The sequence below is a fragment of the Silene latifolia genome, chromosome 9 (genome assembly GCF_048544455.1).
Source record: "Silene latifolia isolate original U9 population chromosome 9, ASM4854445v1, whole genome shotgun sequence".
NCBI classification, from domain to species: domain Eukaryota; kingdom Viridiplantae; phylum Streptophyta; class Magnoliopsida; order Caryophyllales; family Caryophyllaceae; genus Silene; species Silene latifolia.
In genome coordinates, this window is record NC_133534.1 from 224,997,736 (window position 1) to 225,069,824 (window position 72,089).

The 72,089-nt window shown below is 37.8% G+C and overlaps 1 protein-coding gene and 1 long non-coding RNA gene across 2 annotated transcripts; one reads left to right on the plus strand and one right to left on the minus strand.

The window, feature by feature from the left end:
* The first annotated feature begins 36,075 nt into the window (after positions 1-36,075).
* Positions 36,076-38,718, plus strand: LOC141602304 (uncharacterized). Its single transcript, XM_074422607.1, has one exon. It carries the CDS (start codon positions 36,076-36,078, stop codon positions 38,716-38,718), a length of 2,643 nt encoding a protein of 880 aa, XP_074278708.1.
* Positions 38,719-44,418: 5,700 nt separating this feature from the next.
* Positions 44,419-46,950, minus strand: LOC141598536 (uncharacterized). The gene is made up of 3 exons (XR_012523587.1): positions 46,812-46,950; positions 46,081-46,162; positions 44,419-45,015 (listed from the first exon to the last, which is right to left on the minus strand). It is a non-coding gene; the product is annotated as an uncharacterized LOC141598536 (long non-coding RNA).
* Positions 46,951-72,089: the final 25,139 nt, after the last annotated feature.

Consider the following 72,089-nt stretch of genomic DNA (forward strand, 5'->3'; position numbering starts at 1 on the left):
TCTTGATTGGATCTCGACACGTACTCAGAAAATTTTGTGATGCAAATGTATACATTACGAAGGAAAACGAGTATGTAGTAAGGTTGAGTAAGGTACAAGAAGTTGATAAAACCTACTGACCAAAACCTTCTCAAAGGCTAAACATGATGAGTCATGTCATTTCAATTGAATTGAGATGAACAACTACATTCAAGATCAAACTAGATTATAGAATATGAAATAGTAATCAGGCATTGACTATTCATATGTGATAATCGCATTTGTCGTTCGAGTTTTTACTTTAAAACTCTTTTATTATACTTTGTTACATCCAAACGGGTTGTAGAGACAACATTGAACCCCGTTAAAGTGAACCTGGATTAACATAGTATTAGCCCATAGTCGCTTGTATGAGGTGACGTCTCGAAGTGACTAGAGTGTGATGCGATTGATGGCAAGTTCAAGTGCCATAGAGTCATGTGAGATGACTAGTCGATCACATAGGCAGACTGTTAGGAACACTTTGTCGAGCAGTGACCGCTTATAGAGCTCTGGCAAATTTATATAGCCTGGTCGTGGCAAGAGCTACTATAGTATTCTAATGAGTCGATTCTTTTGACTAAAGACTGTTCGCCTAAGATGGCACGATTTTGATTAACTTTGATTTGTGTTACTACGACCTTCGTAAATGGGGTCAAATGGGCATATTTTGGGTTATGATGGCTGTGACTAGTTGAAGGGAATAAGTGCGATAGGAATTGTCCACCCCCTTGTCAGGGTTAAAACAATATCTCAGGGCCACTCGAGGAGTAATGAACTGGAAATGCGTGGGCACGCTCGGAAGGTATCTATGATAGATAAATCCGGTCAATCAGTTATTCTCCAGATCGAGGAAACCACTCTCGATATGATCACTTGCAAGTACGACCCGAAAGACACCTTGCATTGAGTGGGAGATAGTAATAGGACAAGAGAATTGGTGACGCACACTTGTCGAGGACAAGTGGGAGATTGTTGGGAAATGTGTCCTCAACAGTAGTGCGATCACATGATTTAATTATCATTATTAAATCTCATTACAAGAATACGGAAGGGATGATACATACATACATACATACATATACATATATATATATATATATATATATATATATATATATATATATATATATATATATATATATATATATATATATAGAAATTGCATCAAGTGAGTCTAGGTATCTTAGGTGAGTCTAGCATTTTAATCTCAACCATTCGATTTTAAACAAATGAATGGCTGAGATTAATCCTAGCTCATACTATATAAACTTAAAAATCTAACCTAACAGCATCATAACCCAATATCACTTTATCTCTCTTCCTCCCATCTCTCTCTAAATCGTCTTCTTCTACAGATCCCCAAATTCTAGGTTTCCAATTTTCAACAATTCACGTTTAATTAATCTCATCAATTTTAGAAACTCAAGCAGTAAGCAATTTTATTAGTTCAATCAATTCAGTTAATTCATGATTCTAGCAATTCGGGATTGAATCTATTCAATCGATTTAAACAACTTAATCAAACCCCGATTTAGATCTTTCAGCTGAAATCGCATTTTTCGTTCGATTACCTTCAATCGATTTCCAGGTTAGTTCTACGCTTTCTAGTTAATTTAAAAATTGTTATTGTTGATTGTTCATACTATTAATGTCGATTATATGTTGTATTCAAACTATTTCTGAAACGTTAGGGCTATGTCATGGTGAAACTAACAATCTTTCGTTCTCATGCTTTGTTGTAATTGATTTATGTGTTAATTTGCGATTTTATGGATTATTTTGTGGTATAACATCATTTTATATTATTTACCATTTATTATTTGTGTTATAAATGTTTGTAAAAAAAATTAAGGTTTTCACATTATTAAATTCATACCTGGATTTGTTTTCGTGAAATTGCGGTAAATGTGAGGATTCAATTAGTTTTCGTAAAAAAATCAACGAAACTTTATTCTTTGTAATAGCGTTTAAAGTAACATTAAAACTACGCATGATTTAATTGAACTTAAAATATCCTTACAACATTGTATATTTGATGTTATGTGATTTTTTTCAATTAAATATGATGGTTTAACATTGTCATAAACTCACAATGATGTTCTTGTAATGATATTCTTTGTAATATTATTGTTGTGAAATTATCATTAATAATGGACCACCGACTTTCGCATATGGTTTATCTAGTAATTGTCGAATGTTTTGTTTTGGTTGTGGAAGAATTGAAGAAAGAAGAAGGTTTGAGAAATCAACCAACACAAAAAAAGGCGCACAAGGATACAATATATACAAAAAAAAAAAGCAAGACGTTGAATAATCAATCATGGAGATAGGCATGAAGAAAGCAATGTTATTGAAGTTGGAATGATAGTGGACACTTTTACCATTATTGTTGTGTTATTTGTTGTATGGTCAACACCACTTTATTACTTTATTAGTTTATTAGATAACTTTGTACGTTCCTCCTAATTCCAATACAACCAATCCTTATTCTGACACGTCACAACAATAGTGTTACAGTAACATCGGTCATTAATCAAAGTTACAGTGTTACTGTAACATCTTCGTTATATTTAATTTTTCAATGTGTGGACTGCGGGCCGCCCACGGGGGCGCTTGGTGAGTGAAGGGGCTCGAAAACAAGCGTTTGCATTTTGTATGGAGTCGCCACCAATTTTTATGGGAAATTGGAACCGTTCGAATACCTCGTGTCATGTCAGGACACAAAGTAGTGACATGAACACTAAGCAATCGTTACCCTTAGCATTCTATGTCTAGAATGACTCTCGCGGATGCCAATGAACACGGGTGCTCACGGAGATCTGGAGTAAGGGGTGAGGGTACGTATTAGGAAGCTCTTTTGATCGAACACCTAATCCCGCCCGCCTCGATAGCGGCCTCTACTAATGATTAGGGAAGTTATTCATACTTGATATATCGTCGGCTATATGCATGCAATGCAACATCCATTAGATTAATCCTAGCATGTGAAATTAGCTAAGTCGGTGAACAATTAATTAGGCATACAATTAGGGTCGAAGTGGGATTTAATGTTGATTTACATGTGAAAACATACAAATAATAAATACAATAATTATAAATTACAATAATGAAAATTACAATAATTACAATGGATTTAATTGATTTATGTCGAAAATACCAATAAAACGGATGATTTGATAAAACGAATAAAAGAATAAAATAACAAATCAACGAACAGGAATTAGCGATATTACGAATATTAGTTAATTGATACGTAAACTAATTAATATAGGTCAAGGCAGAAAAGGAGTTCAGGGACAGAAGTCGTCCGGAACAAAGAAGAGACATCGCGCCCTTTGGAAGAGGCGCAGCGATTCTTTGCGTCTGTCCAAGGACGAACTCTGGCTGTGAAGCCAAAACTGCAATTGTTAACGTTAATTGGTGAATTTAAGGGATTGATTTAGATTATGTACTCGGATGAAAGTGATTTACAGATTATTTACATGTGATTGAGGTCATAAAACAGCAAAACATGGATGAAGACGGAATTAAAGACAGATTAAACATGTGAAGGGTCGATGTTAATGAACGAATCAATCAAGCGAATAATTAACTTAAACATGATGAATTGATGGCGGATTAACAATGAACATGGTGAAAAATATATCAACAATGAATCCCAGAAACTCAACATGAACGAATTGAATCCCTAAAACTCGAATTGAATATTATTAGTGACGAAAACCCGCAAATATGAATTACTCGGGATTTAAGTCGGATTAGATGAATTAAACATGTGAATGAATGATGAAATATATGATACAATATACATGCTAATTATTATGATTTTATGACGGAGAATTAACAGACGAACAAACAAAACAAATAAATTTGATACGAATTGCAGAGGACGGAGGAAGAAGAAAAGAAGCAGGAACTGCGGCAGCCTCACAAAGAGGCGCAGCAGGTGCTGCGCTCCTTTGAAGAGGCGCAGCAGTTGCTGCGTCTTTTCTCGACTGTCTGTCTACTGGAAATCCGCAAAACAGGTTTTAAAGACGGTTTTTAGAAATCGGTTTTAATGAGATACTTTCGACATAAACCTTACAATAATGATACAATAATAAAAATACAATAAATAAAAGAGAGATTACACCCTCAGACTTACATGTTGACGGAACGAGAAGAACTAAGAAGATCGATTAGTGATGCTCGACGCGAATGCAAGGAAAGAGTGCCCTCGAAAGAGGAAAACGATTTAAACAGATTGATTAATTAGATTGATTGAGTGTAGTGGTCAAATTGGTCGGTCATGCAACGGAGAGGCTGGTACCCGGAAAGATCCGAGCTTACGTGGTCGGAAGTCCAAGCACGTAGGCGCCAATTAGTAAGAACGAAGTCTAGAATGCAAAGGGAGAAGAGAAGGGCGGACACTCGCGTGAGAAGTATGAGGAACGAAAGCTCCTATTTATACTAATCACGTGAAGGAATAGGGTTTCGGAGACTCTTTGGAAGTGAATCTCGGAAAGATATAAAAAGATACGTAAATCATGCAAAGAAGGGCCTGGGAAGAGGCGCAGCAGCCACTGCGTCTCTTGGAAGAGGCGCGGCCAGTGCGCCTTTGTTCCCAGGGGTTTCCTCCGCTTAAGAAAGATTTCGCGTTTTAGTTATGGTAGGACGGATTTAATTTGATTATCTTTTGAATATTACGGGATATTATTTGCCAAAAGATAAAATTTGATGAATATGGAATAGAAATATCCGGAACATTCCAGGACATTCCGACTCGGGATTTAACAAACTATCGAGAAAATGGAGACGGTTTTTGACCCGGACTCGAATGTACTCTAATTATCGCCAAAACGACCGTATCGGCACGTAGACGACAACTAAGAGGTTGACATTTATATTTGAGCAATCACTTGACGATAATCTTACGAACTGTCACTAATCGTTCCGCGAATCAAACATGCGGCCCAATCATCACCGGGTGGTTTGCGAGGGGTGCGGAAACGAGGTGTCTCTGAGCCCCCACTTTGACCGAGGCTTGGACAAGGCGAAAGTCAAAGTATAGCCATCAGTTCAATCGAAGATTACAACCTGACGACTATGGCGACGCGAGGCGGTTCAAGGGGTCCGAACCAAGGACCTGTCGTCGGGAACATTTTAGAGTCTGTCGACTATCGGGAGGGTCGTTTAAAGTCCATTAGACTACGTAAGGAGGCTCGCCTTGACCATAAGAAGAGACCATACCCGAGACTTCTTCCTCGAGATGCTTTCGGAGGTGCATAAGAGCTAAGGTTAAGACCTAAAGGTTATATATGAATGTGCTAGGGTGTGGGACCCTAAGGGAAAGCATTGACAGGAAGGAGGCCAAATATGAGTTCTGACCTAAAGGTAACTAAGGTTTGGGTATAGGAAACGGAGAACGACACCGTCGAACTCCGCGGGGAAACAAGAAATATTGAAAGCAGCGGGGACGTTGGTAGAAAGCTGCCGGGGATCCGCTTGCGTCGGTCTCGAGCGAACCGCGAAATTTGGAAGTTGAATCTGCGCTTTGCGTCGGTCTCAAGCGAACTCTTGTTGGGGAATATGTCGACGACTAGGAACATCTTGATCGTCGGGGAAAGTCTTGAGTGAGCGATCTTTGCAAAATACCACTCGCTACTGGATAAAATGATTTGACGACTAGGAACATCTTAATCGTCATGGAAGAAAGTCTCGAGTGAGCAAAAAGATCGCGAAATACTATGCGCGCCGGACAAAATGGTTGAGCACTATTGCGAAATACTCTGTAAGTGCGGGATAAAATGAATTCGGACAATATGCGAAATATTGTCGACTTTGGATAAAATGCGGGCGGAACGAAAGGAAATCGTCGAAACGGACCAAAGTGATAAAATGTCATCGAGGAAGAGGCGCACCAAAGATGGGCCCACGAGTAACGAACTCATAACGGATTTTTGAAAATCCAACAGGGGGGAAACAAAAGAAGAGGCGCAGCAAGAGCTGCGTCTCTTGGAAGAGGCGCAGCGCCCGCCGCATTCCCCCCAATTCAAAGAATTCGCGTAAAAACGCGAAATCGAAAGGTTTTATTTCATTTCATTCGAAACACAAATCCTTCAATTTCTCTCTCAAATCTTCACCATTTCTATCAAGGTTGGATTCAAAAGCTTGCTTAAAATATGACTAATCGAGGTATGTGCTTTAATCTTGCATTAACCTTCCATATTTGTCGAATTTTGAGCCGCGAGCATTAGGGTTTTCGACCCAATTGATCGAAAATTTGGGGCTTTTCCCCCAAATGGATTTTTCATGCCAAATTGATACTAGAAATGAGTAGTAGGCAATGTTAGGAACATAACCATGTATTTACTTCGAATTTTCACCAAGTTTTGAGCCCTTGAGCGAATTTTGAGAGTTTTTCTGCCTAGATCGAAAATTGCTTCGAAAATGGCCTTAGGATTGCCCATTTGTGATGAAATTTGATAGTAGGGACCCTTGGATGATGGGTAAACTTCCTGTCATCTCGGAAGTTTGGTTTGTGACAACTTTTGCAGGACACTTTTTAGGGCATAATCGCCATTATAGCGAAATGCTGCCGAATTTTCGACTCGAACTCGGAACTAGGCTTTGACTTTGACTTGACTTGACCCTATTCATCACATGAGTGATTGGGTTTGGCGGGAACATGGCCAAGGATGGCGGAAAGGGCGATTTCGGGCCTTCAAGGCTCGAAAACTACTTAACAAGGGCTTGTCGTCATGTGACGCGGCCTGGATTTGCTTTAATCGTTGCAGGTGACGATGCTTCTTCTTCTGGGAGAGATCCCATGGACATAGACGCCGCTGTTGTTGAGGAGGCTTTAGAGCAGGCCTTCACCGCCGCGGTGATGGCTGCTGCAGAGGAGGTCCCCGAGGAGGAGGCTGCTGACGAGGAGGAGATTCCGAGACGGGCCCACCTCGGACGAGGGGGTCGCCACCGAGAGGCGCTCTGCGTGGGCCGAGACCGGGAGAGTAGGCACCTTGTGTGGGCTGCAGAGGGTCACTTGTCCTACAGGACGGTGAAGAGCTTGGTAAATAGGAATTCCCTAACTCATTACCTATCCTTTTCCGTTTTTGTTCAAATCTCTTTCAAATTTATTCCAAAACTAAAGATAGCTTTGTTTCAAATCATGATAGGAGGCCGGGAACATCCGGTCGTTCTCGGGGTATACGACGGCGATGGAGCACTACGAGCGGCATTTGTCGGAGGAGAGGGCCATGATCGAGCGCGGAGCATTTGGTCCCTCGGTCCAGGTTTGGAGGGATATCGTGAAGAGGAAGTTGCGGGCCAACCTTAGCCTGGTTCGCGCTTTCTTGGATCGATTCTGGGATACGACTTCCACATTTCACCTGCCTTTTGGTGAGGTGGGAGTCACCTTGGAGGACTACGGCATGATTTCTGGCCTGCCGTGCGGGACTGAGGAGATGGTGTGGCCGGAGGCTGGCATGAGGGCGGATTCGGCCGAGGCGAGGAGGTTGATCGGCTGGAACTTGTCGCCGAAGGCTGTTGCGGTGCCGGGTTTGGTACCCAGTACCTATGTTCGAGATTACTTTGCGGGGAAGACCCCGGCATCGGTGGTGATCGATGGGAGGGAGACGGCTCCTCCTCCTTGTACAGCCGAGCAGAGGGCTCGTCTGTGGCTTTGGTGGTTCTTGTCTTCGATTTACCTCGGAGACAAGGGTGAGAGAGGTCGTCGACGAAGCTTCTCCCCTTTCTTTCCGACCCGAGTTCCTTAGGGCGTTGGGACTGGGTCATCGCTTGGTTTTGCGGTCCTCATCCGCTTTATGAGGGCCATGGTTCGCCTTGAGAGATGATGGAGAAGGGGACTTCTCCGGCGCCGCATTTTGTCGGACCCTTGTTGGAGGTATGAACCTTCCTTTAGATCAACGTAAATTCCTTTATTTTATCAAAGATCGAGAGATCGTCATTGACTATTCTCATTTTTACGGGCGTGGGTGTACTCTTACTTTCCCGGACCTCGCGCCCAAGAGGACGGAGCGTTGGAGAGGGCCTATCCCGTGGTGAGGGATTGGGTCATGTGCCGGACGAAGAGCAAGCGTTCTTCTCACAATGTCTACCGGCGGGATGTGAACGCCCTTCAGGTGCAAGCGTGAGTATCCCATTTGTATTCATTCACATCTTCTCATATTTTGTTTTCAATTGATCATAGGAATGACCTTTGCCTTCATATTGTCACGGTGGGTGCCCGGACCTTGGGCGGAGTACGCCTGGAGCGCCTCCCTTTGTTGCCGAGACCCTTCGTCCTAGGAGTTCGAGTCAGGCTTTGTTGTGGACGTCGATGGGTCTGTATGGTATCCGGGCGAGCGGTTAGCTCGTCGGTGCTCGGGCGCGTTGACGGTTCCGTCGATCCTCCTAGGACGATGTTTAGGAGCCTTCGAGGCCGAGAGGGAGGCGGACCTGGCCGGTGCCGATGGCGACGACCTTCTTCTCCCTGAGGAGGATTACTCGGCGTTCCTTTACGGGAGGTTGGCCTATTGGCCGGTAGTGGTGAGTATCCTTTGTTTTCTTGTTGATTTGATTTTGAAAATTACGACGAAGGATCATCGATTAACGAGAGTTGTTTTGTCCTTGTAGGAGGTTGAGGCGGCGGGCATCGAGCCCAGAGTACTCCCCGAGACCCTCGAGTACACCGACGCCACCGGGAGGACGACGATCTCTGAGTTACGTGACTTTGACGTAGCTGTGACGGATGCTGGCCTGGATGACTGGCAGCATCTGATTCGGAGGGTGAGTTCCCATTTTGCATAGTTTTCGTGTAAGAACACGTTTGACTGAATTTGTTTAATTTGCTGAGAATTTCCTTTTGAAATGCAGGTCGCGCCATCTCGGTTCGTGGCACTATGGAGGGTGGCCAACCGGCTACGAGCTACGGCCATTGAGGCACTCGTCGGTGGCCGAGGTCGTCAGGTATGAACCTTTGTGCCCATTTTTCGATCTTCTTTTTTTTTGAGTTTTGGTTTTCCAATTGAGTTGATTGACGTGAGCCAATTCGTTGCTGTTTGCAGGGTGACCGCGAGTCAGGACGAGAGTTGGCCCAGGCTCGGGAGGAGACGGCTCGCTTGTCGAGGGAGCTCGAGTTTCGGGATGCCGAGATCGCCGCTCTGATGGCGAGAGTTGCTGAGTTGGAGGGTGCCCAGCAGTAGCTTGTGTAGTTTTGTAGATTTGTACATTTTGATTTTGAAACATTTTTGGACTTGGTTTGGGGCGCAAGCCCCCAGTTTTCTTGGATTTGATTTGGTCGGGGCGCAAGCCCCCAGTTTGCTTGTACATCTGGACTTGTTCGGGGCGCAAGCCCCCAGTTTGCTTGTATATATGATGGCCTGAGTGCCTTTGCTGCTGGGTTGTTTGTTTGTACCTGCAGTTAGTTCTTGAAACAGTTTGGTAGATAACGGTCTATGCCGTTATGCCGAAATTTACATGGAAAATCACGCGATTCACACATTTTATATACATATAAGGCCTTTAATTAGCGCACAATGAGACTCAAAAGAAACGCAAAAATGCAAAAATTTTGCCGGAAATGAAATGACAAATGACCGGACGGTAGGGAGGGTTACCCCCGAAAAAAAAAAAAAGAAAAATAGAAATTCATAAGTTAGAAAATGTAGCAAAAGAAATTAAGAAAATAAATATATGAAAGTTTGAATAATAAAAAGAATTAAATGGACAATTAAATACACAAATGTGATAAAATGGCGAAAATGTCAATGTCGCCTCGAAATGCGTGCCCGCGAAATTAGGAAATCCCAAAACATGGTAAACTTCCGTAGTTTACCAAAATAAAATCCCATAGGAATAGGAAATCACGCGTGTTATAGAATTAGGAAAGATCCAAACGCGGAAATCACAGGAGTGAGCCTGGGGAAGAGGCGCAGCACCAGCTGCGTCCCTTTGAAGAGGCGCAAAGAGTGCCGCGCCTGTTCCCGAGAGGGGTTTATTCGACGGATTTTGGAAACAAGCAAATTAGTATAAATAGAAGCGCTGCCGAAGCTTTGAATCATATAATTCTTCCGTCTTTTCTTCGTCGCTTCTCCTAAAACTCCTAAAATAAATTTTCAAGAGAAAATTATCATCATGAATACTTTAGAGGTTCGCTTGAAGGAATGGACTAATGAGTTTTCGAACATGGAAAAGCACGACATGGGTGCTTATAATCTTGGGTCTTTATTGAGTTTGAAACTCATCAAGGTGGTGAAACCGTTCTTAGATGCTTGCCTTGATTATTGGGATCCAAATTATCACGTATTCGCCTTTCCAGGAGGTGATATTTGTCCTTTTCCGGAGGAGATTGCTGCTATTGGCGGGTGGGACCCCGAACACCTACCTGCCATCCCTTCTACTGCTTAAGGGTATAAGAGCAAGTTTAGAGATTTGCTTGGACTGACTAGACTCGAGGTAGATCGTCTTGTTACCCCGAAAGGCGTGCGGATGTTGGATTTTATAGATCGATTCATCAACGTGGCCGACCCCTACGTCTCTTATGTTGCTAGAAGGAGAGCATTTGGCTTCGTCTCTGTTGCATGTGTATGTCTTTCGGGGACATGTTGATGAGGACTTGAGAGGTGATCCTCGCCTTTTGAGCCTTATTGAGCAAATGGAGTCGCGCAGAGCCCACTTATGCGTGCTTAGGGAGATCATTTTGGGTTTGGATAATAGGAAATCCAACCGCGATCTGCCGTTCTTGGGAAGTCCGTTATCCTACGGGTAAAAGACACCTTCTTCTTTTTTTTTTTTTTGTTTTTTTTTTTTTTTTTTTTTTTTTTTTTTTTTTTTTTTTTTTTTTTGTTTTTTTTTTTTTTGTTGTTTTTTTTTTTTCGTTTTTGATGTTTTGGTGTCTAATACCTGTCTTGGTAGGTTTGGCTCATGGAACGGCTCCGATTGCTTGAGCCCCCAGTTCATGCACTTTCCTATCATGCCCGTATGATTTCGATGAGGACACGGCTGTACATGGTGGACTTCACCCGGGTCTGTGACTATTGGAAGAACAAGCTGAAGACTGATGACGGCCCTTTGATCAGGTGGGTTGTACCGTGGTGGCACCTCAAGTCTGTCACTGGGGTGTCTTCTTTGGATCCTACTAGGTCCGTGCGCATCCCTGGATTGGAGTTTATGGTGTGCATCTTTCCTGAGAGGTTGATGAGGCAAGTTGGGTTGAAGCAGATGATCCCTAGGCTTGACACCGTCCCGCAGACTGCCATGGCGTTGACTACCGAGAGCCGAAGAGAGTGGGCTATGAAATGGGCCCAGAGAAACATGTGGTTCCCCGAGCTTCTCCTCCAATGCCTTGTGGGTGTCGGACTCTTATCTGAGGTGGAGGAAGGCTGCAACTTCGGAAGAGCGCGAAAGACTGAGGAAGCGCGAGCCCGTTGATTACAAGGTGCGCGATGGAGAGAAAGAGAAAGAGAAGCATCTGACCGAAGGAGAAGAAGAAGCCGGCTTTCAAGTCATTCATCCTTCGAAGAAATCAAAGACTACTCCGCGCGAGATGGTGGTTGACAAGAACGGGAGAGTCAGGCCTCGAGAAAGACCGTTGGTGATTAGGTCTGAAGTGGCGCAAGAGCGCCCGGCTCGAGGTCGTGACAAGAAATATGACAAGAACGACAAGGGCAAGGGAAAGATGGAGGAATAGCCCAAGTCTTATTATTATTATTAGATTATTTATTATTTGTTGTAATAAAAAGGGGGATTTTTAGAATCCTAGCCTATCTATTTTTATTATTTGTCGTACTATTATTATTAGAAATTGAATGAAATAAAAGGTTAAATGGTTATGAAACCGTTGGCATTTTCTTTAATTATTCTTGTCGAATTTCAGATGCGACGCAAATGTCCTTCTATTTACATTTATTTTATATATAATGGCGGGTTGAATCCCGTGAAGGATTGCCTACGTATTCACTTAAAAAGTGAAATCAAACCCTTGCGCGTAGTTCGAGTAAATGTAAAAGAATAATTGTTCGAAGCAAGAGCTTGTAATGAACATAGAAAATAAGCATGAGCTTTGCTTACTCGGGAGGTGCGAATTTAGTTTGTTTGATGATATGAGGATGACAAGTTTGCCAGGATGCAAAAGCATAGTGACATTCAAATGGGCAGGGGGCGCTTATTTAGTGCCACAAGAGCGACACTTAGGCTTACGCGAGGCGCGTTTTTGTTCTATCCTAGGCATAGTACCGTTTCAGTTGGTCGAGATTTGTGGGGTTTGAAAACTCATTCCCATCTAGGTCTGTGATTCTAACCGCACCCCCTGGGAGTATGGATTTGACTAGATATGGTCCGGCCCAATTAGGTTTGAATTTCCCTCTCGGGTCGACAGGTAAGAGAGCTCTAACCGATTTGAGAACTAAATCTCCTTCTTTGATGTTTCTTGGCCTAACCCTCTTGTTGAAAGCTCGTTTGATACGTGCTTGATATGTTTGGACATTATGTAAGGCACGTAGCCTACGTTCATCCAAGAGGATGAGTTCTTCGTATCTGTCCCTTTTCCAATCGGCCTCCGGGATTTGACTTTCTAGTAGAATACGCAAGGATGGTATTTCTAGCTCAATTGGTTGTACGGCTTCCATGCCGTAGGTCAAATAGAAAGGAGTAGCTCCGTAGGCGTCCCTGATCGATGTACGATACCCCCACAAAGCGAAGGGTATTTTGCTTGGCCAATCTCTATAATTGTCAGTCATCTTCTTGAGGATCGTGACGACATTTTTGTTAGCCGCCTCTACCGCGCCGTTAGTCTGTGGTCGATAGGGCGAGGAGTGATGATGCTTGATCTTGTACTTGGCTAGCAATTGTTCAGTTTCGGCTTGGAAGTGGGACCCATTATCGCTAATGATCTCATGCGGGCAACCGTATCGACAGATGATGTTGTTTTGTATGAACTTTGCCACATTTTTAGCTGTAAGAGCGGTGTAGGAAGCCGCTTCTACCCACTTGGTGAAGTAGTCAATCGCTACTAGGATGAAACAGTGACCTCCTGTTCCGGCTGGGGTTATTTTCCCAATTATATCAATTCCCCATGCGGAGAATGGCCAAGGAGATGTCATTGTATAGAGCAACGAAGGAGGGACGTGTTGTACGTTCCCGAAGATTTGACAGTTGTGGCAATGCCTCACATATTTGATGCAATCGGATTCCATTGTGGTCCAATAGTACCCTAGACGTGTGATTTTCTTTGCCATCATAGGCCCACTCATGTGAGGACCGCATTCTCCGTCGTGGACTTCTTCCATTACTTTCCGTGCCCGTGAATGATCAAGGCAACGTAGGACTACACCAAGAGGTGTTCTTTTGTACAATTCTCCTTGCATCAGGATGTATTGGGAAGCTAGTAGGCGTATAGCTCGTTGTCCCCTTTTGTCCATTTCTGGTGGATAAGTGCCGTTAAGCTTGAAGTTTAGGATTGCTTGGAACCAGGGTTCTTGTGCGATTTCTTCTTCATCGGTAATTTGATGGACATACGCTGGTTCCGACCGTCGTTCGATACACAAAGGCATTTCCATCATGTAATCTGGCATGTTTATCAAAGATGCAAGTTTCGCAAGAGCGTCTGCAAATTGATTTTCCTCTCGAGGTAGGTGTAAGTAGGTTACATGATCAAAGAATTGAGCCACTTGGTCTATCCTGGCCTGATAGGGTGCAAGGCTTTCACTTCGGATTTTCCAGGATCCCGTGATTTGGTTGATGATCAGTGACGAATCCCCATGCACTCGTAGGTTTTTGATACCTAAGCTAACTGCCGCTTGTAGTCCAATGAGACAAGCTTCATACTCTGCAGCGTTGTTTGTCACCTCGAAGTCGAGTTTGACAAAGATTGGTGTATGCTCACCTTCGGGAGAAATGAGCAACACTCCTATCCCAAATCCTCTTAGGTTTGATGCTCCATCAAAGTATAGATCCCAAGATTCTACATCATCCAAGTATATCCTCGTCGGGAAATGACCAAGTATCTATGGTTTGTGCGTCGTTGATGGGATTTTCTGCGAAGAATTCGGCGACGGCGCGACCCTTTATTACTTTCAGTGGCACATATTTGAGGTCAAATTCGGAGAGCATCATGGTCCATCTTGCCAGACGTCCGTTGAGAACGGGTTTCTCGAAGAGGTATTTGACTGGATCCATTTTGGAGAATATCTTGTGAGTAGCTAAGCATGTAATGGCGTAGCTTCTTTGTTGCCCATACAAGAGCGAGGCATGTCTTTTCGAGTTGTGAATATTTGCACTCGTATTCCAAGAACTTCTTACTTAGATAGTAAATAGCTCTTTCTTCACTTCCTACGATTTGAGCTAGCATAGCACCCATGGCAGTTTCAGTTACTGTGAGATATAAACCAAGAGGTTGATCTCGTTGTGGTGGCATGAGCACTGGTGGTTTAGCCAATATCTCCTTGATTCTGTCGAATGCCTTTTGACAATCGTCGTCCCACATGGTGTGGTCTGTTTTCTTGAGCTTCTTGAAGATAGGCTCGCAAATCATCGTAAGTTTCGATATGAATCGACTTATGTATTGCACTTTTCCCGGGAATCCTCCTCGACTTATTTTTCTGTTTGAGGTTGTGGCATTTCGATCGAGCTTTGATTTTGGAAGGATCTATTTCTATGCCTCGTTGGCTAACGACGTACCCTAGGAGTTTGCCAGATGTCACCCCGAATGTGCATTTTTGAGGGTTGAGTCTCATATTGTACTTCCGTAGCCTTGCGAAGAACTTGCGAAGGTTCGCAATATGTCCCTCTCTTTCCTTGGATTTGACAATCATGTCGTCTACATATACCTCGACTTCCTTATGCATCATGTCATGTAGAAGTGTAGTCGCGGTGCGTTGGTATGTAGCTCCGGCGTTGATCAATCCGAACGGCATTTCTTGTATAGCAATAGGTTCCCCATTGGGTGACGAACGCGGTCTTATGCATGTCTTCCATGGCCATTTTGATTTGGTTGTAACCCGCATACCCATCCATGAAGGATAGTAATGCATGGTCTGCAGATTGTCTACCAAAGTATGTCGATGTGAGGTAGAGGGAATTCGTCTTTTGGGCTTGCTTTGTTCAAATCCCTAAAGTCAACACAAACTCGGATTCTCCCATCCTTTTTGGGCACGGGTACTATGTTAGCTACCCAGTCAGAATACTCGGAAACTTTGATGAACCCGGCTTTGAATTGTTTGTCAACTTCTTCCTTAATCTTTAGAGCCCACTCTGTTCTCATTCGTCAAGCTTCTTTCACAGGTTTGAAACCTGGCTTAATCGGAATTCTATGTTCGGCGATATCCCTGTCGATCCCTGGCATGTCTTTGTAGGACCAAGCGAAAACGTCTTTGAATTCATTTAGGAGGTCTATGAAATCGGTTCTTTCGGTTGAGCTCAAGGTAGTCCCTATCCTAAGTTCTTTGGGTTCTAGTTCAGTTCCAACATTGATGGGTTCGGTGTCCTCAATTACAGGTCCCCCTTCCCCTTCCTGTAGTATTTCTTTGGCTACGTAGGGAGGTATTTCGGTCAAGTCTGGGTCTTGGTCATCCTCGCATCATCATAAAAGTAATTGCACTCAAGATAACGCAAAGAGTAAGCGTAACTCGATTTATTCATATTAAGATTTGAGTAAAGTTGAAACAAAGAAGCCAACTGATCCAAGGATAGTGGCGGCAAAGGGACAAGATGGTGGGGCATTTCCGAACTACTACTCGAAAATAAGCTAGGAGAAACGAGGGGAGTGGGGATGACGACAGGAGTAGACTCTCTAATGACTCCTCTAGACTCGACTCGACCCGACTCCGACTCGATTCGAATTCGTCGTCTTCCCGGTTCTTCTTTGAACATCTCTCCTTCTCCGGTGGTGAGCTTGAAGAGTCTTCCTTGACTGTTGGTCCATTTGATTGATTTTCTCCACCCTTTCGCCGCTTGGTGTCGATTTCGTGATCAAAGCGGTGGGGTTGAAGCGATCGTCTTGAAGTATCGTAGTAATGATCTCATCCTGCGCGGCCCTAACAAATCGATCCTCTCCAAACAGGAGGCTAATGCCTTGTTCGTCTAAGCAAGGCGCTTGACGGGTTTTGACGGTAGGAACCGTTTCCGGAGGGATGAAGTAGCAATCGTGAAAGATCTCGATTCCGGCTAACTTCTTCTCGAGGTAATGCCAAGGTTCGGGAAATCCATGAAAGAGTTCCGAACTTCCTTCTTGAACGAAGTATCCATTCAAGGTAGGGAGATATGGCCTCATTTGGATTCCTACATACTTGCGGTTTTGGACTTGGGCGAGCATTTCGAGAACTTCTTTCGTTGTGGGTTTGTACCCTAGTCCAAGTGGTATTCTCGATGAGTTGCCTTTCTTGTATGGCGCGAAGGTGTTTTTCCGAATCGGGTTCAAAGGCATTCCAGGGAAGTATCCTTGGTTTTTGAGAATGTGGTTGACCACCAAGTTGGAGTAGGGATTATAGTATAAGGGTGCCAACTCACTTTCTATGACATTTACACTTTGGAAGCCCCCAAGTTCGTATATGGGATCCGCAAGGACTTGATTATTCGATTGCTTCTCGATTATGGCCTTAATGGGTGACGAAGTGATTGTCACAACTTTGCCATTTAGTGGGATCTTGATCTTTTGATGAAGGGTGGATGTTACCGCTTTAGAAGCATGAATCCAAGGCCTTCCCATAAGTATGTTGAATGAAGCTTCGATGTCCACTATTTGGAAGTTAACCTTTCGTTCGATTGGTCCCGTTGCTATGGTTAGGTTAGCAAGTCCTACCACTTTTCGTCGTGTACCGTCATATGCACGTACACCTTGATTTGTAGGAGTCCAGTCCGACTCTCTCATGCCTAGTTTGTGTGCCGTTTTGAGGGGTATGACGTTGATCATGAGCCATCATCCACCAAGGTCATTGGCACATTCTTCTTTAGACAGACGACGGTGATGTATAGAGCAAGGTTGTGACTGGCGCCAAAAGGTGGCAAGTCTTCATCCGAGAAAGTAACGGGGTTACTTAGTTTCGGGGATTCTTGGAAGACCAAGTTAACTACATCTTGAGGAGGAGTAGAGTTATGTGCCACATTCAATTTGGCCAAGGCTTGCAGTAAAGCTTGGCGGTGTGGAAATGAGCTCGCCACTAGTTGCCAGACCGAAAGATCAGCCTTGGTTTTTTGTAATTGCTTGAGCAAATGATCAGTGGGGTCGTCTTCGTTGTCATTTGGTGTGATGACATTGGTTGGACCGTTTTGAGTAGTGCTTTGGTATGGACGACCCGAGCGAGTTAGGTGATCCACATCTTGGTCTTCATCATTTTGGACTATTTCTTTGACTAAGGAGTTTTCAATGAGATATTCATCTTCATCGTCATCGGCCCAAACCCCATTGATTGCGGCTAGTTCCCTCATCCTCATGATGTCACTTTCTAGTTGTATGATTTGATCGACTAGTTTATCGACCACGGTGATGACTTCTTGCATAGTAGCATTTTGAGAGAAGATCAACGGTACGCGTTCTTTAGGTGTTGCATTGGGATCGCGCAAGATCATTACCATGCTTTCTAATTCCCACACTTGTCTATCTACACTCCTTGCCCAAGCGATGAAGTCGGAAATGGTAGGGGAGATGGTAGAGTAGAGTCTTTCTTTCTCAATTGCCTGAATTTCATCCTCGGCGGGAGAAATGAGATGTGAGCAATCTAAGGTAGATTCATCACTTGTAATCACTAGAACTCCAAGAGGATTCCGAGTGTTATTGGGCTTACCTCCTGGTGGAATTGGAAGTCGACCATCTTCGATCATATCTTGAAGCACGTGTTTTAACTTGTAGCATTTTTCGGTGTCGTGCCCCTTACCCCTATGGTATTCACAGTAGGAATTTTCGTCCCAGAATTTGGACTTCCTTTCGGGCTCGGGAGTAGGTCCAATGGGTTGGAGTTTGCCTTGCTTCACTAGCCTTTTTAGAGCATTGGAGTATGTATCTCCAAGGTTTGTGAACTTCCTTGGTGGGCTAGTTTTCTTGGATGGTTCGAGAAGGTTAACCTCGTCGGTCTTGCTAGTAGAGCCGTATGAACGACTCGTGGACCCTTGATATCCTCGACCTACCGTTTTGGACAAGAGTCCTTTGCGGATGTCATCTTCAATTCGTGTCCCTAACACGGTTAAGTCTTTGAAAGTCTTGATGTTTTGATATCTCAGATGGTTGGCATATATGGGCTTGAGATTGTCTACGAATTTCTCCACAAGAGTGGCCTCATCCGGGCGTTCTACTAGTTGAGTACTAGTCTTCCTCCACCTACTTAGAAAGTCGGTGAATCCTTCTTTGTCATTCTGGGTAAGAACCTCTAGAGTGCGCATATTGACTTGGATCTCGGCATTATCCGCGTATTGTTTTGAGAATTCGATCGCGGCGTCCTCCCAAGTAGCGACCTTTTTGTGATCTAAAGTGTAGAACCACTGCTTTGGGATGGTGTCGAGAGATGAAGGAAAGATCCTTAAGAACATCTCGGGTTTGATGCCTTTGATAGACATGTAATCCTTGAAGGCACGGATATGGTTCAAAGGGTTCTCATGTCCCTTGAACTTAGGGATATCTGTCATGCTAAAGTTAGTGGGCAATTTGGAATTGACGGCTTCATACTTACGATTGTTCTCCCTGTAAATGTCATCTCCTTTAAGGTACATCAATTGCTCCTCTAGGTATTGGAGCCTTTTCTCAGCTGCGGTCGTCCCCATGAGAGGATTCTCATCCTTAGACTCGTCATCGGAAAATTGTAGTACTTCACCTTTAATGGGAGGCAACCTTCCCTCTACGTCAAAGATACGGCCCTCGATGAGCTCGAGGCGGTCATAGGTTTGGTTTTGGGTAACTTGCATTTGGGCTAGCGCGGCTAGGATTCGATCATTACTTTCCTGAATTTGCTGGAGGTTCGTATCATCACTTGACCTGGCATCTTGAAAACGAGTAAGAGATTGGCGACGAATCAAAACACAATCGACCATTCTATCATACTTGCTAAAAGAGGAAAAGTTTTGACTCGTGAAGTGGGTGTGTGCCACTTGTGTTGAGTGAGTTTTGAAGAAAGACAAGGTCTTTGAAAATGTGTGTCCTAGCCAACTGTAGTGTAGTTGTAGGAGTGGACTCGAAGTGAGGTTTTGAAATGGGCTTGTGGCCCGAATTTTGACACGACAAACGGACAGAGTTTTGACCGGATTTTGCGCTAATTGAAGGCCTTTATTTCGAAATACTTGATTTGAAATTGGGTTTTGATTTTTGAAAATTTGTCATGGTTTTGTCTAGAAATGGTGATCATGTAGAGTTTTACACATTTATACAAGCATTATAACGGGATCTTTGAGTGCTTTTAGAAGGGTTTTGGTTTAAAGGGTGGGTTGCCATACCGAACCATCAAACCCGAAGTCTCTGGAGAGGCTCGTGCCAAACAAGAGTAAGGCCGATTCCTAGTCCATTTCCTCAAGTAGTGAAGGCCCTTGATACAAACAAGAGTAAGCATCATGGTATGGATGACGTCAACCGCTATCCATCCTTAGGCCCAAATAAGAATTAGGACCGTTTAGACGGGACGATTGGTCGAATGGGTTGGGTTGGGCCTAGGAAGGCCGAATAAACGGTCTAGGAAGACCGAACTTATGAAAACCGACAATTGTCTTGCACAAACTTATTCCCTAACCTTGTTCAAGTTTCACCCTAGCTACACGTAAGTGTATAATCCCCAGTGAGTCGCCAAACTCGTGGATCGCGGGCCGCCCACGGGGCGCTTGGTGAGTGAAGGGGCTCGAAAACAAGCGTTTGCATTTTGTATGGAGTCGCCACCAATTTTTATGGGAAATTGGAACCGTTCGAATACCTCGTGTCATGTCAGGACACAAAGTAGTGACATGAACACTAAGCAATCGTTACCCTTAGCATTCTATGTCTAGAATGACTCTCGCGGATGCCAATGAACACGGGTGCTCACGGAGATCTGGAGTAAGGGGTGAGGGTACGTATTAGGAAGCTCTTTTGATCGAACACCTAATCCCGCCCGCCTCGATAGCGGCCTCTACTAATGATTAGGGAAGTTATTCATACTTGATATATCGTCGGCTATATGCATGCAATGCAACATCCATTAGATTAATCCTAGCATGTGAAATTAGCTAAGTCGGTGAACAATTAATTAGGCATACAATTAGGGTCGAAGTGGGATTTAATGTTGATTTACATGTGAAAACATACAAATAATAAATACAATAATTATAAATTACAATAATGAAAATTACAATAATTACAATGGATTTAATTGATTTATGTCGAAAATACCAATAAAACGGATGATTTGATAAAACGAATAAAAGAATAAAATAACAAATCAACGAACAGGAATTAGCGATATTACGAATATTAGTTAATTGATACGTAAACTAATTAATATAGGTCAAGGCGTAAAAGGAGTTCGGGATTTAAGTCGTCCTGGAACAAGCAAAGAGACATCGCGCCCTTTGGAAAGAGGCGATTCTTGCCGCATCTGCTCCAAGGACGAACTCTGGCTGTGAAGCCAAAACCGCAATTGTTAACGTTAATTGGTGAATTTAAGGGATTGATTTAGATTATGTACTCGGATGAAAGTGATTTACAGATTATTTGCATGTGATTGAGGTCATAAAACAGCAAAACATGGATGAAGACTTTAATTAAAGACAGATTAAACATGTGAAGGGTCGATGTTAATGAACGAATCAATCAAGCGAATAATTAACTTAAACATGATGAATTGATGGCGGATTAACAATGAACATGGTGAAAAATATATCAACAATGAATCCTTTAAACTCAACATGAACGAATTGAATCCCTAAAACTCGAATTGAATATTATTAGTGACGAAAACCCGCAAATATGAATTACTTGGGATTTAAGTCGGATTAGATGAATTAAACATGTGAATGAATGATGAAATATATGATACAATATACATGCTAATTATTATGATTTTATGACGGAGAATTAACAGACGAACAAACAAAACAAATAAATTTGATACGAATTGCAGAGGACGGAGGAAGAAGAAAAGAAGCAGGAACTGCGGCAGCCTCACAAAGAGGCGCAGCAGTGTCGCGCTCCTTTGAAGAGGCGCAGCATTCTTGCTGCGTCTTTTCTCGACTGTCATCTCTCGGAAATCCGCAAAACAGGTTTTAAAGACGGTTTTTAGAAATCGGTTTTAATGAGATACTTTCGACATAAACCTTACAATAATGATACAATAATAAAAATACAATAAATAAAAGAGAGATTACACCCTCAGACTTACATGTTGACGGAACGAGAAGAACTAAGAAGATCGATTAGTGATGCTCGACGCGAATGCAAGGAAAGAGTGCCCTCGAAAGAGGAAAACGATTTAAACAGATTGATTAATTAGATTGATTGAGTGTAGTGGTCAAATTGGTCGGTCATGCAACGGAGAGGCTGGTACCCGGAAAGATCCGAGCTTACGTGGTCGGAAGTCCAAGCACGTAGGCGCCAATTAGTAAGAACGAAGTCTAGAATGCAAAGGGAGAAGAGAAGGGCGGACACTCGCGTGAGAAGTATGAGGAACGAAAGCTCCTATTTATACTAATCACGTGAAGGAATAGGGTTTCGGAGACTCTTTGGAAGTGAATCTCGGAAAGATATAAAAAAGATACGTAAATCATGCAAAGAAGGGCCTGGGAAGAGGCGCAGCAGCCACTGCGTCTCTTGGAAGAGGCGCAGACAGTGCCGCGCCTGTTCCCGGGGGTTTCCTCCCGCTTAAGAAAGATTTCGCGTTTTAGTTATGGTAGGACGGATTTAATTTGATTATCTTTTGAATATTACGGGATATTATTTGCCAAAAGATAAAATTTGATGAATATGGAATAGAAATATCCGGAACATTCCGGAACATTCTGACTCGGGATTTAACAAATTATCGAAAATGGAGACGGTTTTTGACCCGGACCGAATGTACTCTAATTATCGCGCAAAAAACGACCGTATCGGCACGTAGACGACAACTAAGAGGTTGACATTTATATTTGAGCAATCACTTGACGATAATCTTTAATCTGTCACTAATCGTTCCGCGAATCAAACATGCGGCCCAATCATCAACGGGTGGTTTGCGAGGGGTGCATAAACGAGGTGTCTACACAATGGTATATCAATATTATGTAAGAATAATGTTATGTAAAAACATTAATTCATTAAACTAACATGACAACAATGTTACAATAATTATTATTTAGTTTGTGTATTATATCAAACGGTGTATAAAGTAGTTCAAAAATGTAATGAAAAAGTTGTATGTTTCGTATTTTAAAAGTGACAATGTTATCTTGTAACATTGATACATAATTGTGTTCTTCGTAACATCATTCATTCATAAAAATAATACGGATACTGAGTGTTAAAAGACCAAACTTTAATTACTTCAATAATAAAAAATCAAGTGAAAACAGACTAGCCCAGTTGATCCACTAAAATGATTTGCAATATCACATCGTATTAATGTGAAAAGTTTACAAGAAGTATACATCATAATCACACATCAAAATATGACAATAATGTTAATGACCTCAACTAGGATTTCAACTTCATTAACGTTGCCTTCTTCACACCTATCTTCATGACCGATTAGCCGTAGTCTTACTCCATTTTGTATATATCTTCTCTTTGCGCGCCTTTTTTGTATTGGTTGATTTCTCAAACTTTCTTCTTCAAATATTTTGACATTAAAAACAAAATATTCGACTATTAATAACTAAAACTTATGCGAAGCTTGTGGTCCATCATTATTCATAATTTTACAGTAACATTATTACAAAGAACATTATTTGTGAGTTTATGACAATTGTTATACCATCAAATTTAATGAGAAAAAACCAATAACATCAAATATACAATATTGTAACAAAAGATTTCAAGTTCGGTTTCGTCATGCAAAGAGTAATGTTACGTAAACGCTTTTAAAGTAAGAAGAGTTGAGGATTTTATGAAATCGTTACTGATTCGTCATGCGTAGTAATATTACGAGAACGCTATTACAGTAATCAATCCCACGCGAACACAAAAGCGTACATTAATTACTCAGTTTTTATAAATCGTTAACCCTAATTTTTAGGTAAAATTAGAACATGAAGTATCACAGAATTTAATAACTAAGAAAACAAAAACTAGAATTAATTTCTCAATTTCTATGTTCGAAAAAGTGAATATATATACAATCAATTGACAGTTTATTTATATAATTCATGATCAACAAAAGCAACATGCAAATTAAACCTAATTTTTTGGCGAAAAATCAATTAATCAGTTTGAGCAAAACATTAACCCTAAATCAATTAATAGTTTCTTCATATCATCAATAAAATCAACAACAACCACAACAACAATAACAATCATCAACAACAACAACAACAACAACCTGAAATAACATAAATCACAACGAAATTTTTGTAAAACTATAACGAAAATTGAGAGCGATTTATACCTCTTCGATCTAATATAATCTTAACTAAACTTTTTTGAAGATCTTCGCTTGATTTTAATAAAAATTTCGTTTGATTTTTAATGTTTTTTGGAAAAAGAGGCGGTTGAAGGAATTAGATCGTCTGTTTTTTTGTTGAATAATTGATGACTATGGTGTTTAGAGAGAGAGAGAGAGGGGGAGAGAATACTTGTAGAGAGATAAAATTTATGACAATAATGAGACGTGAAAGAGGAAGTGTTTAGTTTTATAATTTTGCAGATTGATAGAGGGTGACGTGGAAGAATGAGGGCTGTTGGATCTTGTTGATCCAACGGTTCTTATTGATATGCTAGACTCATCTAAGATGCTAGACTCATGGGATGCTCACTCTATATATATATATATATATATATATATATATATATATATATATATATATATATATATATATATATATATATATATATATATATATATATATATATATATATATATATATATATATATATATATATATAGTCAATCGGTCAACACATATCGGTAATGATTGGCTAGCTAGAGTTTGACATTACTGTCGTGCGTGCGGGTGTGGTGATCGATTGATCCTCGAGGTCACACCTAAAGGACGATTCCCTTAATTGAAAAGGTTAATTAATTGTATGCCGATACAGATTAATTAATTCCTTAAAATTGAACAAATTATTATCATAAGAGAGAAATTGACATCTTATTCTAATGTGATTAAATAAGATTTTATTTAGTAATTTAAGAAGTTATATTACTAAAATTAATCGGTGTTTGCGAAACACGCGAGATGAGAATTATAAGTTAGTTATAATTACAAGAGGTTGTGAATTATACTAACTAGTAATTAAATGACCATTTTATGAGAAGGTAATTTTATATTACTAGTCAATTTGTTAAATATGATTTATTTAATTTGTAAATGATATTTAATTTGTTAAATATGCATTGTAAATTAAAACATGACATAAGACATGTCACATGACATACAATTGTACAATTGACAAAAATAAAATGGACTCTATATTACACTATGTAAACCGAAATATGGGTGAGCTTGTGAGAAATTTTGTCTTGTTCATTTGTCTTATTCATTTGTCTATGACACTTGATAGTGACTTGACCATGCAAAAGCCTTACACCAATTTGTCTTGTGAAGACAAAAAGAAAAAAGAAAAATTGGTCCATATACTCCACACCAACCGGTTTTGGTGGTGATTGTAAGAGGATTTTTCTTATTTTTATCATTCTCTCATGTTTTATGAAAAGTAACTACTTCTTTCTCTTGTTCTTCATGAAAATTCATTTTTGTAAATCAAATTTGTTTAAATCAAACACTAATAATACTAGAAGTAGTATATGAGTATTAGTAATAGATTTTAAGGTAAACTACATTACAAACATCTAGTACATGTTAGTTTGTGGGATTAAGGGATAGTCTTGGGTGCTACTAATTGGAGGACTTCTATTTTGAAGTCATATATGTTCATCCATTTTGGAAAGATCAAGAACTAACAAGAAGGAGATCTTGTTGGTGCCTATTTGACCGAAATTTATTTGGTGAGAAATTGATTTTCTTATCTCTTTTGTTTTAGTTTGCATGCATAAGATTTGTAATTAATTTTATGACTAAATTAATTTGAAACATATATGAATATGTTAAATAATGAGATATAGATTTCCAACAGTATATATAACCCGGTTTTATGGAAATGCGTGATAATAACCTTTTATAATCACTAATTAACACTTAAATCACATCTAAGCTCAAGTTAATTATCCTAACACTTTTTAGGCTCAAAAATTAGTCATCACTCAATTTTTGACAATAATTCAACTTGATTTAATTTTATGCTCATTTTTTACCTTAAAATCATAATATATATGAAATAAATCCAAATTAAATTATAAAAATTTCAAAATTTGAATTTTAAATTTTTGAACATTCTGGAATAATTCCATGACCCTCATAATGTCAAAAATCATGGTTAAAATTTTCTAATTAATTTTGAAAAAATATAGTTGCATTTTATCGATTTTATCTCATAAAATGTTTAAAGTATCAAAAAATTACTCCAATAATTTTTAAAACCTTAGATATGATTATTTGGATATTTATGCAACTTAAAATAATTTTCTCATGCCATGCAATACGTTTTAGCTATTTGTGCTAAAATAGTCACAATTTATGCCATTTTTACTCTAAAAATCCATAAATCATGCTAAAAGAGATATTTTAATCTCGAAATTTACATATACTATGTAAATTATGCATGTGACAACATATTAAAGTTTCATGGTCCAATTCGAAATTTAACTATTTTTAACTAATTTATCTCTTTTAATCCATTTTTATTTCATAAAAATCATAAATCATGCAATTTAAATCCAATTAATATGAGATTTTACACGCAACTTTTAAAAAATGTATGTGAGGTCATATAAAATTTCCAAGATCAGAGAATGAGTTTAAATATTTTTTGTCATTTTAACCTCTATTTATGCCATTTTTAAACTAAAAATTCATAAATCATGAAATATTAATCACATTAATATGATTTTTTTCATGCAATACATAAAATATTCATGTGAGGTCATACTAAAATACCATGACCTATAGTGAAGGTTAACTTATTTTAGTGAATAAAATTCATTTTAGTCATAAAAATGTAATAAAATGACCAAAAATCATTAAAATGAGCAATAAATTTCCGTATATCATAAAAATGGCCTAAAAATATTTTAGGACCAGAATATATAACATGCATGGTGATTTCGTGGCTTATACTTATAAATCACAAATTTTTAGTTTTATATGTTAACCTTTTAACTCGGAAAAACAATAACCGATTATGCATGCAACATCCTTATGCTCTGATACCACTTGTTAGGTTCATATACCTCTTATTAGACTACTCTAATAATGAACTAATTAACTTCTTAATTATTTGTTCTTTAGCTAGATCTAGTGCATGCATAAGAAAATGAAAGATTTATAAGGAAAAACAATAACCCTTACATTGTTATATGGTTCGAAATATAGGGCACAAGTATGGTCACCTTCCTTCACTTGTTCTTAAGCTTAAAGTGATGGATGATCCTTCAAGATCCCAAGTATAGAAATCCTCCTTAGATTGCACCCAAGACTTACCCTTAAACTAGTATACTAATTAACTAGATTATTATACTAGTACCCTTAAAATGATTCTAATATTATTATTATTACTATACTAGTAATGTTATTGTGATATTAGAATGGATGAACAAATGCTTGTGAATCTCATAAAACTTGTTAGAGAAAACTAGAGAGAAGGAGGAGAGCTTTGCATGTATAAAGAGAATGCTTGTGAATGAATTGATAGTGTAATAAGAGACCAAAATTCTCTATAAAGAGAAGTGGAAAACCGGGTGGGAGGGGTCAAGGAGAACAAAACAAAAGTTGGAATCTCCTTTCCCTTTTTTCTCTTATCAATAACTTAGGTGTGTAAGGCTATATTAGGGTAGGTACAATTATTTATATTTTATCACATAATATAAAATAATCACAACCCATTTACACACCCTCCATTTCGGTCCATACACCATAAAATGGACTACCATTTTATTTTGTCAATTTGTCATTTGTCACACAATATGTCACATGTAATCTTTTACATGTTATTAATTAATTTAATGCATATTTATCACATAAATATCATTTTACAAATTAATTAAATTACATATAACAAATTGACTAGTGATACTTGATCATATAAATAAAATGGGTCATAAAATTATAATTCACAACATCTTGTAATTATAATTAACCATTCATTCTAATCTCTATTGTTTCTCAAACAATAAGCAATTTTAGTAATAAATCATTTTTATCACCAAAATAAATCTTATTTAATCCCATTACTATAAGATATCAATATTCTCTCTCACAAGTATATTGTTCACTTTAAAGGAATTGATTAATTACCTCGTATTGTCATACAATTAATCAATTTATCCATTAAGGGAATTGTCCTTTAGGTGTGACCTTAAGGGATCAACTAACCACCACCGTCATACGACAGTAATGTCAAACTCTAATCAGTCAATCATTACCGATTAATGACGATCAGTTGATTATATAATAAATCATCCCTCACGTATTCTTAATATGAGATTTAATTATGATATTAAATCATGTGATCGCACTATTGTCGAGGACACACTTACCAACAGAATTGTCCCACATCGAAAGATTAACATAAGATGTGGTGGTCTTATGATTATAAATATGAGGCATCATTGGAACTTAGGTATCAACCCTAACATCTTTTGCGTCTCTTAAATTAGATATTAAGACCTTATATAACCATTTTTTGTTATTAAGTTAATTATCTCGTTGCAACGCACGAGCATCCAAACTAGTAATGATGAAAGGAAAGTTAAAAGGTCATTTCATTAAATAAAAGAAATAATGGTTAAATAAATAAGGTAAATAAATAACAAAAATTATGAGAGGAGATCAATGGTTTACATTTTTTTTTGTATTTATACCTTATATTTTTTTAAATTTTTTACCTTAAATTTTTTAATTTTCTTAAATTGGTAATCCATATCACTTTTTTTTTACCATGTCACATTAAAAGTTACCACGTCACAATTAAACTTGTAATGTCACATTTTTTAGGTTAGCCTTTTAATAAGATTTTATAGATAGAAACTATTATAGGTTTTATAGGTTTTCTAGCCATTATACAACTATAAATTCCAATATTTTAATTTTATTTTTAATTTATTTTGTGGTATAATTTAATTAGATAATTGATTGTCGAGAAACTCAAGAGGTGAATTAAATAGGAAAAAATATTTATAAAAATTATGGGTGTTAGTTGTTAAGTAATATAAAGAGTTTTAATCAATTTATTAACATATTATATTATAAAAATTAATTAAATAGGAAAAACTTTTAATTAATTTGGTGGGTGTTAAGTATTATGAAGAGTCTTAATCAATTTATTACCATGTTTAATTAAAAAAAATGAATTAAATAGGAAAAAATGTTAATAAAAATGTTGGGTGGTAAATAATATGAGGAGTTTTAATTAATTTATTAACTTGTTTTATTACAAAAATTTCAATTTTAATTATAAATTATAAATTTTATTAACATGTTTTATCACAAAAATTTCAATTAAAATGTCAAATTAATTACAAATTATGAAATTTTGATGTAAATTTCTAAGGGTTACATAAATTTTGGAAAACAATATATATTTAATATACAAAAATCATTTAAGAATATAGATAATATCTTTTAATATTATAGATAAGTGAATTAAATTAATTTATAGATAAATGAATTAAATTAATGCCATGTAATAATAAATTAATGCCGGTTGACGAAATGAGCGGAAAAAGGGGGATTGTCGTTGTCAGTAGGAACAATGATGATAAGAGACGGGGTAATTGTGTATGAATGTGTGTGTGGCATTTGGGTTATGCGGCGTGAGCTTCAAATGTCTGCGTGGTTTTTTTTATCTTACTTGGCATTGTCTACGTGGACTTAATTTGTCATTTCAGGGTAGCCTTTAAATAATACTTATAGATTATAGGAGTATACATATAGTAAAACCTTTCGCCTTTAATTGTGAAGATCATACAATTTTGACATGTACCTAATACTATATCACAATCCACAAGTGCAACAGTCGTATTAATTTGTCAAATGTTATTTTTAGCTACATAAACCATATCGTACTTTAGGTAATATTTTGTGTTCATTTTCATGAATTTCATCAATATAATTTAGTTTCATCTTATAAGTCAAGTTTTTTCTTTAAAGTCGCCCAAGTAAGTACACAAAATAGCAACTCAAACTTTGCTAACAATATTAAATATCAGACTACAATAAATACTTGGCTAATCTAACTTGCTGCGTGATAGAGTAAAAGACTAGGTCGCTAAATACTAGAATTAAACTACCAAATTAACAATTTATAAAGCCAAACTATACCCTAGATTACTCTAATTGATAAAGCAATATAGTGCAAGTAAGGGTCGATCCCAAGAGAAGGGCTTTTAAGCTAAATACTTGAATTTTAAACTATTGAATACTAATGACAAGTGTATAAATAAACAATGGTTATCAACAATGACAAACAATAGATGAACATAGATAAAGGGGGGGTTTTGAGTTGATTGGTAACATGAAAACAAAGTAAAGTTGCAATTTTTTTTCTAACAAGCAATATGACAAACACTTGGTGAGCAAGAAAATTCAATATTAAAGAGGACTTGGTGTAATCCCTCCATAGTAACCAACAAGGATAAAGTTTGACTCTTTTGTAATTCTCTCCTTATTATCCACCCAATACTATCAAATCAAGATGTTAACATACACAAATTAAACCATCCATGTATATCCTTCAAGTTTAATCAACAATTCATTAAACCATGAGTGAAAATTAAACATGAGCATTAAGGGTTATGCCAAGACAAGAAGTTAGGATCAATTCTCACAAGATTAAACCATACAAATGAGAAAAGACATGAAATTTCCTACTTATTGTATGAATCCTTTAAACCAAATCAACATACAACAAGCTTGCTCTAATTAATCCTAGATAGATTAAACCATTTCTCTAGAATTTGCAATAGTTGGGTAAATAAGATGCAAGAGTGATCAATTCATACATTCATCTACTCAACATAAGAAAATAAGCACAAGGAAAGATCAATGGATAAATAAAGAGAGATTAAAAGAGTCTTACAATACCAAAGTTGGAAACTTTGGATGAATTACACCAAGATGAAAGACTTAGCCAACCATAGTTTGATTACAACCCAATTTTTGTGGAAAGATTACAATAAAAATGGAAATTGATTAAGGTCTAATTATTACAAGATTAAAACTCAAGCATAAGATTTGATGGTAAGGAGGTGAAAAAGGGCTCCCAAAACCTAATGCAAAACATGTATTTATAGTCTAAAAACAAGGCATAGGAAAATGGGCTTTCAATAGGAACATATGACGGAATTTAGAATCTCGTTTCCAGCCAAAACGGCAGTCTGCCGTGGTCTTGGCAGTCTGCCATGGCAGCTTGCCGTTATTTTTGCCAGACTGCGGTTTTCCCTGTGGCAGCAACTTGCGAGAGCCATAACTCTCTCGTTTCTTGGTCAAATAAGGCATGCGACCTACCGTTGGAAAGCTAAGATTACAAGCTTTCACCTCCACTTGGCCTTGCGTCGATACGAGCTCTAGAACTTCAGATATACGCGTTTGAAGTTGGCCCTTGTGAAACCGAGTTCTCAATTCTTCATTATGTCTCTTGTTTGTATTTGCCAAGGCTCCAATTCTTCCATTAGCTTACTTTTCTTGACCTTTCACTTGTTACTTGGGCTTACCTTTGGCTCTTCTTCTTCGCCTTGGTTGACCGTGGTTCGGGTTTGACTTATGAGTCTGTTTGTACAAAATGATTCCTTTATCTCAACTTACCAATATGAAGTACTTGAATTACCTTGAGTACCTTGAGATGTAAATACCAACAAGTCCAAATGATCCAAATTACAACCAAAGTGGATTCACCGGAGAATACAACGATTAACACTCAAAACCGGCTTTGTGACAAGTTTATTTAACTAAAACTACCTAATTAGGCCGACACTATTTGACTCTATCAAATACCCTCAAACTTAGACTTTTGCTCGTCCCAAGCAAAACCTAAGACAAACAATTGAGCAAGTCTACTAGTGAGCATGAGTGTAAATGATCACTCTTCCCTTACCTCTTCCTTCTTATATCTCCCTCTTGAACAACCACCAATTAAAGAGAAAATATAGACTCAAAGGTGACACAAACTCTTCTCTCACTCACCCTCCTTATATCATCCCTCACACAAGACACAACACATCTCCAACTCCGACTCATCAACATCACAACCACCCTTCTTATATCACCTATCAAGAGATGACCACTCTCACCTTATCCCAAGGTGATAACAAAGTGGTCTAAACAACTTCCTAAATCATCAAATTACTCCACTCATATCACCCCCTTATCACTCCATGAAATGAAAGATCATGCTACTTGCTTGGCGAAATACCTAGAGGATCAACGATACAAGTAGCCCATATGAAAACCACCAATTTGGATAAATTTTTGTGACCAAAAAGAAATTAAGTCCTAAAGCTAGCCTTCTTACAAGACCCTCCTTATCACTCCCTTCTTATCCCTCCATCTTTTTGGTGTGACAATTTTCAATTTTTCAATTTTTTTGTTGAAAATCCCTCATTTTGCTTAAGGCGCCCTTTCGGGTTTTCACCTTAACTTTTCCTTACCTCTCATGGTGGCTCGCAACTCATTTCTTCATTTTGTCCGGAATGCCCTTTCGGGTTTTCATCCCGTCCTCGGCCACCTTTCCAATCTTGCCTTAGGTGCCCACCCTTGTGGGTTTTCACCTAGCCGGGATTTTCAATTTTTTTTTTTTCAAAAATATGCATCAAAACATGAAATAAAGCTTACATATGTTACAACCAAACTACTCCCCCACACTTAGTTTCCACATTGTCCTCAATGTGGAGGAGAGTACTAGAAATGCAAAGGAGAGTAAAGCAATGTGAAAGGAGTACGGGTTGCCTCCCGTAAAGCGCTTTTGGTTTTCGTCGTTTGCTCGACGCCTTTTCAACATTTTTCTTCTTCAAGAATCAAGAGCGGAACAACGCAACGCCCTTAGTAACTTGTCATACACACTAGCCCATAAACAAGAGTCATGACAATAGCATGAATCACCCACATAGCAAGTACAAGCAAGGACCGAGTGTGCACAAGACACATATTTCAACTTTTCATGCCTAAGGAACGGTTTCTTGTCACGATAAGGTTCTTTGAATGATGGGATGGACTTGGTGAAAACCAAGTAAGAATGATGGGATTCATGAGCTTCTTTGGGTGATAAGTTTGATGGCTTTTCAAAACAAATTTGAGGTGGTTCCTCCTCGAGGGGGTATACCTCTACAAACTCATTTTCCATTTCTTATTTAGCATCTTCCTTGACCCCCACACTTACAAGTTTCATAGGCTTTGGAGGTTCCCAAATCATGTCTTCAAGAGTCTCCACCTTCTCTTTTTCTATCCCAACCACCTCAAAAATCATTGCTCCTTGGTCATTCTTCTCAAACACTTCACCCCCCGATTCTTTAAAGGTCAATTCCGGGCAAGAGTTACTACGAACCAAAGAGTTATTTCCAAGGTGTGAGTCGTGAACTTCGGTACAAGGAATGTGAATAGGGATCTCAATGGATGGCAAGGCCAAAGAAGATTTCAAGTCACACATATCATCTTCCTCATCAAATAGACCCTCAAAATAAGAGTTGTCAAAGGTGAAAACAACCTCTTTCTCAACCTTATTTCCCTCATGTTTATCTTTTTCAACAATTTTACCCAATGACTCCTCACACGACAACTCCTCACCAAGGCCACTAAGGACCGAGGAGTTGTCCTCATCCATATGACTATTACTCGAGGAACCATCATCACTAATGCACAAGGTGTCAGTAGATAGCACAACGGGGGAGTGGCATGGAAGTGTGGTGAAAACATAAGCATCCTTCTCATCATCCCAAAAACAATACTCTTTATAAGAGTAGCTCGTATTAAGATTAAGGGGAGGAGGGTTTTCAACCTCAAGATCATTCTCTTTATCATAGGAACCATCATCAAAACACTCATTGTCTAAAATGTGAATAACCTCTTCATGTTGTACTTCCTCAACTAATTCACTCAACGATCCCTCAAGAGTGGATTGTAAGGAAGGTGAAGTAGTCAAGTCACAACTATAACTCTTACCCTTGGGGCATCGGTCATCCTCAATTTGAGGCTCCTCACTATGAATAGCCTCACATGCTACACTAAGGAGTGAATTTCCCAACTCCAATTGTTTACTCGCAATAGCCAACATAAGGAAAAATTTCCACTTCTCTCCATAGTTATAGGCATTGCCAATAAATTCTTGATTAGTCAATTTATCGGTAAGGAACAAAGTTTCTTCATTCAACCCATTATATACCACATTACAAAGCTTTCTCATCTCATAAGGGTATTCACGTAGAGAGTTAAACTCTTTCATTCTATTAAAAAACTTGTAAAATGATTCATCATGAGTTTGACGACAATAACGAGTAGCCATCAAATCAAAGAAGTAAACAAACTAAGGAAAGTAAAGGAGTCCTATATTTACAAAGACTAACTACACTAATTAAAGACCAATAGTTCAAAAACAAGCTTTAGCTATGTTGTCTTCCCCGGCAACGGCGCCAAAATTTGATAGAGTAAAAGACTAGGTCGCTAAATACTAGAATTAAACTACCAAATAAACAATTTATAAAGCCAAACTATACCCTAGATTACTCTAATTGATAAAGCAATATAGTGCAAGTAAGGGTCGATCCCAAGAGAAGGGCTTTTAAGCTAAATACTTGAATTTTAAACTATTGAATACTAATGACAAGTGTATAAATAAACAATGGTTATCAACAATGACAAACAATAGATGAATATAGATAAAGGGGGGGTTTTGAGTTGATTGGTAACATGAAAACAAAGTAAAGTTGCAATTTTTTTTCTAACAAGCAATATGACAAACACTTGGTGAGCAAGAAAATTCAATATTAAAGAGGACTTGGTGTAATCCCTCCTTAGTAACCAACAAGGATAAAGTTTGACTCTTTTGTAATTTTCTCCTTATTATCCACCCAATACTATCAAATCAAGATGTTAACATACACAAATTAAACCATCCATGTATATCCTTCAAGTTTAATCAACAATTCATTAAACCATGAGTGAAAATTAAACATGAGCATTAAGGGTTATGCCAAGACAAGAAGTTAGGATCAATTCTCACAAGATTAAACCATACAAATGAGAAAAGACATGAAATTTCCTACTTATTGCATGAATCCTTTAAACCAAATCAACATACAACAAGCTTGCTCTAATTAATCCTAGATAGATTAAACCATTTCTCTAGAATTTGCAATAGTTGGGTAAATAAGATGCAAGAGTGATCAATTCATACATTCATCTACTCAACATAAGAAAATAAGCACAAGGAAAGATCAATGGATAAATAAAGAGAGATTAAAAGAGTCTTACAATACCAAAGTTGGAAACTTTGGATGAATTACACCAAGATGAAAGACTTAGCCAACCATAGTTTGATTACAACCCAATTTTTGTGGAAAGATTACAATAAAAATGGAAATTGATTAAGGTCTAATTATTACAAGATTAAAACTCAAGCATAAGATTTGATGGTAAGGAGGTGAAAAAGGGCTCCCAAAACCTAATGCAAAACATGTAATTATAGTCTAAAAACAAGGCATATGAAAATGGGCTTTCAATAGGAACATATGACGGAATTTAGAATCTCGTTTCCAGCCAAAACGGCAGTCTGCCATGGCAGCTTGCCGTTATTTTTGGCAGACTACGGTTTTTTCCTGTGGCAGCAACTTGCGAGAGCCATAACTCTCTCGTTTCTTGGTCAAATAAGGCATGAGACCTACCGTTGGAAAGATAAGATCACAAGCTTTCACCTCCACTTGGCCTTGCGTTGATACGAGCTCTAGAACTCCAGATATACGCGTTTGAAGTTGGCCCTTGTGAAACCGAGTTCTCAATTCTTCATTTTGGCTCTTGTTTGTATTTGCCAAGGCTCCAATTCTTCCATTAGCTTACTTTTCTTGACCTTTCACTTGTTACTTGGGCTTACCTTTTGCTCTTCTTCTTCGCCTTGGTTGACCGTGGTTCGGGTTTGACTTGTGAGTCGGTTTGTACAAAATGATTCCTTCATCTCAACTTACCAATATGAAGTACTTGAATTATCTTGAGTACCTTGAGATGTAAATACCAACAAGTCCAAACGATCCCAATTACAACCAAAGTGGATTCACCGGAGAATACAACGATTAACACTCAAAACCGGCTTTGTGACAAGTTTATTTAACTAAAACTATTTCATTAGGCCGACACTATTTGACTCTCTCGGTGAGTCATTTACCACTATATAATATTATAACATTCGTCATGCATAAACCTGCTAATTGTAGTTAAATTATAATACAAATTAAAAATCTTAAACACGACTCTAAAAAATAATCATTTTTTTGAACATTATTTGATAACAAAATCTATAATAACAACCTGTGCAATTTATACGAATTTAAAACTAGTCAATTTTATTATCCAACCAACCGCAATTCATTTTTTCTCATTTTCCCTCCCCTTCCCTCCTAAAATTGTATCCAAAGAGACCCTTAATCTTCTCTACTCTAAACAACTTCGATTGTTGCGTCTCTCTTCATTACTATTTTTTCTACCAATTTTGTAGTTTACTAGGATGATGCATTTCAATTTATCCCGGTAGATAACTTGGAATTGTAGTAAAATAATCGATTTTTGATAATTCTGGAAACTGATGCATATACTGCGATTTTGATTTGGGAATTGGGTGATTTTGTTTTAATTTTGCCCAAATTTTGAATTCCAAAAGACAATGTAAGTAAGGAAAAAACAATGCAATATTCAGAAGAATGGAAATCTTTGTTTCCAATTTCATTAGTAAATTCCCCACCTCTGCTTGTTTCAGATACTTCATTGGGTCCACTGTTTTTCAATCCCGTCCCGGAAACCGTAAACACTGTACTCTCTTCCTCCTCTCAAGGAGTATGTCCTATGCTCCTCCCCCCGCCTCACGTTTCGCTGTCTCGATTCATCGAGAGTAGCACCATGTATGATGACTCGGGCGCTGTCCTGCGCACCACTTGCAATGCTATTGCTTCCTCATTTGGGCCTCAGCATTGCAGTAGCGGATCACGTAGGCTCAGTCAAAACCGTATTGAGCCTCTTCGCTGTCCCAATGATTGGGTTATTGTTTTTTATCCGACAGGGTCTAATTCGGATACTGTTGGTTTTCTAGTTTTGACAGTCAAGGATTCGAATGTGGGTATTGTTGATTTTGGTTCCAATGATGGAGTTTTTACTTGTTCGATTCAATTTGGTCATCAGATTGTTAAATTGGCAGCTTGTGGTTTGCATGATTTTGATGATGTTGGTGAATTAGATAGTATGGGTTGTATTGGTTTTTTGGTTGCATGTAGTATGTATGGTGCTCATTGGTTTAGTGTTAGAATTGGTGGACGCAGTCCCAATTTTAAAAAGCCGGTGTTGGAGTATATTGGTTGTAAGTTGTTTAAGAGTTGTGCAGTGGTTCATGTTTGTTGGAACCCACATTTGCTGAGCGAGTGTGTAATTTTGTTGGAAAGCGGTGAATTGTTTTTGTTTGATGTGGAGTCTTCTTGTTTTAAGGGGAAAAGGATGAGTATTGAATGGAACAAGTCGGCAGGGGATGGGTGGTTTAGCTGTGAATTTAGTTGGCACCCCCGGATTTTGATTGTTGCAAATTTGACGGCTGTTTTCCTGATAGATTTTAGATTTGGGAAGGGTCAGCCTTGCTGCCTGTTGCAAACTCAGATGCTGGGGATGTATAATGTAAGTGAGGAGGAGCGACTAGTTGCGTTATCAAAACCTGGAAATGAGGGTTTCTATTTCACTGTTGCTTCAACGCACTCCCTACTTTTATGCGATGTTCGTAAGCCCCTAATGCCTGTTTTGAGGTGGGCTCATAATCTTCACAAGCCATGTTACATCAGTGTTTTACCGCTTTCTCAACTTAGATCACATCCACTTAATGAGACATATGCAGGGGCATCCGAAATGGGTTATGCTGTAATCTTAGGATCATTTTGGTATAATGAGTTTAGCCTTTTCTGTTATGGGCGTCCTACTTCAGCCGCTACACAGTCTTTTTCATCTAAAATCTCAAACTTCTCTGATTCTTTCTATGCATGGGAGCATCCTTCGGAACTTCGGTTGTCTGGTCATTCTTGTGGCTGTGGTAGTTGTCTTCTAAAGGAAGAGCTTGTGAAGGACGATCTTCCCGAGTGGATTAAATGGCAACATAAGAAGGAAGTGGTTCTTGGTTTTTTCATGTTGGACAAGGATCTATCCTCGTCATTGCTGGGCTCTGTAGAACACGGGGGCTTTACACTTGTCCGGTTAATGTCCTCTGGGAAGATTGAAACTCAGCAATATCATGCCTCCTGGAAAATGGCGAGGACAGCTTATCATGAAATTCCGCCACTTTCCAAAGATTCTCTGCTCTGCCACATGGGTGATGAGAAATATAAATTTACTAAGAGGTTTAAGTATGTCAAACTTGAGTATCTTTTTGGCCATTTGAATGATAATCTTACCAGAGTATTGTTTTCAAAATTCAACAACAGTCCTGTGGCTGAATGTGAAAACAAATGCTCTAATGATTTTAGTGAATTTATGAGTGAGAAATTGAAGTCGTTTGGATGTGCTCCTCCAATCTTGCACCTTTCAACATCTGATATTTTTAGCGATGTTAATATGCCAAGTAGCTTGTATGAGATTGTTAGTAGGTTAATGTGGATCAGCTTACCTATGAGCAGTTTAGAAATGGCTTTCTCCCAGTATAGAAGTGGGGCTTTGGAATTCCCAAGCATTCCGGATCAAAGCCAGGCGCCTCCATTCTTCTTAAAATCGCCATCTCATAATCTTAATATAAGACGAAGGAAGAATTCATGTGGAATCCAATTTGTTGGTCCAGTTGTTCCTCTTCATGTTTTACTTGTTCTATACGAGATTTCAAGATATGGTCATTCCTTTATCACTCAACTGAATGACTACTCACCAGAAACATTGATTGCTCGTAAATGTAAACCAGTTATGTGTTTAGCCAGGGAACTGGGTATAAGCAAGGATCAGGATAAAGAAAAAACAGTCTCACTTGGGGACGACAAGGACGATTCCTGGGTTGACTCCTCAAATCCAAGCTCATTATATTTGTATGAGCCTTCAGCATTTTCTACTATTGATTCCCCTTGTTTGGATGGAGAGGACTCCCAAGATTCCCTTCAAGAACGTAAAACATTTATTTCAAAAGTCACCAAGTTGAACTCTCTGGAAGATTCAGAAGCTCCAAAACTATTTGATGGCCTGTGTCCAGTGAAATTAAAATTTCATAGTGATGATCAGGCTTTTGTTGGTGAGGAACTGAAAGCATACCAATTTTTAAAGAAGCAGTTCTCGGACTGGCAACATGGCTTTCTCCCATGCCAAGAGCTTTTCTGAGTATTAGGTTTGTGTGATGTTTCCATGGATAGTTGTTGCAGTTACTTCTGGTGTGATTTAGTTTTTGAAGCACTACATTTGGTCTGTAGAACATGTTACAAGCTGTATCCAGTGAAAAGTATGCGCTGATCTTGTCTTTCCTAGCTGCTTGTTGCTTGATGGCTAATTCTTTCACCGTCACTAGAAAGGCTAATCCATCCATTTAGAGCTTCCTGAGTACTAAAAAAGTTACTACCTAAATCAAGTAAAACTCAGGAAATTTGACTATTTTACATACAAATCGATTACTATTTCCGACTTCTTCAATTAGATTGTTGGTTGAATAAGCCACGAGATTTGTTCATTAAAAATAGAACTATTCACAAATAACAAAGATATTGTCCAACAACCTTTCTCCCTTGCTTTTGGCAATCACAATTCACAACTGACTGTCACTTGTTATCACTTTTCAAGCTCAAAATCTCACTACAAGTCGAGATACGGAAAATACAACTCACAATTCCCAATGAATATAAAAGGTGAACAAATAACAAGTCGCAATGAATATAAGAGTAACAAGAGATGAAAAGATTACCAGCATTTTTCGGAAGAGAACGCCAATTACCATGAGCATGTAGATTAACATAATTCATAAGAAGTTCATCTTCTTCAGAACTCCATGGACCTTTCTTCATACCTTGTTTATCACAACAAGGTGCTCTTCCCATTTTTTTTTTCACTTTTTCTCCAAACTTTCAGTAGTTAAATGAAAAATTCACAAGAGAGTTTAATGAAGTGACTGCAAAATAATGAAAATACAGTAGTACTGCAACACTACAAACTACTCCCTCTCATCCAAATCAAAGGTTACATTTGACTTTATTACGCTTGTCGATGCGCGTTTTGCAACGTGAATATCTTTAGTTACACATTATTAGAGCATTCATGATGAATCAAACAAGATCTCGCATGACTATGTTTTCTCTTATATATTTACTAATAATACCAAAGATTCTCTACAATCATAAATAGTGCCAAAAAGTCAAATATAACATTTGGTTTGAATGTGAGAGAGTATATTTAATGCAACCCAAAAAAACACAAAAAAAAAAAAATTCAATCTTTTAATAAGCTTTAAATTCAACAAAAGTCCCTTTCTTTTGGGTCAGATCACCTTACATTAAAAAAAAAGACGTTAATAATTATTGTGTAAAACCATTTTAGACTGTTTTTCTTACGACCGTTTATCAGTAGTAATGCAACACTACAACTATAACTAATGTAACCTAGAAAAAAAAAAGACTCAATCTTTGAGCTTTAAATTCATGAAACTAGATAAATCCTTCTCATTACAAGTCTTGTGAAAGTGAGATTCAAGAGCAATATCATACCCGCTTTTAACAGAATAAATACCTGAAGTAGAATGCTTCCAAAAAATCGTATCAATAGGTTGTGACGAACACAGTGATAGAGCCAGGATTTTAGATCACCATTCGTCACTGAAAAGTTCAGTTATTAACCCTTTATTCCATTCCCCTGGACCTAACAAAAGGTCTATGACCTTGAGATCCAAGGCAACTAATTAGACTTGGGCTAAATTCAGGTTAGGATTCATGCTAGGTGTTTCCCCCATTTGTAACACCCCTAATTTCCGTAATGTATTTCCTTATTTTATTTTCCCATATTTCATATTTTATTTTTCCGGGAAAATATCCATCTTTTATTTTAAGGGCTAATCTAGCTCGAGTTCGGAGAAGACACGTTTCTCCATTGGGTTTCACGTGTGATTTGGATTGGATGGGTGAGTTTTGGGCCTAAGCTTGGAATAAACCCATTAGCTTCTCTTATAAATAGGAGTGAAACATAAACCGGGTTGCGAAACGTCGTCGACGTTTTATAACAAATCGTCGACGGTTTTAAAAAAAAAAGACGACCCTTACCCTTAGTATATCTCTCTCTTTCTCTCTCTCACTCATTCACTCCTCCCTTTCACTCTTTCATTCACACGACTCCACCTCCCACCACACCACCACGACACGACCACATCCCCGTCTGCATCACCACCGCAACACCTCGACCACGACCGCAGCAACACCACAGCCGACATAGCACCAACAAGAGCTCATTCTCCTTGTTTTTAATCAAGTAAGTCGTTTTTGTTTTCAATTAGTTAAGTTTTAATTGTATAATTTGATTTTAATTAGGATAGTAATGTATGTTTGTCTTCATTTGAATTAATCCTTGTTTCAATTTCGTTATTCTTCCTCATTCTTGTTATTTTCCCGTTTCAATCTCGCAAATAGGCTTAGTATTGTCGGATTTTTTGTTGTTGTTGGATTGTTATTGTTAATTTTGTTTGTTGTTGATGGATTTGTTGTTGTTTTGTTGTTTTCAATGGTTTTGTTGTTGTTGTTCTCGATTGATTTGTTGTCGGGTTTGTTGAGGCTGTGTGTTACAGGGGAGGGACGTTGAACTTCAACGTCTATAATGGGTAGGGACGTTGAAGTTCAACGTCTGTAAAGGGCGTGGACGTTGAAGTTCAACGTCTGTATTGGGCTGGGACTTTGAACTTCAACGTCTGCCTTCGGTTGGAACGTTGAATTTCAACGTTTCTTTGGGTTGGACGTGTACTGTTGCCGTCCATTGTAGGTTGGGACGTTGGGTTTCAACGTCCATTGTTGGTTGGGACGTTGAAACTCAATGTCTTGACCATGGACGGACAATGAAATTCAATGTCCGTCCATGGTTCGGACCTTTTTATTTCGTTTTAACCGTATATTTTCAATTTTAATGGTTATATATTTTTTTTGTATTTATATATATATATATATATATATATATATATATATATATATATATATATATATATATAGAATTGGGATCCTATGAGAACCAAAAGGATAATGAGAACCATGAGAACCTCTTAACCTTCCTTGAATTAAATCTAATCCAAGGAACAGGATTAACCTCTTCGTTTGACATCATTCTACTACTATTTTCTACAGTATATTTTACCAATTCATTTCCCCAATTTGGCCTAATACTTTCCGTCTCTTACCTATTCTTTATTTCGCAATTACGCTAACGAAACGACACACCTTATTTTCCTGTTTCTTTACCTTCCTCTCAATCACAGTCAATATCTCATGAATTTATCAAAGATCTTATTGCTTTCTCTTTAATTGAAAGTATTTCGACCTAATCTTGCTTCATTCATGTAAGTTCTTTCCATCTCGTAAGTTAATTTAATTATTCTCAAAGTTTATGCCGGCTTGTTTCCATAATACAAACTCTAATTTTATCATGTATGATTTTTTTTTGGTCTAATTATTGTTGATTTGAAGCAAAGATTTGTCTTTGTTTTTTTGACAATAATCTCATCGATATGCTGAAATCCAATTAATCGTTGTGGTTTTATCTTCATTTGTTGCTGCAATTATGTATTTAATTTGCAATTTCAATAAGCACATAACATTTTATGAGTGTATTCTCTCGGTTATATGAATTGTTTTTTATCAAAAATTATGTTTGGTTGGTGTTGATTGTTCAAATTGAAAAGACTATAATTAACGAAGATCTTGTTTGTCAATTTAGGAATTAGCTTTACGGTGTGTGTTGATCGCAAAAGTGGAGGTAAATGGTGAGAAGGGGATGGGGTGAGAATGGAGGTAGAGATCGAGTTTTTCGTCCAAATCTCTCTACTGTCCTTTTAAAGTATTTTACCAATCTTCTTAATAGATGTAGCAACAACCATTTTAGTGTATTTGATAAATATCGACCCCCTTTGTTTTTCTGGTGCTGCAATTTAGATGGTCTGAGAATATGGCACCCTGCAATTTGATTGCTGTTAATGATAATATCCACCTGTTGATTCTTCGTATGGAACTGTAAAAATGGAACTCAATTCCTCTTTTGCACTCACATTCTATAGCAAGTTTTTACGGTCTTATATACATATTCATTTGATCTACTGCTCTGCTGGTAAAGTGGGAATTTTTCAGTTTGCGGGCAGCGCGGTCTAGTATACGAATTTATACATCTTGTGTCATTGTTTGCTATCTGTTTTCATTGTTTTTGTTTGCGTAATTGCCTTTATACTTGTGATAGTCGGAGTTGATTCTTCTCTAGCCATAAGGATGTGCTTGTTTCTGAATGGCTCGTTCCACTGAAGTTATACTCAAAGAATATTTTCTTTCTATTACTACTACCTGCTGCTTTGGTTAAGAAATTTCAACTACTTGTACTGCATACTTAGAATTAGTGTGTTCTAATGTTCTTGTGTGTACTTATGTGTTTGCTTTTTGATATTTCAAATAAATGTAGGGTAATTGTATTGCTATCGTATGTACATATGAATGTTAATAGTGCATTTACATGGGTATTTAGTGCACGTATGGTGATAATTAGTGAACTTGTGATTAATAGTAATGGGACCTTTTCGTAATATAACTACTAACCTTTTTAGTGTATCTACTACATATTTTAATATTTTATAAGCATTTCAGTGTACCTAATTCACATACGAATGCTAATAGTGTTTATATATATGGATATTTAGTATACCTCTGATAATAAACAATGTATGTGCAATTAATAGTGATAATATGTAATGGTGTATTTTCAGTGTATCTACGTTTAGAGTATTTTAAAGGCTATTAGCTCAATAGTAGAGCGATGTACAAATTTTGCACAAAGGTATGGGTTCGAGTCCCATATAGCCTATTAACTAGCAAATCATATTATTGGAACTAGTCAAGATGTAAGCCCTTTTTCGACCTACTTAGGGACACTAATCCCCAAATTTAAACATGTTCCCATCATAAGAGAAGGGTTTTAGGATTGGATAGGAGGCTTCGCAGTAGCGGACCACCTATTTCAACCCTAAACCCTTTTGCGTCCTAAAAGAAAGACAAGAGTTCTGGGTGCAATAACCTTATCGGTGCATGCGGTAGCCTTGTAGATGCATGAAAAAGTAATATATGTGCATTAAACAACCTTGTCCATGCATGAAATAGTAACGTACCCATCATAAGGGAAAGAGTTTAGGGTTGGATTAGGCGGCCGCCTAATCCAACCCTAAACCCCTTCCTATCCTAAAAGAATGACAAGAGTTTTGGGTGAGCTAACAGCCTTATCAGTGCATGAAGTAGCCTTGTAAATGCATGAAAAAGCATTATACGTGCATTAAACAACCTTTTACATGCATGAAAAAAAAATAGATGTGCATTAAACAGTCTCTATTTAGCGTACTCTAAAGGCTGTTAGCTCAATGATAGAGCGAAGTTCGCATTTTTTGCTCAAAGGTATAAGTATGAATTCCATTTAGCCTATTAAATAACAAATTTCATGATTGTAACTTGTCGAGATGCAAGTCGTACAATACAACTAAGATTAAGCAGGCCATAATCATATTTAGGCAAAAACGAACGACTCGCGTGCGTGCATCAAGAACGCGAAGGAGGGAATGTAAAGCTTTGTAGCGATCAGAAGTTCAAAGACTAGCTTAAGCAAAAAAACTATGACCATACGTTCTAATCCTTGGCAATCACAATGTAATAGAAACACTAATATTTCCTAGTTCTTGCAAATCACAATGTACAAGAAAGTAATAGAATTACTAATACTCCCTCCATAAAGATGCACAAAAATTCATGCTACGTGCACAATAATAACCACTAGATACACAAAATAACCAATTTGTACATTAGCCACAGTAACTGTCGAAACATCAAAGCTATATTAATACAATTCAAAATCTAAAGTGTGTCTATACATTAGTTGTTGAAATGTAGTAATAATCCAACTTTATAAGGGTACAACAAAAAATGATTGCTACGTATACAAAAGTAGGCGATGCGTACACAAAGTGAACTAAGCTGACCATTAATGAACAATATTGACTTCCCAATGTCGTGGTTATTCCTAGTTGTTTCACTTGACCATCATCGCAAATTGATCATACTTGCTTAAAAGCTCTGCATTACCATCAAAATTTTGATAAGTTGTCCCTTGAATGCAACTTAAGAGCTTTTCAAGGAATAGAATTTGAGAGTCAATTATGTCGATTACAATATGAACTTCCCTGAGAAAATCATCAAAGCTTTTCCACGTATTCTGTCTCAGTCTCATAGTATCATCATTTTTGGCTATTGGAGGTAACATTTCTTTTTGATGCTCTCTTTTGCTTCGAATCCATACATGGTTTACCAGCCCATAACTTGAAGTACTGATTTTTTGTATTGTGGTTTACTACTTGTGTTCTGCTGAAATCTTTGAGATCTCCATACTATACCTATTGCACTGGATTCAACGACTTGTCTACAAAATAAGTAAATAGACAGATAAGTTGTGTAAATTGAAGCCTCGTGCGATGAAATATAATAACCCCACAACAACATAGAAAGCAAGAGTAGGTTAAGACAAAAATATAGCTCAAAAAAAAAAAAGATTACACCTCCCAAATGCACTAAACTATAGCTCATATACACTATTTTACCTCATAGGAACACAAAAATGTAGCTCAGGTACATCAGTTCTATTCACTAATTCACTTCGTAGATACACCAAAACATGGCTCATATACACGAGTTCGCCTTAAATATACACCGAATTATAGCTCAGATACATTATTACACCTCCTAGATGCACTAAGTTATAGCTTAGATAGTGGATACACTACTTCACCTCATAGGAACACAGAAATATAGATCAGGTACATCAACTCTATTCACTAGTTCACCTAGCACAGACACCAAATCATTGCTCATATACACTAGTTCACCACGCGAACATGAATGTCTCAGATAGCATAATCATCAATTCATCATACAGTCAAGAATCACCCAAACTAAATTTTTACCGTAGTTATAGTGTTTTTAAAAGGAAAGAAACTTGTTTTTCAAAGGGAATAAACTTGTCAATTGTCAAATAGCTCTGAGTTCAATAAGCAGTTCAGTATATCAATTTTTGATCTAGGAGTATAAGATAGAAATTTTCGCCTCCAAGAGTAGCTGAATACCATTTTACTCTCTCCTACTTGGTAGCCATGCAGTATGATGCTTATCCATCAAACTAAAGAGCACATTTATAAGCAAGATGATGGTTCTAGTTTGTTAATAACACAAGAGATTCATATTACAGTTTGAATTTATTCAAGCTGACATCGTTTGACATATCGAAACATACATTTTAGCCCATATCATAATGATATCATCCGTACAAAAGGTGACAGATTCGAAGCGAAATATACGTGATAGAAGGGCCGTGGTTAAATTAAATTAACCAATTAAAAAAGGTAACGGGACAAGTGTGACGAGGCCACAAAATCATTTATCTGCACACAAAAGCAAAAATTTTGAACAGAAGGTGAGGGACGTGAATCACCTGTTGAGTATTTATGTAAACTCCAAAAAGCCAGCAACCAAAACCGGGAAGAGAGTGGTACCACCCCACGACCATCTCAGGCCTGTAAAAACAAACCCCCACTTAGAAAAGAAGTAACAGAACGCACAAATCTTGCCAATGTGACAAGTCAGTCATAGAAAGAATTAACACCCACTATGAATACAACCTAAATAGTTCTCACTGGTGTCAAACTATCAATAGCAAAGCACAAAAGATATATCCCAAATTGATCGAAACCAGCTTCCAAAATAATACTCCACTTACAAAAACAACCTAGTGAAAACATAGGTATAATTTGAGCCATAGTTTTGTCCAAATGAAAACATAGGTACAGTATCCAGGTTACACTATACAACAATAATTGAATAGAAGTCATAATTATAATATTCAAATCTTCCAATTCCATTGTATAGCTTCAATAATAAGAAGCTCGGAGTCAACATTACATCCAACATAAAAATTAAATCCAAATTGATTATTGATAAAAAGAAAAACGATTATTTATTAGTCAAACCCTATATTCAAATTCTAGTGTACCCAAACCAAAAATTTTCATACTTTCATGTGTTATTATTGGGCATAACATTAATTTATGATAGAAATCAAAGTTTTTTTCAATAATTTGCACATAAACAGGCAATCTCTACATTAATTATTTAGATTTTGCCGAAAAAATGCAAATTAAAATATGACTTGAATTTAACACAAACCTCGTTCAATGGAGAAGATGTGATTTATGACATTGTTGTTGTCGAAGTCGTTGTGTTCTTCCGGCAGTGTTCTTATTCGAATATCAAATAGAATTTAAATTGGGGGAAAAAAGATAACTGGAGAGATAGGAGGGCGACATGTAATGCAAGAGGAGATAACAAACCAAGTTGATCCGAGGGTTCTTTTTATATATAGGAGGTTCTCATGGTTCTCATTATACTAGTGGTTCTCACCGGATCCCAACCCTATATATATATATATATATATATATATATATATATATATATATATAATATATATATATATATATATTTTTTTGTATTAAAAGTTGTTAATTTTATATTTTAATGTTTAATTTATATTTTTTTTAATAAATAGTTGTTAATTTTGTATTTAAATGGGTAATTTGTATTTATTTTGTATTAAAAGTTGATAATTTTTATTTTAATATGCAATTTTTATTTTTCTTGTTTTAGAAGTTGTATATTTTACTTATAATGGTTAAATTTATATTTATTTTTTTATTAGAAGTTGTTAATTTTGTGTTATTTTGAATTTATTTGTATTTAAAGTTATTTTTATATGAAAACTTGTTTTTATTTTATTTATCTAACTTTTTAATCTTGTAAATGCAGATGTCGAACAACGAAGATTATATTATGACTACACTAGGTCGTACGAAAGATCGAAGAGTAACGAGCTCTAAGCGGCGTATCTCTTTACCGTTAGCCCCACGTCGTGGTCGGGGTAGGGGTAGGGGTAGGGGCATCGAAATACGCCGTTGTGTTGACCCTACTCCCGACGCTACTCCCGAGCCCGTTATGACCGAGATGGATTTACCGAGTGCGTTTTTTAGGCAGCCATTAGCCGATTCTGATGTTGAGGAGGAAGAGCATTTTGACCATGTGGTTGAGCATGTTGATGATGATGATGGTGAGGAGGAGGAGGAGGACGATGACTCCCGTTTTCTTGACGAGGAGGCCGCCGCACTACCACCTAAGAAGGTGGTACGAGATGGTAGAGGTCGATATGTGCCGCTTGGTGACGGTTCATCTAGTAGCACGGGGAGGAAGAAGACAAAGACTCAGGATACTTCTTGGCGTCTTACGGGTCCGGTTGAAGGTGGTCCGAGTGTCCATAGTGTCCTACGTAGCTTTGGTGGCCACGTAGCTTATGGTAGTTGGACCGGTTAGGGAATGAGATCGTGGATCACGTGTTACGAGAGACCGGGTGCTTTAGAGAAGTTAAGTAAGATAAAGGTCCGTGACGGTGTTATGGAGAGAGTTAGTAAGAGTGGCCTTGATCATTTGAGGCGTTCTTTGATGACCGGTTTGGACGAGAACCTCATTAGCGCTTTTGTAGAGAGGTGGCAGCCCGACACCAACACTTTTCATATGCCGTTTGGTGCGATTACTATCTTGTTGCATGATGTTGAGAAGATCCTTGGGATACGGGTGGATGGCATGAGGGTTATGGAGGAGGGTCCTACGAGTGAGGAGATCGGTATGAAGGGGAAGGTGGCTGCTTTATTGGATTGCCTCTGAAAGAGGTAAAACCACCGTTGTACAAGGGTGGTGGAGTGACGGTTAAGAAGTTGATAGAGCTTGCAGAGACGGGTAACCAGCATGACTCGCTGAGGGCTTACATGATGTTGTTGGTAGGACAGACTTTGTTTACGGACAAGTCTAGTGATAGGGTTATTGCCCGTATATTGCCGTTGTTTGATCAGTTGAGTGATATCAGCACATATGCTTGAGGGGCCGCGACATTGGCCTACTTGTATCGACAGTTGGGGATGACTTCGCGTAGGGAGGGTCAGGGTGTTAGCGGTTGTCTACCGTTACTTCATGCTTGGATATATGAGTACTTTCCCATGTTCCGACCACACTCCGGATATTATGTCTAGGGGAGACCACTTGTCAAGGCTTGGTCACGGCTTCCTAGGTTTAGGGGAGATGTTCGGTTGTTAGAGCAGCACAGGCAGAGGTTGGACGAGCTTAGGGAGGAGCAAGTGACGTGGCTCCCTTATGGTGTTAGTCCTCACCGGGCTTGATTAGGTTTTTGGATATAGTAGAGCCCTACCAGCCTGATAGGTGTCTCCGTCAATACGGGTATGTTCAGGTTATCCCGAACTCTATGCGGTTCCCGACTGTTGACTATCGTCCGGCTAAGCCGGCCTTGGGTTATAAGCTGTCTTATGGAGATTCTCCTGATTTGGAGTGGGGTTTGAGTGATGTCGAGATAGTTTTGAAAGAGCGGTTTGACCGGGCTTTGATGCCTTTTCAGAGTGATCCGCGATACATGTCTTGGTATAGGAAGATTTCTCACCCACACTTCTACCCCTATGCACGCCGTATTCAGTTTCGCTCTCTCCCTTTGAGCGAGGAGCCCGAGGTATCCCGAGCTCTTCGTCATCATTTCTCACAGATCTATAGACAGCCTACCGCAGACCGGAAGTGGCAATATGCGTGGAGATTGGTGGAGGAGATGGAGCCGTTCTTCAGAGCCAAGGACCATGCCGAGGATGATGATTTTGGGGATGATGATGAGCGTACCCCGTAGTGTAGATTTTTATTCTTATGTACGGATATTTTTATTTGTGTTGCGTATGGATATTTTTATTCTCTTTCGTTATGTATGAATATTTTGATTGTGTGAATATTTTTAGTATTTTTAATGTTATGCATTGAAATGAACGAAAGTACTTAAAACTTAATTAAAATATAACTTTAATTAAAACGTAGTCCAACACTTAATTAAAACACGATACAATTTAACAGTAGGACATAATACAGAGACAACACTTAATAAGATAAAACATAAATTAAAAATACAACGGGAATTAATACGTAGTTAAATGGAAATGCAACGACGACATAGATTGAAAATACAACTTAATTAAAACATAATTAAATAACTACCGAACTTAATTATCTTCCGATGATGAAGATGACGATTCCTTATCTTCTTCATGATCTTGAGCCTCAATTTCTTCAGGTTGGGTAGCCATATATTGAGACAACAAATCATTGATGTAGAGATAAACATTTCCTAGGTTGAGCACTCTCCTAAGCACATAAGTCCGATAGTCTTGCGTAATCGATCACGGTGAGCATGCGCTCAAAATATGTAAAGAGATCACTTCTTAACCTGCGAAACTCCCACATCTTCTCGGTTACTGCTTCATCAGAAACAACCTCATCTCTAACTGCTGGAGTTAGAATTTGATCCGGGTTTCCGGATAAAATTATACAAAGGCTACCAATTATTGGAGGCTCTTCAAGCATATGCCATACAGTGGCACTGGGAACAACTAATTCAAGTCGAGAAACTAGAACTGGTAAATTTTGAACAATTAGATCGATTCTGCCTTGATAACCTCTGATTTTCTGAGCATTTGTGAGAACCATTTTAGTATTGTAGTGAGTGAATAGGATTGAATGTTGTGATTGAAATTGAAATAGAATGGGGTATTTATAAGCTCTGAACTATAACGGCTATTTTTAAATCTTAACGGTTATTTTTGAATCTTTACGGTTATTTGAATTATAACGGCTATTTTTTAATTATAACGGTTATATTTGAATTGTAACGGTTATATTTGAATTATAACGGTTATTTTTGAATTGTAACGGTTATATTTGAATTATAACGGTTATATTTGAACTGTAACGGTTATTTTTGAATTATAACGGTTATATTTGAATTGTAACGGTTATTTTTGAATTATAACGGTTATATTTGAATTGTAACGGTTATTTTTGAATTATAACGGTTATATTTGAATTGTAACGGTTATTTTTGAATTGTAACGTTTATATTCCCTCCATTTTGTCTGAATTTCAACTATATTAACATATTCATCTTCTTCTACTTTTCACTTATATTTTCTTCTTCATCTCTCTACTTATGTCGACATCATCCTCAATGTGGGGAAACCACCCAATAGAAGGCCTTAATTTTAAGAATCAATGTTGCAATCGTTGTCACAGAAACGCTATCATCAAGATTTCCGGGTCAGTTAATAATCCAAAGAAAGCGTATTTTAAGTGTTTAGATTGCGATCATTTTGTGTCGTGGTTGACTGAAGATCATTTGACAATAAAAAAAAAGTTGAAGATAGCATGTGAAGATGAAGGTGATGATGCATCAAGTGGAAATGTCATGAAAGAGCAAGTGATAGGTATAAAAGAAGAGATTTCGGAAATGTCAAGGATGATGAAGTTTTATTTCAAGTGTATCTTGTATTTGTTTGTTTTCCTTATGTTAGCCATTGTCATGAAGTAGTGAGTATTTCCAGAAATGTCCAAATTTGTATCAGTTGTTATGAATTCCAGAAATTTCATAATTAGTAATATGATTGTTATAACAGTAGAGCATATTTTAAATTACTACATAATCAAACTTTAAATGCATTATCAAAGTTTAATTTCCTTGCAGTTTCTGGGTTAATTGGTGTGGAACGCCGTCTTCTGCCATAAACTTTAGGTGTAGTTCCCATCAACGTATGCCATTTCTCGATGCTTGTCTTGTACAAATCAGCATATGGTGCAACCAAAGGGTCTCTTGTCCCTAGCCAAAAAGGATCAATCGGTGGCATCGGTGCATCTCCCGATGGTACTCGACAATGCAATCTCATCCAATGGAGATGGTAATTAACGATCCACAAAACACCATATGGCCTCGACACTTGGGCTGTGGGCCTTAGGGGTAAGTATGTGCTACAACTCCAATTACGAAATTCTCCAACTTCATCCTGGGCGATGACACAGATAGTCCAGTTAAACAACGATGCAAAGACAAACAAATATTCCCCGTACATCCAATGGTTAGGCCCACATCCTCCACTGCCAGTAAACTCCATCCGTCTCAATGTCTCCTGGAATCTGGTAAGACCCGTAGGCAATGTTAGAAATCTATATTTCATTATACAACATATACATATATGTTACAATTTAATTTAGTCATAAAATTAAATACAAATCTTATTCATGCAAACATAAATTAAAAGAGAAGAAATCATCAATCCTTACTAAGATTATTTCGGTTTCATGGGCACCAACAAGATCTCCTTCTTGTTAGTTCTTTAGCTTTCCTCATATGGATGAACAAAGATTCAAGTTTAGAATCTCTCCCAAAAGCATATACCCAAGGTAACCTCTTAAAAGATTAATATTATTTGATCTAGAACAATATTAATCTTACCAAAAATTGACCCAAAAATTGTTTTTGCTCTCTAGTATTTCGGCCAAGAGAAGGAAAGATGATGGAGTATTTTCTATCTCTCTAAGTTCTAGTAATGTGTTTGAGAATAGAATAGAATTACACTAGAAAAATATGTAGTGTAAAAAGAGAAATGATTAAAGAAGAAACACTCTTCTTTTCTAGGTGGAAACCGAGTGGGGGGAAGAAAGGACCCAATGCATGGCCAAGATGCTCTTCACAAAAGCAATTAGGCATGCAAAGCTAGTCTTTTAGGTTAATCATCATGTTTTCCACTTAACATAATCAACACAATTTTATCCTAAATACTCCCTCCATTTCGGTACACATACATAAAATGAATGAGTCCATTTTATTTGTGATTTTGTCAATATGTCACATGTGACACATTTCATGACATCTTATTTATAAAATGTATTTTTAACCATTAAAAATCAACATATTAATAAAATATGTCACTTATAAAATTAACATAGTAATTCACAATTACTTGTACCAAAAATGGTTTACCAATTTATAAATCACAACATCTTGTATTTATAATAAATTATTCATTCCGTTTCAATTGTTTCCGTAAACAATAATTTCATCTAAGTAATAAAACAATTCGATTACTTAGACCGTATCTTATTTAATCAAATTACAATGAGACACGTAAATATTACTTCCAAAATCGTCCGTCAATTTTAGGTAATTTAATTAACTCGTATCGTCATACGATCAATTAAACATTCAATTAAGAGTGTTACCCTTTAGGTATGACCTAAGGGGATCAACTGATCACCACCGTCGTACGACAGTAATGTCAAACTCTAGTCAGCCAATCATTACCGATATGTGTGGACCAGTTGATAGTAAATTATTATTTCCCACATGTATTCTTAAAATGAGACTTAAACATGTGATTATCATGATCGACAGTTGTGATCGCATTATTGTCGGAGGACACATATTCCAACAATCTCCCACTTGTCCTCGACATGTGTGCGTCACTGATAACTACGTTATCGGCCCTTCATTCATGTCAAAAATCCTTGCTTTAGTCCTAATTTTGTTGCATCTAATCGATTATTACTCGAGTTTGTGATTAATTTGCCTAAATGAGTCTCACTGGATTGTTTGCTAAGCTTTTTGTAGTGTTGCACGCTTTTCCATGCAAAACCGATCAACATTTGGAAGCCAAGGGTCAAGATTAGCCTTGTCGGTGTATCTCCTTGCTCTAGCCAGTGTATTGTGATCAGGCGCGGTGCAACTCAAGGGTAGCCGGTGCATCTCATTTACCCTTGTCGGTGTATCTCCTTGCTCCAGCCTGTGCATTGTGATCAGAAGCGGTGTATCGTGGTCCAGCCTGTGTAACGATTTTAGCCTTGCATGGTGTAACTCAATCCCAGCCGGTGTAACTCAGGGCGGCTGTGTAACTTTACACAGTGGGAATAGTGACGGACGAGATTTTGGGCCTAATTTGTAGTTTTGCTCTATAATTTGATGTTTTTAGCCCATCATATATATACCAAAACTCTCAAATTTTGTAACACACTACACATTAGACTTCATTTAGATCAAAATTTAGGGTTTAAGCATTTGGTAGAGAGAATTGGATCCAACCTTGTTCTTCATTTTTTCTCAAGCAATTAATCAAGTATTCTTATTTCCTTCATTTTTTGTGGGTATATTTTCTTTTCCTTCTTTTAATTCCTTTTCTATGTTTGTCAATTTAATTTTCTTTGTTATTGTTGCCTTAAATTTGAATTGTTTACACTTCTTATAGCTAAAGTTACCCCATTTGAGTTGAATTTCATTTTAATTGTAGTTTAATTAGTCAATTTTCGTCACCCAAGTTATAAATTGTATGATTAGGTTGTAGAAATCAATTTCATATCATGTCTATGGTTAAAGAATCCATCTTTATTGTTTCTCTTGCCTTTAGAAACATGATTAGTGAGTAGTCTTTTACTAGGGTGCGATTAGACCCTAACATGAGTAATTTATCTAATTGAGTTCATTAAATTAGTTGTTGAGGAGGGGTTGTTGAGTTTTAAACAAAGGAATTGAATTGTTGTGTCTATTTGGGAGTAATTGTCGGTTTTGACCCTTGTCCACCAACGGGAGTTGGTTAGGTTGGGATTGATTACATTACCCCTTTTTGGTCGTGTGCCGACTTGGGTTGAGCCGGGAGGAGAACCCAAGTGGGGTGCCTTTGTTTTTCGGTTTGAAGTTCACCTTCGGGAGAAGGGTAGGGATGACCGGGAGTTTATCGCGGGCTTAAGCCCTTGATCTTGATGAGAGGTGAGCGGAGTGGGCCCACTTTGGTGAGCCTTGAGTCTTGAGTCGGGGGAAATCGAGTCATGAGCCCGGGAGGGAGTTGATTTGGTATCACTAGTGTCCCACCATGAGCCCGGGAGGGAGTTGGTGGGCGAATTAGAGGCGTCTCCACCCATTACACTTCCCCCTTGACAACTAGTTGAAGGAACTCATGATTTATTACGAATGTCGGTGGTTTAGTCGCTCCCTAGGCTTTAATTAACTTGAGTAAATCGTATTTGATAGCTTACTTTCTCATTCTATAGTTTAATTAGTTTAATTTATTTCTTGTTATTTAGTTTAGACCTTTAGATAATCATTCATCCTTATTTTCTCCGACTTAGCTAAACATAAGAATTTAGACAATTAGTAATCACCCATACTCCCTGTGGTTCGACCTCGACTACCCTTACTAGTTGAGTTAATTTGTTTGATCGGGTACGACGACCTCTACCCCGCTATCAAACAATTAACTCAACTAATGTAGTAGGGTAGTCGAGGTCGAACCACAAGGAGATCAAGTTTGAGTACTAGTTTCGTCTTAAATTATAGGTTAGCTACGCGATCAAGAAATATGATTGAATTTAAGCTAAACAATTAAACTAAACTAACTAAAACTAATAAACTAAGTAAACAAGTAAAAGAATAATGGTCTTAAACAATAAAGGAAAGGCTAGGGTCCGATGTCTCCTCCAACACACCATATTTACACTCATAAATCCCGTTAACAAGTCATTGGGTAATAGTTAGGGGGAAAACGTCTCTAATTCGCCTAATAACTCCCTCCCGGGCTCATAATAGGACACTAGCAACCCCGACTCACCTCCCTCCCGGGTTCGTGACTCGGACTCCCTTATTCTAAGTTAAGGTCAATAAGCCCACGTTATCTTCCCGGTCATCCCACTCCCTCTCCCAAGGGTCGATTTCAAACCGAAAATTAAAGGCACCCTTCTCAAGTTCTCCCTCCCGGGTTCAACTCGAGTTGGCAACTAGTTTAAGTGAGGTGAGCCGACTCCCAACCTAGCCAACTCCCGTTGACGGTCAAGGGTCAAAAGTCAACAACAATCCCAAATAAAACATAACAAGTCAAATCCTTTAATTAACCCAAACCAATTACCCAACAACTAATCAAAATTGGAATTTAGTCATGTAAACAACACGTGTTTGGGACTAATCGAACCCTAGTGAGAAAATTACTCATTACTAATTCAACACAAGACAAATTAACAATTACTCTAAACATATTATTTAACAAAATAAAGCGATAAAGATTAAAATTTTAACTAATCTAATGACTAAACATCAATAAATTAACACTAAACATGGTAAAGACTAAAACTTTAACTCATCAAAATGATTAAAGTAATTAAAAACATGATAATAAACTAAATAACAATAAAAGAAATGAAGGGAAGAAATTATACCCAATCTTGAATTAAGGAAGAATAAGATGAGAAATCCATCTTACAATTGTTGTAAACCATAAATTACTAACTATATTAAACTACACTAAAACTTGGGAGAGACGGTCTCTCACTAAGTTATTGAGAGATCAATATTTCGTACCCTCTTATTTGTATTTCGTACCCCTTTTGTTGTTGATCGTAACATAGTAATTTCGTACCTATTTACATAATAAATGTACCCATTTTATCATTAATCATGATCTGTACCTATTTTATTACTTTTAGTACCACTTTTTATTAAAATTGTACAATGGTCTCTCAATAAAGCTTATTGAGAGACCGTCTCTCAGGAGACCTACTCATTAAACTAAGAAATGTAAAGAAATGAGGATTTTTGATTGTTTTCTTTGCAAATATAAATCTACTCTAAACTAATCTACTCCTCTCCTCTATGTTTCGTGCTCTCTGTCTAGCCAAAGACGGCTGCCCAGTTACAGAACCCCCAATTGAAGAGCTTCCTCTAAGACACTCAAGACCCCTCTCCTTTTTTTTGTTTGTCACGTGCCCAGCCAACCTCCCCTTAATTCCAAGGCTTTCCCTTTGTTTCTCACCCTACTGCTTGTTGTCCCAAAGTTGTCCAGCCCAACAAAAGTGAGTCAACCTTTTGTTTTGTCCTTTGGTCCCATCCGTTTCCAGCACCTTCTTGGAAAAAGTAGCCTCAACAAATTAGACAAGGAGAACATGGTCAGGCCTAATGACGCAGCCCAATACACGTAAACATCAAAGGAAGTGATAGAAATAGGCGGCCCAAATGATATCTTCCCATTAGTTGACAAATGGTTGACTTTAGTTTCACTTCTCGTTTCTTTGGTTAGTTGACCCGTCTTAATTCACTTTATCACTTGTTATTAAGTATCTCCATACCTATACGACAAAATAAGTAGAAGCAGTACCAAGATCTCAAGAAATAACATGAAATAACTTTATTTAAAATTAATCGACTAATGTATGATTTAACACAAAAATAAGTCGATAAAGCTAACTCGAGTTATTAATTAATAGAATAAGAGATAAGATATGGGTCAAAAACACGTAAAATATCGTCTTATCAGTCACCAATTCTCTTGTCCTATTACTATCTCCCACTCAATGCAAGGTGTCTTTCAGGTCGTACTTGCAAGTGATCATATCGAGAGTGGTTTCCTCGATCTGGAGAATAACTGATTGACCGGATTTATCTACCATAGATACCTTCCGAGCGTGGCCACGCATTTCCAGTTCATTACTCCTCGAGTGGCCCTGAGATATTGTTTTAACCCTGACAAGGGGTGGACAATTCCTATCGCACTTATTCCCTTCGACTAGCCACAGCCATCATAACCCAAAATATGCCCATTTGACCCCATTTACGAAGGTCGTAGTAACACAAATCAAAGTTAATCTGAAACTGTGCCACCTTAGGCGAACAGTCTTTAGTAAAAAGAATCGACTCATTAGAATACTATAGTAGCTCTCGCCACGACCAGGCTATATAAATTTGTCAGAACTCTATAAGCGGTTATAATGCCCGACAAAGTGTTCATAACAGTCTGCCTATGTGATCGACTAGTCATTCTCATATGACTCCATAGCACTTGAACTTGCTATCAATCGCATCACACTCTAGTCACTTCGAGACGTCACCTCATATAAGTGACTATGGGCGAATACTATGTTAATCCGAGTTCACTTTAACGGGGTTCAATTGTCTCTACAACCCGTTTGGATGTAACAAAGTAAAAGGGAGTTTTTAGATTTAAAAACTCGAACGACAAATGTGATTATCACATATGAAGAGTCAATACCTGATTATTACTTCATATTTTTATAATCCATTTTCATCTTATATGTAGTTGTTCATCTTAATGCAATTGAAATGACATATGACATGACTTATCATGTTAAGCCTATGAGAAGGCTTTGGTTAGTAGGTTTTATCAACTTCTTGTACCTTACTCAACCTTACTACATACTCATTTTCCTTTGTAATGTATACATTTGCATTACAAAACTTTCTGAGTACGTGTTGAGATCCAATCAAGACATAGGCCTTCTAGCCTTAGAACAGCTCCCACTGTTTTCACAGTGTGCGGGACTCATCCTTCTTGCACATCCCATGATTGCAAGTGTACTCAATTTCCGTTGCAAATATTTTTCATTGTTCTTTATTGCCTAGAACGATTCTAGAAAATCTATTTCTTAAATAACATAGCCACAATGGTATCTTAACCATCCTCATGTGTTTTGATTATGGTTTTGTCGGAAACCATGCGCAATCTCAATTGTCAATTGTCATTTGTGTAACACCCTTACACATAATTGCATCAAAAACACTTTGCATTACATCCTTAATATTTCTGCAATCACTTAAGGGTAATCTTTATGGCTTACTTGGTAACTATTACTTAAATTCGATTTGAAACAATTCATCATACTCAAAGTATATGAAGTGTTATACATCATTTCCTATTTAATTGATTCAGCAGCGGAAGCAAATGGAATCAATCAAATATGTTCAACTCGATTGAACTAGTCATGAATCTTATCAACATAAGACTCATTATTTGACATTAATATCATGTAGATTTATCTCCATAAATCCGGATATTAAAGATGTACTATATTTCTCCAAAGTCTTAAATCATTCGCAATGATCAATATGTCATCCACATATAGGACTACTAAAATTTCCGTAACTCCCACTAAACTTCATGTATAAACACAACTTCTCGACTTATCGAGAAATGTTTTATTCCATGATCAAATCATTGATTCCAACTCATTGATGTCCTACTCAAGACCCTCTCTTAAGTTTCACATTATCTTAGGATTGCAAGAATCTACAAAACTCAAGACATGTATTGAATACATTCCTTCTAATTGAAGAAGTGAGTTTTAGATTCACTTGCTATATGTATATCATCATAATGAAACACAATCCCTAAGAAGATCCAAATAGACTTAAGCATTTCAACTAGTGCAAAAACCCTTGCCACCAATCAAGCTTTGATATCTAACTTTATTAGTGCAAAACCCTTTGTCACTAATCAAGCCTTTTATTTCGGATTTTCATGGCTCTAAGCCTTGTATTGAGTTGTGACTTAAACACTGTCATGTAAGTCATATGTTCATTACTTTCCAGAAGTAATCAATTTGAATCAAACAATTTCACTGTAAGTTGTAATCTCTTTACTTTCTTAAAAGTATCATGAATTCATCATCTTCAACAAGTGACGACTTTAACCTCCTAGGTTCTGAAGAAACAACGTTTTACACAAAACGTCTCATGTAGCCAAGAAAGACCAGTTTCTCGCGACATAACATTCTTTGTGGCTCTTGAATAATTTCTCCCACTCTGTCTTCTAGAAATAAACTTGTATTTTTGAAGGACAGCTTCACGAGCCACGAACCCGTTATACTCGTGATTATAATAAGGAAAAATGAGCATTTGTTTCTTATGAAAACTTACAACCATGGTACCCTACCATTTCATATCTCATATGATTCGTTTTAGATTTAGGGGAAAAATAATTTAGACAAAATGATAAAATCCCAAAAGGATCAAGCAACTCAAAGTAACTTGATCGAAGTCCAAACCATATCGAATAGCGTTTGATTTCTTTATCCAACCACACATTATCCCATAATGTGTGCTAAGAGAGATTAATTTGTGATACTATATCACATTTCATTTGGCTTGCATCAAGGTCTTCACTTGATAATCCCATCACGACTAAATCGTGATTCCTTGAACTCTTTGAACTTCTTCAAAGATTTCTCTATTTACCTTATTAAGTGAACACATTAGCGTCAACTTAAATCATTGGTAAAAGAAAATGATCAACCTATTTTGGATCAATGATTTACAACCTCGATCTCCTTTTCAACCAAAAGGCACTAGACATCTTGCTTTGAATACAAGATACGCATATACCATAAGATCTAATGGTTTCAAGAGTACTCGATAACTCTTTGCGTTCATCATTCCAGAATCTAAGGTTTAATCTTGGGTTACCAATTTGAGTCTTGCATCATCTACATGATATATCATTCTAGTTTGGTTTAGAATATATTCACCTTGATAATGGGCTAGCCATACATCAAATCGTGGTGTATAGGGTCACAAAAGTGAAACCTCTTTTGTATCTTAACAAGTTTATATTCTTATTTAGAGTTTATGCACTTAATAGTCACAATTAAGTACAACTCTAAACCCAAAACTAAATTGAGTACACAATGACTCTACCTCTCAACATCATTGTTGCTAGTCGTCATATTCTAATCATCCTATGTATCAAGTACAATGATGAAAACCACCACCGGTTTCTAATATTGACGAAGTAGTACTAGCAAAATTTATGTCAATCAAATAAACATTTAAATAAGAAGGTCCGATTAGATGTCCCACAACTAACTTGTTGATTCTTCAATAATTTGGGGTAGTTTCCTTTCTAGCGTCCAACAATTAAGACAATGGAAACTTTATCGGTCGGGATTGATAGGTTTAGTATTGTTATTCTCAATAACGTTACTTTTAACATTACCTTGTATCAATTCCATTCTAATTTTACTCCTTTAAAATCTTATCCTTTTCTTAACGGTTTAAGAGAATGCTCCCACTCATTTCAATTAGTCTTTGCTTTGAGAAGCAAAATTATATTCATGAAGACTACTCTTCCTTCGTTTGTTTAGTCTTAAAACTTTCATTGAAGTGGTTGCGGTATTTTGGTCTATTACGATTTCCGACAAATCTAATTACCAAAATAATTTATCGCTTCAAGGTACTTAATTTAATTAAGTATATGAAAAACAATCCATTGTAAGTAGATGTGTTAGTCAAGAATCAAAAACCTGTTTGATAATGAATAACTTTTATCTATATTCTTCACAAGAGATCCTTAGCAATGGTTCATATGAGGTTTTAGAAGAAAATTCATATTTATCTTTAGTTACGATGTTTTAATGGAGATTTGATTAAAATCGAAATGATATCGCATATGAATTATGGTAAAGAAATAGAACAATATAATAACGGAATAGTGGAAAACTTAACATTTATCGTTTTATTAATACTTGTAAATAACAAGTAAAGCATTTACATAGTGACCTCTACCCAACTATGATAAATGATTCCGAGATCCAAATTCATATTAACTTGGGCACGAGGTAGCCGATGAAACCCTTATCAATATAACTCGGTGGATTAACTCTTTAATCGATTCTACTTTTAGAACTCTCGGTCGATAAAATTACATTAACATTTATCTTTAGCCCAAAACACATCCGACAAGGGCACGGGGTAGCCGATGAAACCCTTATCAATTACTTTTGTTGAGTTCAACCCAAATTTTGAATAAATGTGTCCATGATCCAAATTCACATTAACTTGGGCACGGGGTAGCCGATGAAACCCTCATCAACATGAATTCGGTGGATAGACATTTATCACCCACTTCCCCTACGTAACAAGGTTTGTACCCCGGGGTGGCCGAGTGCACTCCCTCGCGAAATAGGTTTTCATGGTTTCTACTTTTTGGTAAGGCTAAGTCTCAATTGTTTGTTTTAGCGAGAGGTCATGTCAATTTATTATCTATCACGTTTTAAGTGAACTAAAGCGGTGAACTACGATAATTGTAATTGACACGGTCGATAAACTCGATTAAAATGACAATGCATGTTTTAGTTATGGCGATTTAGCGATGCATGCAACATATAAATAAAATGCAAAGCATAAATTAAATCCTAGTATGGCCTTCCTAAAATAGAAAATCTAATTAAATATTACATATTCGGAAACCAACTCCATTGGTCCCTTGAACTTCGGTTTTAGCACGCATCTCGAGATAACACCGTCTTTATGTATCGCCTTCTTGAGTGACACCGTCTTCAAGGAACTCCAAAATAAATAAATTACATAACAAATTACATAATTTCCTATTATACATTTGTAATTAAAATAAAATAAATCTATTAAATTACAAAACGGTGATACGAGATCACAATAAATTACAACCGAATCGATATTCCCATACATTTCGGGTAATACCAATTAAAAACTAAGGCCATACTAAGTAAAATTACATAATTCAAAAATTACATAAAATAAAATTATGACAATCATAAATAAAATGCAGCATTATAATATGTATGAACATGCCCAATTTTTTGCTAAATCGCCTTTAAGGAGCCAATATCGTATATTAATTGGTTTTTACGGATTTGCGTGATTCAACCTTTTTAAAATCACAATAAATTACATAAAATCATATTTATACACAAGTTAATTACCCTAACCAACTTAGGACTCAAAATTAGTCTCCACTAACATATTGAAAATAATTAACTTATATTTCTTAAAATTGTTCATTAATGGACCCAAAATTACAACAAAATGCTATAAACTCCAAATAAATCACAAAAATTTCAAATAAATTCAAAATTTGAAATTTAAACTCATGAACATTCTGGAAAAATACCATGACACTCATAATGTTCAAAAACTTAGGTTAAAATTTCTAAATTTATCGGGAAAAACAATGTTGCGGGTTATCGGATTTATCAAAATAATCATAAAAATATGAGAAAAATTATATTTATCAACTTTTCAATTTTAGATCTGAAATAGGTAATAAAATGCAACATGTGACATTTTTCCTTAGTCATGAAGTATGTTTTAGCAATTATTCACTAATTAAAGTCACTATTTATGCTATTTTTCATCAAAAATTCATAAATCATGCATAAAGACTTCATAATAGCCTATTATTTTACATACATCTTGTAAAATTTCATGTGACAACATACTAAATTTATATGACCAGATTCGAAATTTATCTCATATTAAACTATTTTTCATTTAAATTCGATTTTTATCATGAAAAATCCATATTTCGAGCATAAAAACTCCAAAAATTATGAAAATTTACAGGTCATCTAAAAATAATATATGTATAAACATATCCAAAAACCACTGGAAAATTCAAAGTTTAGCTAATTTTAGTCCGAAAATGACATTTTAATCATAAAATCACATTTTTAATGCCATTATTATATATGATGAACAATAAAAATCCATAAATTAACCAAAATATCCTAAATACATTTTAGGATCAGAAACTTTAACATGCATAATTTATTTCGTGATGTATCATAATAACACAAATTTACAAGTTTTATATGTTAATCGTATAACTCGGAAAAACTATAACCGATTTGCATGCAAACAACCAAGGCTCATGATACCGCTTGTTAGAAATCTATATTTCATTATACAATATATACATATATGTTACAATTTAATTTAGTCATAAAATTAAATACAAATCTTATGCATGCAAACATAAATTAAAAGAGAAGAAATCATCAATCCTTACTAAGATTATTTCGGTTTCATGGGCACCAACAAGATGTCTTTCTTGTTAGTTCTTTAGCTTTCCTCATATGGATGAACAAAGATTCAAGTTTAGAATCTCTCCCAAAAGCATATACCCAAGGTAACCTCTTAAAAGATTAATATTATTTGATCTAGAACAATATTAATCTTACCAAAAATTGACCAAAAAATTGTTTTTGCTCTCTAGTATTTCGGCCAAGAGAAGGAAAGATGATGGAGTATTTTCTATCTCTCTAAGTTCTAGTAATGTGTTTGAGAATAGAATAGAATTACACTAGAAAAATATGTAGTGTAAAAAGAGGAATGATTAAAGAAGAAACACTCTTCTTTTCTAGGTGGAAACCGAGTGGGGGGAAGAAAGGACCCAATGCATGGCCAAGATGCTCTTCACAAAAGCAATTAGGCATGCAAAGCTAGTCTTTTAGGTTAATCATCATGTTTTCCACTTAACATAATCAACACAATTTTATCCTAAATACTCCCTCCATTTCGGTACACATACATAAAATGGATGAGTCCATTTTATTTGTGATTTTGTCAATATGTCACATGTGACACATTTCATGACATCTTATTTATAAAATGTATTTTTAACCATTAAAAATCAACATATTAATAAAATATGTCACTTATAAAATTAACATAGTAATTCACAATTACTTGTACCAAAAATGGTTTACCAATTTATAAATCATAACATCTTGTATTTATAATAAATTATTCATTCCGTTTCAATTGTTTCCGTAAACAATAATTTCATCTAAGTAATAAAACAATTCGATTACTTAGACCGTATCTTATTTAATCAAATTACAATGAGACACGTAAATATTACTTCCAAAATCGACCGTCAATTTTAGGTAATTTAATTAACTCGTATCGTCATACGATCAATTAAACATTCAATTAAGAGTGTTACCCTTTAGGTATGACCTAAGGGGATCAACTGATCACCACCGTCGCATGACGGTAATGTCAAACTCTAGTCAGCCAATCATTACCGATATGTGTGGACCAGTTGATAGTAAAATATTACTTCCCACATGTATTCTTAAAATGAGACTTAAACATGTGATCATCATGATCGACAGTTGTGATCGCATTATTGTCGGAGGACACATATTCCAACAGGCAACGCACAACTATCATCAAAAAAATCCCTGTAGACCTCGTATGCCTTAATCTCCCGAATACCCCACTCTCTCATGACTAAATGGTCCATTTTCCGACCCCGCGCAGCATGCGAGACGACCCGATAACCACAATGACCATCATTACCGACATCTACCCAACCATCAAAGAAATCCTGTACTTCTTCAGGGACCGCATACTTTTTAGTCCAAGTTGACAAAAATTCCTTAGTGTAGCCGGACTCCAACGGTGCACCAACCGGTCATTGATCAAAATCACCCACCGTATGTTGAACAAATGTCGTCGCAGGAGTAGAAACTTTCGCAGCTGTAGATACCCAGTATCTGCTGAGACTCCAACAAACACCCAATGATTATCGGACTACAACATGTTTTGGAATCGCGGCGTTTGATCGACAATTTGTGTACAACTTTATGTCGGAAAACTTAAAACGATTTCGAAAATAAAATATTTCAAAACTTTTCAAAAGTACCTGGAGTGTTTAATGCACGACGACGGGGTCGCAATGACACTAACTAGAGTCAAAACCGACACCGGACCAAAAACCGACTCAAAAATTCAAATCCCGACTCCAACAACGAGTCAAACCGAGTCAACCACAAAAAACAAACCATTTCAAACCTTCTATACTAAGATTTCCCGGATTCATGAATGGTCAAGTACCAAACATGTGACTACAAATCCTAGGATAGAACAAATCATGATTGCACTTGTGTGAAAGTGACAGGACAACTCGAAGACCCGCGACGTGGCTCACACCTCTTTGAGCAGCCCAGGTGGCCACGTCGCTCAAAACTCACACAACCACTCATTTCCCTATAAATACCCCTCAAATGCCCCCATTTGAGAACTTACGCGAGTGTCCGCCCCCTCTTTTCTCCCTTAAAATTCTCGACTCGACTTCTTAAGTCACAATCCGACGCGTATTTACGACCTACCGATCGTAAATACAAGCCTTACACATTGTTTGGTACCGTCATCGTGAATTAAATCACTTGACCGACCACTTCGACCACTACACCGTCACTAAACTTAATAAAACACTCTTTCTACTTACCAAAACGGTTTTAAACCGAGTCTTTTCCGACCAAACGAGTTGTTACACACTTACGTCGGTTTCTCGCCATAACCAAACATGTAAGTATGAGGGTGTAAAAATTCTTCTTTTATCATGTCTTCATTTGTTTCATGACTATAACATGCTAAAACATGCATAACATGATCCAAAACATGGGATAAACGAGCCAAAACTAAGTTTTGGCCTGAGGCAGAAGCCCCTTATTGTGCACAAGGGCTCGCGCCTCAATGGGGGTGCCCAGGTCAGAACTCAACCGTGTTTGTTCTCGTCTTTCCCCTTTAATCCATTTTCATATTTGTAATCGGTTTTTACCATTTCAAATATTTTCAAACCTTTTTTATTTTATTTCATTTGTTTTAACCATAAAACATTTTTCACCCTTGGTTCCTCATACCATGACGGTTAAATCCGTGTTTCGGTGATAATATTTGGTTAATAACATTTAAAAGGTATTTTAAAGCCTTTTATTACATTTTGGGAGGTATTTTAAAGCCTTTCATCATTTCTTTACATTTTCAAAACAAGCATATTAGTCACCAACACAAAGTCATCCTTGGTTCTACATACCATGCCGGATTTTAACCAGATGCGATGATGAGTATCGACTAATGATATTCAAATGAACTTAAAACAATTAGTTCATAATTATTTTCAAAACTATTCATGTCAAGCTTGCCAAGTCGAACCCGACCAAATATCATCAAAATAATGATGATTATTCGAGTCTCGTTCCTCAAATCAATAAATGCGGTCTAAACGACCCTTTCAAATCAAATCGGGTCAAATACCCATTTTTCAATACGTTTTTCAAAAGGTCAGAACACGGCATACAACCGTTGGTTGACCCGCGCCTAAACAGGCCCCTTCTTTCTTATTTCCAAAACCAGGGGAGACCCCCTTGCACTGCCAACAGGCTCGCGCCTCATGTGGCGCGCTGGTGCGGTGCGAGTGCATTCCCTTTCAAAGATCGGTCTAGGCGATCCCGACTCCGGTTAGCCCGGATATAGGACGGATCAGACGGGTATTTGCTCATCCAAAATCATATTTGCAAAATGCTTTACTAAGACAAATGGATCACGTTATGCACCATAAACCTAATACGGTAAATGGATGTTTAATTTCCGTCTTACATGCAAATAAACCATTAATCCAACTCGACATCTTATACTTGATACTTGGATTAAATCAACCGACTTAGAAAGCTCTCACATGTTAGGTTTAAATTATTGGATGCGCATTCATGCATTTAAACCGTTTTATCAACTTTTGCATTCAACCAACCAAGATCGATCAGTAGAGGCCGCTACCTGGGGAGGGATTGGGTGTCTGATTAAAGGGCTTCCCATTACGTACCTTCACCTCTTACTCAGAAACTTTGGATAGTGGACGACCTTATCCAGGGCGTACGAGAGTCATTCTAGAGATAGGATGCTAAAGAGGGACGATTTCCTTATCTTTAGTACCTATGTCAAACGCTGCTTTGTGCTTCGATTTGACCGAGGTATAAAGTGGATTTCGAACGGGTTCCAAGAATCCCACAAATGCTTGGTGGCGACTCCGAACATCTCTAATCGTTTCGAGACCCTTACCGAGACGAAACCGACCGATCCAAAACGATCCGGTCGAAAGCATTTTTACGCCGCCGAGCGTGGCTTTCAAAAGACCGTTGTACGTCTGCAGATCGAACCGGACCTGCAGGTGGGCCATGTCCACAGCAGCCTTCTTCTTTGCATGCTCAAATCCCGACTTGTTCCGGGTAGTAGAACCCCTCGGTCTCCCTTTGGGGTTTTCTCTAACAGGAGGTGGTTGAACTTCCTCGTCTTCCGGGTGAAGACCATCTCGCAATTTCTCAATGATTACCCGTTTTTTACCCAGGTCACAAGCTCTAACTTCTGCAAACAGCTTCTCCAACTCATCATCATCGGTCTTGGGTTTTACACCAACATTGTCGTACTCCAAGGTCCTCCAAAAAGCGTGAACATCTTCAAGATGGACCCTTTTACCCGTTCTTTGCAAATGGATCAATGCACAAGCACAAGGTAATCCATGAGTAACCCTTAGCACACATCCACAATGCTCTTCCAACACATTCCCGAGCTCTATCCCTCTCTTAATCTATTCTTCCATTATCTCAATGGCATTGATAGACACATTTCCTTGCAACAATGAAAATATACGATCTCCAATTCGCGGCCTACTCCTCGAAACCTCTAGCTCATATCTAATCTTCGAGTGTTGCGCTTCAAGCATGGAATGAATACGGAACCACATAGTGTCAAGGTTTAGGTTATTACTCTTCAACCAAGCTTTTAAAAGTGAATGGGAGGACTCTACTCGGGAAGTGGCCGTGTTTCCGAGATGTAAGTATTGGTTTGTATAGCAGTTCACGAACTTCTTTCTGTATTTACCCCATGTACTCATCACATAAAGCGCCATCTCTTCCCACTTTTCACTAAAACATTCCCAAGCGCTCCTAAACTCATCAATGGTGGATGCATTGATCACGCGGTCCCAACCGCTTTCTGGACTGTGCATTATGATATCTTTGTACCACATTGTGGACAGCGGGCCGCCCACGGGGGCGCTTGGGAGTGAAGGGGCTCGAAAACAAGCGTTTGCATTTTGTATGGAGTCGCCACCAATTTTTATGGGAAATTGGAACCGTTCGAATACCTCGTGTCATGTCAGGACACAAAGTAGTGACATGAACACTAAGCAATCGTTACCCTTAGCATTCTATGTCTAGAATGACTCTCGCGGATGCCAATGAACACGGGTGCTCACGGAGATCTGGAGTAAGGGGTGAGGGTACGTATTAGGAAGCTCTTTTGATCGAACACCTAATCCCGCCCGCCTCGATAGCGGCCTCTACTAATGATTAGGGAAGTTATTCGTACTTGATATATCGTCGGCTATATGCATGCCATGCAACATCCAATAGATTAAATCTAACATGTGAAATTAGCTAAGTCGGTGAACAATTAATTAGGCAAACAATTGGGTCAAAGTAGGATTTTAATGCTCGTTTACATGTGAAGCATACAAAACAATGAAAGGAATACAATAAATAATAACTAGGATAAAAAGAATTACATTAATTACAACGGATTAGGCGATTCATGTCGAAAGTACCTTTAAAACGGATGATTTGATAAAAAAAGAATAAAACAACAAATTAGCGAACAGGAATTACGAATATTAGTTAATTGATACGTAGACTAATTAATATAGGTCAAGGCAGAAAAGGAGTTCAGGGACAGAAGTCGTCCTGGGAACAGAAGAGAGACATGCGCCCTTTGGAAGAGGCGCGCAGCGATTCTTTGCGTCATGTTCAAGGACGAACTCGGCTGTGAAGCCAAAACTGCAATTGTTAACGTTAATTGGTGAATTTAAGGGATTGATTTAGATTATGTACTCGGATGAAAGTGATTTACAGATTATTTACATGTGATTGAGGTCATAAAACAGCAAAACATGGATGAAGACGGAATTAAAGACAGATTAATTATGTGAAGGGTCGATGTTAATGAACGAATCAATCAAGCGAATAATTAACTTAAACATGATGAATTGATGGCGGATTAACAATGAACATGGTGAAAAATATATCAACAATGAATCCCAGAAACTCAACATGAACGAATTGAATCCCTAAAACTCGAATTGAATATTATTAGTGACGAAAACCCGCAAATATGAATTACTTGGGATTTAAGTCGGATTAGATGAATTAAACATGTGAATGAATGATGAAATATATGATACAATATACATGCTAATTATTATGATTTTATGACGGGGAATTAACAGACGAACAAACAAAACAAATAAATTTGATACGAATTGCGAGAGGACGGAGGAAGAAGAAAAGAAGCGAGCTGCTGGCGGCCTCACAAAGAGGCGCAGCAGGTGCTGCGCTCCTTTGAAGAGGCGCAGCAGTTGCTGCGTCTTTTCTCGACTGTCTGTCTACTGGAAATCCGCAAAAACAGGTTTTAAAGGCGGTTTTTAGAAATCGGTTTTAATGAGATACTTTCGACATAAACCTTACAATAATGATACAATAATTAAAATACAATAAATAAAAGAGAGATTACACCCTCAGACTTACATGTTGACGGAACGAGAAGAACTAAAGAAGATCGATTAGTGATGCTCGACGCGAATGCAAGGAAAGAGTGCCCTCGTGAGAGGAAAACGATTTAACAAGATTGATTAATTAGATTGATTGAGTGTAGTGGTCAAATTGGTCGGTCATGCAACGGAGAGGCTGGTACCCGGAAAGATCCGAGCTTACGTGGTCGAAGGTTCAAGCACGTAGGCGCCAATTAGTAAGAACGAAGTCTAGAATGCAAAGGGAGAAGAGAAGGGCGGACACTCGCGTGAGAAATATGAGGAACGAAAGCTCCTATTTATACTAATCACGTGAAGGAATAGGGTTTCGGAGACTCTTTGGAAGTGAATCTCGGAAAGATATAAAAAAGATACGTAAATCATGCAAAGAAGGGCTTGGGAAGAGGCGCAGCAGCCCACCTGCGTCTCTTGGAAGAGGCGCGACTCTTGCGTCTGTTCCCCGGAGGTTTCCTCTCCGCTTAAGAAAGATTTCCGCGTTTTAGTTATGGTAGGACGGATTTAATTTGATTATCTTTTGAATATTACGGGATATTATTTGCCAAAAGATAAAATTTGATGAATATGGAATAGAAATATCCGGAACATTCCAGAACATTCTGACTCGGGATTTAACAAAGCTATCGAAAATGGAGACGGTTTTTGACCCGGACTCCGAATGTACTCTAATTACTGCCAAAACGACCGTATCGGTACGTAGATGACAACTAAGAGGTTGACATTTATATTTGAGCAATCACTTGACGATAATCTTACGAACTGTCACTAATCGTTCCGCGAATCAAACACGCGGCCCAATCATCACCGGGTGGTTTGCGAGGGGTGCAGAAACGAGGTGTCTACAGAGCCCCCACTTTGACTGAGGCTTGGACAAGGCGAAAGTCAAAGTATAGCCATCAGGTCAATCGAAGATTACAACCTGACGACTATGGCGACGCGAGGCGGTTCAAGGGGTCTGAACCAAGGACCTATCGTCGGGAACATTTTAGAGTCTGTCGACTTCCGGGGAGGGTCGTTTAAAGTCCATTAGACTACGTAAGGAGGCTCGCCAGCCATAAGAAGAGATCATACCTGAGACTTAATCGATCTTCGCGGGGAATAAGAGATATTGAAAACAAGCAGACGTCGGTAGAAGCTCGCTGGGATCCGCTGCGTCGGCCTCGAGCGAATTCTCAGCGAAATTTGGAAGTTGAATCGCTTGCGTCGGTCTCAAGCGAACTCTTGTTGGGGACATATTGACGACGAGAAACATCTTGATCGTCGTAGGAAAGAAAGTCTCGAGTGAGCGATCGCAAAAAATACTCTTTGCGCCAAAATGGTTGAGCAATCTTTGCGAAATCTTTGCTGTGCGGGATAAAATGAATTCGGACAATCTGCGAAATATTGTCGCACTTTGGATAAAATGCGGGCGGAACGAAAGGAAATCGTCGAAACGGACCAAAGTGATAAAATGTCATCGAGGAAGAGGCGCACCAAAGATGGGCCCACGAGCAACGAACTCATAACGGATTTTTAAAAATCTATCGGGGAGGGAAACAAAGGAAGAGGCGCAGCAAGAGCTGCGTCTCTTGGAAGAAGAGGCGCAGCGCCTTTTCGTCTGTTCCCCAATTCAAAGCAATTCCGCGTAAAAACGCGAAATCAGAAAGGTTTTATTTCATTATTTCGAAACACAAATCCTTCAATTTCTCTCTCAAATCTTCACCATTTCTATCAAGGTTGGATTCAAAAGCTTGCTTACAATATGACTAATCGAGGTATGTGCTTTAATCTTGCATTAATCTTCCATATTTGTCGAATTTTGAGCCGCGAACATTAGGGTTTTCGACCCAAATGATCGAAAATTTGGGGCTTTTCCCCCAAATGAATTTTTCATGCCAAATTGATACTAGAAACGAGTAGTAGGCAATGTTAGGAACATAACCATGTATTTACTTCGAATTTTCATCAAGTTTTGAGCCCTTGAGCGAATTTTGAGACGGTTTCACAGCTAGATCATAAATTGCTTCGAAAATGGCCTTAGGATTGCCCATTTGTGATGAAATTTGATATTTGGGACCCTTGGATGATGGGTAAACTTCCTGTCATCTCGGAAGTTTGGTTTGTGACAACTTTTGCAGGACACTTTTTAGGGCATAATCGCCATTATGGCGAAATGCTGCCGAATTTTCGACTCGAACTCGGAACTAGGTCTTGACTTGGACTTGACTTGACCCTATTCATCACATGAGTGATTGGGTTTGGCGGGAATATGGCCAAGGATGGCCGGAAAGGGGCGATTTCTGGGCCTTGAAGGCTCGAAAACTACTTAACAAGGGCTTGTCGTCATGTGACGCGGCCTGGATTTGCTTTAATCGTTGCAGGTGACGATGCTTCTTCTTCTGGGAGAGATCCCATGGACATAGACGCCGCTGTTGTTGAGGAGGCTTTAGAGCAGGCCTTCACCGCCGCGGTGATGGGCTGGCTGCGAGAGGAGGTCCCCGAGGAGGAGGTCTGGCGACGAAGAGGAGATTCCGAGACGGGCCCACCTCGGACGAGGGGTCGCCACCGAGAGGTGCTC

Excerpts from the sequence above, each read along its gene's own strand:
- LOC141602304 (XM_074422607.1), top strand. The coding sequence starts at position 36,076 with ATGCAATATTCAGAAGAATGGAAATCTTTGTTTCCAATTTCATTAGTA.